Genomic DNA, 72,089 nt, shown 5'->3' on the forward strand with positions numbered 1-72,089 from the left:
AATTACCCATGGCGCGGGTAGTTTTAACACAGTCAGTGGTTTGTCTACCTGCTGTGCTATCCATTCAGTTCTAGAAACTATCCTCAAATGATCCGGGGCTATTAATAGAGGATCACCTGAAAGGTTTATACTAACTTACTGACAGTTTCATTTAATCATCGTTCTTATAATTAAAAAGATATAGGTACCATTAGTTTTTCAACAAGAGTTACATTTTTAAAAATAATGTTTATCGATTTTAAAATAATTTAAACGAATCGTTTTTTTGAATATGGACTTGTTTGAGTTAATAATGTTTCATCACATGAGGTTATTGTGATTTATGGTACAGAAATGTTTTCTATCTTATTATAAAGTGCATGCTAGATGATATTTTGAGTAAATTACAGTTTTAAAGCAATAATATAAAGCATTAGCTGACTTAAAAAATATCATATCCACTACAATTATCATATAATAATTGATATTAAGTGACAAAATAAATAATTATGTACCTACATATTTTAAAACAAAAAGATTGATAAGGGATATAACCTCTAAAAAATAAGTCCCTAATATCAGATATACTCATTCACATGTAATGTACTCTATTTATTTTATTAATATTCATATCTCATCATCATCACTTCAGTCTATCGCAGGCCACTGTTGGACATGGGCCTCCACAAGTTCGCGCCAAAAAAATGACGTGAACTCATGTATATTGCCCGCAGTCACCACTTAATTAATATTATATAATACTAAATGATGACGCTTTAAATCAACACCAAACTACCAAGATTTCAAAAGATGTCAGTATTTGTTGACTGGTGTTAATGATGTTGAAAGATGTTAGTAGCTGTGGCATGTATACTAGAATAGTATAGTAGAATACTATAGTAGTAGACGTTATTAATATAAAATTATTGAGCAAAGAATTAAAATATTACAGGTTTATTTTAACAAAAATACAAGCATTTGAGTGGTTACCTTCTAAAGTAAATAACATATTTATGTTTAAAAAAATAATTTCCTTTTAACCTTTGCTAGTGTGTATGTAAAAAAACACAGCAGTTGAATCTATTATGCACTTAAAAAGAGGTGTGAATTATTTACTAGTACTAATAATCTGCTAAGTTATTTTTTTTAATAAGTTAAATAAATTATGAAAATATGTAGTAATAATATCTTAAAAAAGAAAACAAAAACCGCAAAGCAATTTTTAGGGTCATACCTTCATCATTACATTGCTTGCAGAAAGCGTCGACACAATTGAAATGAATATGATTACCCTTGGCAACACAAACCATTCCATTACCGATAAAATTCTTTGTTAGTAACGAATAAAGAATTACTGAAATTAATGGTAACAGTATCAACAAGAACAAGATGCCTTGGCAATTTTCTAAACAATATCCCACCACCGTAGTATCAACTGAAATAAATAAAGGGTATGTATGTATGTACAAAAAAGACAAATGATTCAACACAATTTGAGAGATATTAAAGCATCATTCATCATCATCATCATTACAGCCTATACAGTCCACTGCTGGCTGCCGCTGCTGTGCTGTGTGGCTACGGCACTAAAGAATTTAGCCACCCCCTCTCTTCCCGTGGGTGTCGTAAGAGGCGACTAAGGGATAACAAGGTCCACAACCATCTTGGAACTTAAGAAGCCGACCGATGGCGGGATAACCATCCAACTGCTGGCTTTGAAATACACAGGCCGAAGACGGGCAGCAGCGTCTTCGGTGCGACAAAGCCAATACTGCGGTACCAACCCAGCGTGACGACTATGGGCAAAACACATGAGTTCACGTTATTTTTGGCGTAAACTTGTGGAGGCCTATGTCCAGCAGTGGACTGTTATAGGCTGTAATGATGATGAGTCCACTATATATTCTATCACTTACTGTATTTAACTAAGTTGAAAAGCATTTTATTTGAAAAAATAATTTAAGCATTAATTACTCATTACACCTTAGCATCAACAATTGGAATCATGAAATAAATGAATTAATGAATGTTTTGGCAGAAGAACAGATTGAAGACAACTACAAATAATTGTGTGTACCGTTTGTATAAAAAAAAAAAAACAATAACATCGACAAGTAATACAACGTAAGTAGACGAAAAAAATTAACAAACGCACTAGTCCTCAAAACGATTTTACAGATACTAGCTGACCCCGCAAACGTTTCTTTGCCATATATGTTATTAACCCGCTTAATCCCCCCCCCCCCTTATAACTTAGGGGTATGAAAAATAGATGTTGGCCAATTCTCAGACCTACCCGAAATGCCCACAAAATTTTATTAAAATCGGTCGAGCCGTTTCGGAGGAGTTCAACGTTTAGCACCATGACACGAGAATTTTATATATTAGAAAGATTATATATATATATATGGTCGAATTGAGTAGCCTACTCCTTTTTTGAAGTCGATTAAAAAAATAAATTTAATATATTAATTGTAATTGTTGAATGCAATCCAATCTTGACCAAACATTCAAACAGCACATTTTAACAATATACTCAGTGAATTAAAAAATAAAACAACTTAACCTAACCCAACTAATTATTTAATTACACAATAACAGTTGGCTTGCAATGTATCTCTGCGTTAAGTATTTATCAGATTTCCTGAAATCCTCATGGCGATATTCACAATATCGAGGCATTGTGAACAAGAAATTTCAAACTATACTTATGTATCCCACCCTAATCAAAGCTATTTATGACTTGGTCTATGACATCAATAAGAAATACTACTACTACTATACAAAAATATATAAATTTGTCAAGCACTTCATTTGAAATTTTAGGTAATTTATATGAAGCAAGTTTTATTATGCTAATAGGAAACCTGCTGCAAAAATAGTTATAATTTTTTTTTTTTTTTTTTGTCTAACATCACATGAGATAATATTACCAGCAACTATAAATGTTAATTTTCGAAATACATAGTCTTGCCCTAAATATTATTACAAAGAAAAAATGAAATGTTTCTATTACAAGTAATATTTATTAATATTAAGTGTGTTAGTTTAATACATTAATATAAAACCATTAAAAATACGTAAAACTTAGTCAAAGTGGTCTCCACTGGCTACAAAACAGTCCTTTAACATTGAGGCCAGTTATCAATAGAAGCATGAAATCTTTCTAAGGGAAAATTCTTCACAGCCCATGGGTATGGATGGTTTTAGGGACTCTAAATTATCATGGCATTTAGAGCAAGTCATACTCCCTAAAACTGACCATAAATCATTTCTAACCAAGATTGGGAGGATTAGGCATTCTTGGTAATTGAACATGGTGTTGTTAACTACCTTCTCAAGTATGGTATCTCGATACACTTGTGTAGATGTTTTTATACCTTTTTCACAAAAATATGGCTGAGACACTCCTTCACAGCTAACACCCCAACAAGCCATCACTGAAGTCTGATAATGCCCACATTGTACTCTGTTGACTAATTGGGAAGCTTTCTTAGAGCTTTGAGCATAAATATTGTGATTTAATTAAAATATTGCTCAATTGTAAAAAAATTCTAATCTGAAAAAAAAATTTTCTGCGACCTCTGTTTGCGTACCGCTTAAGTAGTTGTTTTGATTTTACCACCTTATTCCTATTTATTATCAGCTAAGAAATCACCAGTTGTTCAGAGTTGTTCAGGATTATATTTACCTAGGCCATACTATCCAACTAGGCCGCAACAACTTCGAGAAGGAGGCCGATAGGAGGATTCGGTTGGGCTGGGCAGCGTTTGGCAGACTCCGTCGAGTCTTCACTTCGAAGATTCCGCAATGCTTGAAGACTAAAGTTTTCGAGCAATGCGTCCTGCCTGTGTTAACATACGGAGCCGAGACGTGGACACTGACGAAGGGACTGGTCCACAAGTTTAAAGTCGCTCAACGTGCAATGGAACGGGCTATGCTTGGGGTCTCTCTCAAAGACAGGATTAGAAATGAGACTATCCGCGAGAGAACGAAAGTAACCATCATAGCCCACAGAATTAGCAAGTTGAAGTGGCAGTGTGCTGGTCATCTGTGTCGCAGGACCGATGGCCGTTGGAGTAGACGGGTCCTAGTGGAGACCGCGTCTTGGCAAACGCAGTGTGGGACGTCCTCCGGCCCGTTGGACCGACGATCTACGTAAGATTGCCGGTGTAGGCTGGATGAGGATTGCGGAAGACCGGGATGTGTGGCGCGAACTTGGGGAGGCCTATGTCCAGCAGTAGACTGCAATAGGCTGAAGTGAATGTGAAGTGAAGAAATCACCAGTGCGTCTCTTATAGGGTGCAAGTCCTAAAATCATCTTTTTAAATATGTGACATGGTTCCAGGTGCTATCTTCATCTCTCGATATAAAATCGTTTGCTTTCAGGCAGGAGTTCTTCGAATTTTTTTCCTTACTGCTTTGATCGCCTTTTTTGTAGGAATACTACATGGACGGTCAGATCTTTTTCTGTCACAAACAGAGGATGTTTCATTGTATCTATCAATAGCCTGGCATTTGACTAATACCAAGCATATGGAGAGTTTTACAAATAGTATTTGGCTCCATACCTACTTTGTGTAATACAATCACCACAGTTCAGTTCTCTTTATCACCACCACTCCATTTTAATATCATTAAATATTTAACAATATGTTGGCGGGAAAATGAGAAAGCACAATGAACAATAATATAAAAATGACAGATTCCAAATTCAAATGTAGTACCTATTTTGTTTTTGTTTTTTTCTTTTTAAATTAAAACAGTATTTATGGCCAGACTATGTATTTATACTGTTAGTTTTGATAATCAATTGGTTTATTAGCTGTGAATTTTTGATGTAAAAAATTATTTAATTGATGGACATAATTATATTTCTGGATGATAAGGTTTTTGATGTGCAACTAAAAATATTTCTAATTAAGTTATTCAATATATCTCAAATAGAATATAAGAGAGGTAGTCAAATTATTAGTATACATAATTTTACTAAGAAAATTTATTAAGAATTGTCTATTGAGAAAATACAACTTACAAACTTAATATTAGAGTATAGTACAATGAAAATCATTTTAATAACTATATAAAAACATCAAAGGTTTTAATGTAATATTATTATAAAAACATATTAGTACTTACTAGAGGTTACAGGTGACAGAAAGTCAGTTGGTAGGTTAGTACTCTTCTGTTGCTCAGTTTTATTTTGTAAAACAAGTACAATAGCAATTATACTACCTACAACTGTGATGCATACTGCACAAAACGTTATTTTGTGCCATAACAATATTTGTTCTTTCTTTGATGCTGCAACATCAAAATGTTTAATAGAATAAAGTAACATACTTTAAATTTTACTTAAACAGAGCATCCACATTTGAGTATAAATTACAATAAAATACAATACAAATATTAGCAACCCTAACTATTGCTGTACCCAAACCAGGTCCAAAACCAGACTAAAACTTGTTTAAAAAGTAATGAGTTGAAAGAAAAATCTATAGTTTGTAATACAGAAGATACTTTACTAATTTAGAAAGTTATGAAAGAATATATTATTAACAGCTATTTCCAATTTTTTTTTTTCAATAAAATTATATCAAGAATATTTGAATTCTTTTTTAAAATAATTTAGTAATAATTCGGTAAAAAGATTACATACAAATTGTCATCCATTATATTTATAAAACACAATTAATGAGAAACTTACAATTATCAGCTGCCTTTCCTTTATGAGAGTTTTGAGCATCATGAATTTCTGCTTCAGTGTGCACATAAGCAGCATTGTCTACACCAGATTTATTTTGAATTATTTGTTTTATGGTCACAGGGCCATTGAAATATGTATTGTTACCAAATTGCACATTTTCAGAACTTGATACTGACACACTTCCAAATACTGGAACTGTATTTTGAATCAAATTTGGTGGAATAGCAGGTTTTGTAGTTAAAGTTCGTGATACATTTTTTTCAATTTTTTTATTATTTTCATTGTCACTATCATAGGCAACTTGTATATCACCTAAATCACCAGAAACTTTCGTACCAATACTATTACTTGAATTTGTTTTATCTAGTTTTAAAGCCATATTATATTCATGTTTTCCTATTTTAATGCCTTAAATATATATATACCGTAAATATACTACACCAAAACAACACTAATTCCAACAGGAAATAAGTGATAGTGAAGCAGTGTTGCAAAAGTGTAAAATAAAAAATCGGTATATTTGCCTCCGAAAAATCGGTAGAAATCGGTAGATTTTTACTCGGAGTAAAACAAAAGTATTTTAAGTCAATAATGCGTTCATTTATTTAAATTTGTTCCGTTAAATTAAATCAAATTCTTTATTTGCATGAATATAGTGAATACATAAGGTGTTATTAGTTACAATGTCTCATATAATCTAGCTTAAACGGCGTGCAAATTTTTGTTCCATTTATAATTATAATTATTTTACATTACAGAAAAAGAAAGTACTCAAAAGCAATACGTTTTATCACTAAGAAACATTAATTATAGAAGTAGTCCATACAAGCATCATAAATACAAACAAATCAAAGATAATAATTGCATTATTTCATTCTTCGCAGCAACTGCTAAATTGCTAATAATGAAACAGATTATTAGTATTCCCGACTTCCCGTGGGTGCGATAGAATAGCACGTTGCCGCGAAAGAAGTATGAATTAGCGATGAATTCGCTTAACACTTCACAAAATTTCGCAACTACATTTAATTTGTTAAATGTGAATTGAATCTTCCCAGGTCAATAATGAATCCGAATACTAATCCTAATCCATCGAAATAATCCAAAAATAATCTATCACTAGTCCTATACCTAATTCAAGAAACAAACCCGAAGAAAGTTATCTTCAGGGATTTTCCCTTGTATACTCACCAGACAATAATAAACTCTATTAAATCACGTGTTAGTACAATTTGTTTTAACACACCGCGGATTTGAACGGTCATATTCGACGTGGTGGGAAGAATTTCGGGAAGTCCCCGTGCATTGATTTTGTGTTACCTTTTTCTTTTAGTGTTACCGTATTAAGAATATTATTTTACCTTTTTTTTAGAAAATTATTTTACATTAGTTGAAAATTCAAAAATTCGGTAGATAGCACTGCTAAATCGGTATATCGGTAGACAAGGGCCAAAATCGGTAGATCTACCGATAAATCGGTAGCTTTTGCAACGCTGTAGTGAAGGACGGTATTGTCACGGGTATTGTTATGTTTTATACTTTTCAACACAATGTTTACCGACGAATGACGACATATGTAGCCACAGACTAGTTAATGTAATGATAAAACGTACTACTACTTTATCTGCTTGATACTAACTACGTATCAAGCAGATTAAAAATTTAACTTTGAATACAATCTATCTTAATATATAAAATTCTCGTGTCACAGTTTTCGTTGCCATACTCCTCCGAAACGGCTTGACCGATTTTGATGAAATTTTTTATGCTTATCCGGTATCTATGAGAATCGGCCAACATCTATTTTTCATCCCCCTAAATGTTAGGGGTAGTCCACCCCTAATTTTTTTTTGTTTTTTAGACAAAATTTTTAATTTCTATTTTTTTATGATACAACATTAAAAAATACATACAACCCTAAATTTTCAACCCTCTACCATCAACCCCTATTTTTAAATAGCGTTTAGCGGCAAGACAACGTTTGCCGGGTCAGCTAGTCTATCTAATAAAATTCTCGTGTCTTCCATGGTTTGCTAAGACGAATATGAAGACGGACTCTTGTTGTAACGGCACTAAGACTAAGGTGCGGACACATTCTTCTAAATAAATTCGCATATTTAATGAAAAAAGTAGACACGCCAAATTGCGAAGTATGTAATTATGTAGAAGACGTACAACATATTTTGAAGGAATGCGTCCGTTACAAACGGAGCAAACGAGACTTGGTGTCCAAGTTAGGCCTGAATTTATTGGAAGTCGGCTTGTTCAATCAAATCTTGTCTGAACCAACTTCCCAAGGTGCCAAATTTATACTAGAGTTTGTAATTAGTAGTATTAAGTTAAGATCTAGTAATAATTTAGTATTATAATTTAGTTTATTTAAAAATGTTAAAATTGTTAGTTTTATAATAGATAAGCTTAGTATAGGACTGTTATGTACATATGTATAAAAGCCCCTAATAAAGATAATTTAAAAAAAAATTCTCGTGTCACAATGTTAGTTACCACACTCCTCCGAAATGGATGGACCAATTTTTATGAAATGTTGTGTGCAAATTGGGTAGGTCTGAATCAGCCAACATCTATTTTTCATACCTCTAAGTTATAAGAGGGGGGATTAAGGGGGTTATTAACATATATGGCAAAACAACATTTACAGGGTCAGCTAGTATATGTATATAAAAAAAATCATCAAAATGTATGTACGTGCATAACTTCCAAAACGCTGCACTAAATTAGACTTTTGTTCGTTATTCTCAGGATTAACATTGACATTGACATATTGTGAAAAAAAAATTGTTGTACGAAAGTTGCTGGAGGAAGTGAAGGAGCAAGAAAATCACAATAATTGCACCCCGTTTGTCATTAAATTCTCAAAACATATTTGGGGGTGTGAAGAACGGGGTGTTGAGTTCCTCGTCCGCCATCGCAAAGGGAGAATCCTCCAGCCAGACGGATGTTGTGTCTGGTGGGCTAACACCCCAACGGTTGTTGTCGGGTTCTTGTATATATATTTGAAAATAATAATAATAATAATAATAATAATAATAAAGACGTTTATTCACCAAGCATAAAAAAAAACAAAAGATTTCTTAGTCTAATTTACAGAGATTTTATAAAAAAATGCTGGTGAAAAGGTCGTAGACTCAGCTTATTGCTGCTTTTCAGTCCGCACCTTTACAAATGCTGCCAGCACAGGACGTTAGATTTACATTTAAAAACTAGTAACGAAAAAAGTAATGAAAATAGTATTTAATAAAATAAAAAAATAAAAAAAAAATAAAATAAAACTTTGATATGCGTCAGTTCTTAGTTCAGTAGTTCGTATCTTGGTCGATAGATGCCAATACATTACTCCCCTCCAAGACCAGAGGTCGACAGCAGGTTGGACCGTCCATAGATCTTGTGATGCTTACTGGGCCAGTGGAATGTTCCAGTAAGTCGGAATCAAAGGCCGAATAGTTCACAGTGAGTTGGAACTGTCTGCGGTGATAATGCTGCAAATGCTCCAGTGAGTCAGAGTGGTGCAGTGCTACGTAGTGGCTGTGCTTGCTAACCGGCCGAAGTGCAGTGTGCTGTCCCAAGGTCACTGAGAAGGCTGTGGGTAATGACCAGGAATACGCGTCCGCTGCATGCTAGTAGTCAGGATACCCGTAGTAGCCGTAGATGCTGGCTGGCTGTATGGCTCGAAAGCTTGAGGAAATGATGATAACAATGAAGGTTGCGCTGATGCTCATGCTCGGAGTCACCAGTTTGGGGTGTACGAGGAATAAATTGTGAAGTTCCTCGTCCGCCATTGAAAAGAGAGGATCCTCAGACCAGACGGATGTTGTGTCTGGTAGGCTAATGGTTGTTGTCGGGTTCTTGTATATATATTCAGTCGCTCTGAAAACTTTGATATACGTCAGTTCTTAGTTCTGTAGTTCGTATGTTGCTTGATAGATGTCGCTACACATACATATGTCTCACTATGAATTTCAATAATTTCAATGAATTATTATTAATATTTATTATCAACAATAACTTTCCAAATCCAAGACCTGTAAACAAGACCCATTTTCCTTCGTCGTGGAGTAATAACCACTGGTATAGTAGTGCTAGAAGTCACCTAAAACACCGACGGCTTGCGGGATCTATTCGCGCTTAGGATTGATATTTGATTCAATTGGAAGGAACATATTAACAATGTTTGTGACAAAATACGTGTCCTTTTAGCCAAATTAACCATAATTAAACCCAAAATTCCATTCACAATACTATTAATGTTTTATAAATCTTTAGGTGATCTAGGATCTATTAGGATATTTTATTATCTTAGAAGAAAGGAAGAAAGGCAATTATGCGTTTATAAACTATGACAAGCTAGTTATCAAACAGGGGAAACCAGGAAACGAAAAACGCAAAAGAGAACCATCAACCTCGCCTAAAGTAAAAGAGCACCCTCGTAAACAACAATTGTCAACTAAAACGCATCGTCTAAATGCTTTCGACGTAATGAGGAATAGATGTAACTCTCTCCCTTCTGCCAACTTGCCAACTGATCAGAATGAATTAGGACATTGCCATCAGCCACCGGAATAGAACTGTAAATAAACAAGAACTTAAAGATAACATAAACAAAACATTCCCCAACCCGAATTGTCCTCGTGGGGAACTAGACTGTAACCCTCCACAAAATACAGAAATAGAACAAGGTGTAAAACAAACCCTTAAAATTTGCACCTATAATGTAAGAACACTTGCATCAACAGAACGATTCCTCGAATTAACTAATGCTCTTAAAAATATTAATTGGGACATTCTGGGTCTCACAGAAATCCGAAAAAAGGGGTGTAAGATCGAAGAGTACAGTGACCATATCTTTTGCTACACTGGTGAAACTAAAGGACTACATGGGGTGGGATTTCTAATCAAGAGAAAATATAAAAACAACATCACCAACTTTATAGAAATCTCTGAAAGAGTGGCACTTTTACAAGTAAAATTTGAATGCTTCTCCTTATCAATAATCCAAGCATATTCACCGACAGAGAAATCAAAAGACGAAGAAATTGAAGAATTTTACAAAGACATTGAATATGCTCACACAAAGACGGAAGGAAAGGTCATAGTCATGGGTGATTTCAATACAAAAATAGGGTGTCCGAAAACAAACTATTATCCTGTGATGGGAAAACATGGTTACGGGGTGTGTAATGAAAGAGGTGAACGTCTCTTAAGCTATGCTTACCAACACAATTTGTCAATAATGAACTCATCAAAAAAAAAGGATAGCCGCAGATGGACATGGATATCACCCGACCAAAAAACTTATAATGAAATAGATTTTATAATGATAGATCAGCATAAGCTTATAACTAATATCGAGATAATAAGTAAATTTAAATTCTCATCCGATCACAGATTGGTGTGAGCAACATTACTTTTGGGTCGTCCAGTAAAAAGTAGAAAAACCTTCGCAACACCATCCAATGTCCCCAAGACGGAAACAGAAATCAATAACTACATCGAAAATCTACGAACACACACAGAAAATATAGAAACAGACTGTATTGACACCCAAACATATTACAATATCCTGGAAAGAGGCATAACAGAGAGCCTAGAATACAAAAACAGTAAGCATTATCATCAACACAATATTTTCTCCAAAAACACAATCCAACTTATAAAAAGGCACACGGAGCTACTACACACAAAGAATAAAACTAAAGATCCTCTTCCTCCTCGGACCGCTTACGAAGTGAACGTGTTTACTGCTCCGTATAACTTTATAATATTAAAATAAAATTAAAATTCGTGAAATTAAATGAAGCATAAATAATAGGAGCGCAGAACCATCTAGTCGTTCGACAAACTTAGCGCAGTGCACTACTACACAGGAGCGGTGCTTGAGCCACGCCCCTACCCCAGTATAAGAAAGAAGCATATATACGCGTAAGTGCTATTTGCCTCTTTCACTCTATTACATACGTAAAACAGGTGTGGCTGATCGTGCTACGACCCTGCGTCACTCTAGCTATCCTGCCCTAACACACTACTTGCGTGTGCGCACAGATTGCGTGCGTTTGCCTCTTGTACATTTATACCAGCCTAGTACAATGAATCAGGATGCCGACATGTCAGTTTGTGGCGCGGGCGACGACAGCGACGTCACTCCGCCGTTCGTTTTTGCACGCACTAAAGCCATTACAACAGATGATTTTAACGCTTTTAAAGACGAAATTAGAAATATGATTAGATCGCTTTTCTCTGATCAGAAAAAAGAAACAAAACATTTCGCTACAACATTAGTGGAGATTAAAAATTCAACCTCAAACGTCGAAAATGCAATTAGTTTGTTGTCATCTCAGTACCAGGAGTTAAACAACAAAGTATTACAACTTGAGGCAAAATGTAAGGAGGGAAATGAGCAAATTCATTTATTGGAGGATAAAATTGAGGCATTACAAATAGCCCATCGTAAGTCGAATTTTGAAATAAAAAATGTTCCCAGAAAACAGAGTGAAACCAAGAGCGACTTGGTGGATATGGTATTGCGGTTGTCTTCTACAATTGGATGTAATTTAAAAAGGGAAGACGTAAAGGATATTTACCGGGTTCGAGCAAGGAAGGAACAACAAAATCCATCAATCGTGGTGGAGACCTCGTCCGCAATAGTAAAATCGGATTTTCTGCGGCTAAGTAAAGTTTTCAATATAAAAACAAAAGGTAAATTGTGTGCTAAGCATCTCTAGGACTCCACACTTCAGAGGATACACCGATATTCATCTGCGAACAGTTGACTACGAAGGGTGCTCGCCTGTTCTACCTGGCCAGGGATCTAGCCAAGTCCGCTCAGTACAAGTTTTGTTGGACCGCAAACGGCAAGGTCTATGTTAGAAAAACGGAAACCTCTCAAGTTGTATGCATCAGATCAGAAGCGCAGGTACACCAGCTGCTGCTCAAGGAATGACTATCTTGTGGGAATTTAACAACAAACAAACCTTATCTACTGTTGACATATATACAGTTAATGAAAGTGATTTTGAAATTCTCTTTTTCGATTCTTATGTATCTACACAACATATTCTACAGATATATTATTTTTGTCGTTAATATTTGTATTGTCTACCTACTGTGCCTATTGTATAATATCATTGAAAATGTTAAAATGTTGTGTAACGTATGTTATTATTATTTATCAGTGTTTTGTGATAGTATACTGTATAAAAATTATATATTAGCAGCGCGGTTAGTTACTCTTGTATCGTTCTTAACAAACACACACACACATAATCACTTACACGCACACATCCACAATCACTCACACTCTAACACCCTTATATACACACGTACGGATATCCAAAAAAGATGCGTTTATTTAATTACATTATTTACTAGATTAACAAAAACAATATTTTCACTACAAATTCCACCCACATAATGGATATCACACTTCGGAATGTGATGGAAATAGACAGTTTAAAATTCTCCAACGCAACTATCTGTGACATTGAGAATGTTGCTAAACTCTTTCAAATCCAAAATTTCGATTTTACGCTAATAGTTCAAAACATACGTAGTGTATACCAAAATTTTGATGATTTTATGGTGTCAATTGCACAATTACATTTTGATCCTACGGTTATTATATTAACTGAATGCTGGCTTTGTGATTATAAACCGATCCCGACTATTCCTAACTATAAGACATATTCAACAACAAAACATAAAAATAAAAGTGATGGCGTAGTTGTCTATATAAGAGATCGTGTCACGGCTGGGATCACCGAAGTGCCCCTACAAGATGCATCGTGCCTTCAAATTCAATTTGAGGATAAAAAGATCCTTGCTATATATCGTTCTCCCTCTACTTTAGATTTAAGCGGGTTTATCAATTCATTAAAAAATCACCTGGAAAAAATTGCTTTTAACACCACAATAGTTATAGCTGGGGATATAAACGTTAATATTATCCCGGGGGAAACTGAACAGGCCTTTGAACGCGGAAACAGAACCAATTATTTGGAAATGCTTGCAGGTCATAATATAATGCCTGGTCACAACCTACCTACCAGGGACAAAAATTGCCTCGACCATATTATGATAAAAATAGATAACGCAAAAGTGGTAGCGCAGATCTCAGTCTTAAATACTACTGTCACTGACCACACGATGGTTCTGCTGCATTTAAAAAGTACTTATAAAATGATCGAATGCAATAAAACTAAACAAGTCATCAATTATGTGAATGCATGTAACGATCTAGCAAATAAAAATCTGACAGAACTCTTACTGTGTAAAGATCCAAAGCTTGTGGCCAAGGGGCTAATTAACAAAATTACCTTATCAATTAATGAAAACACGAAAACTGTCAAAGTACCCAAAAGTAAGCGTGTTTTGAAACCCTGGATTACTCCTGGAATACTCCGCTGTATCCGTCACAGAAATAAATTACAATATAGACTTCGCCTAAATTCGACTGATGAGATTCTTCGACTCACCTACAGACGTTATCGCAATTTTTGTAACAATTTGATAAAAAAACTTAAACGTAATTACGAGAGGAAACTATTGCAGGACTCTGAGGGTGATTCGAGGAAGCTTTGGAACAGTATTTTTGCTATAACAAATTTAAAACAGATGAAATCAGATAATTCAAAATTATTACACTGCAAGTCTTCACAAGCAGAATCGCTTAACTTTATAAACAAATATTTTAGTGGCATAGGTAAAGAACTTGCCGATACCATAATACAAACGCATACCAATAAACTAGACATCTCACCTCCGAGCATGCCAAGCCTTTCTTCGTTTGTTCTTCTTGACACCGATGAAGAGGAAGTACATAGGGTGCTTACTGGCTTAAAAACAAACAGTGCCCCTGGATGGGATTGCATTCCTACCAGCTTCCTGAAGCTCGCCCGATCTCATGTTGTACCCATAATCTGTCATCTAGTAAATCTGTGCTTTAAGAATGGCATATTTCCCTTATCGCTAAAGGAATCTATTATAACACCAGTATACAAGGGTGGGGATGAGCACGACATTAGCAACTACAGGCCAATATCAGTGTTAACTTCATTATCAAAAATTGTCGAAAAGATCTTAAACACTCGTATTGTAAAATATTTAAAAAAAAATTGATATAATCGCAGAAAATCAATATGGCTTCCAGACTGGTAAATCAACTGCTGATGCTGCAGAAGCTCTGACTTCTTTAGTTGTAAATTCAATGGACACCAAACGCAAGTGCCTTGGTGTATTTGTCGACCTAAAAAAAGCCTTCGACACCGTGTGCATCCCCATCCTTGTGAAGAAACTGGAACACATAGGTTTTAGAGATACTCCACTTAGACTTATAAAGGACTACCTCTGTAACAGAACTCAGAGGGTTAAAGTCGGGGATTTGGTAAGTAGCTGTGAGACTATAGACTACGGAGTACCACAAGGTAGTGTCTTGGGACCTACTCTGTTCCTAGTCTACATTAACGACCTCTGTAACTTAAAATTAAGAAATGCTTCTATTTTTTCCTATGCAGATGATACAGCGGTGGTGTTTTCAAATACAACATGGGATTTAGTCAGGGCTGATGCGGAGGAAGGGCTGGAGGTGGTTGCTGAGTGGTTAAAAAATAATTTGCTTACACTCAATGCACAAAAAACAAATTACGTTACTTTCTCACTAAACAATAGAACGCAACCACGTAATTTTGATATTAAGGTGCATAATTGCTCTAACATCTTGAGAGCCTTAGGATGTCACTGTCCTTCTATAAAAAAGGTTGACAATGTGAAGTATTTGGGTGTCATCTTGGACTATAGGCTTTCTTGGCATGATCATATTGAGCTGGTTGCCTCTAGATTACGAAAACTAATCTGGATATTTAAAATCCTGCGACATGTTTCAACAAAAACATTAATAAATAAAATTTATACTGCCTTGGCTCAATCTATTTCCATTTATTGTATCACAGTATGGGGAGGTTCAGCCAAGAGCACATTAATTAAGGTAGAAAGAGCACAGAGGGCCCTACTAAAGGTATGTTATTTCAAAAAACGTAGATTCTCAACACAGAACCTTTACACCGTAACTGATACACTTTCCATTCGAAGACTTTTTATATTACATATAATAATAAAAAAACACACTGAATCAGACTTCAACCCTAATAATATAAATAAGCGAACAAACACTAGTGTTGTTAGGAAAATCCAGACACACACAAGATTTGCTCAATCCCAATTTCAATATCTTGCATCCCACTTGTATAATAAATGTAACAATATCCTACAAATATACCCTTTAAATCTGCGCGAATGTAAGCAAAAAGTAACTGCGTGGCTTAAAACTCTAAGTTATGAAGATACAGAAGTTTTATTTGAGCATATTATGTAAATAGGTTTGGATATCTAAATACTTAGTCTTTATACAAAAAAAAAAAAAAAAACCACCCAAACACACACACACACACAAACACACCCACACACACACACACACACACACACACACACCACACACACACACACACACACACAGGTTATTACTAACAATTTTCTTTTTTCTTGTATTTATTTGTATTATTTGTAAAGCTTAGTTTGCTTCGTCTTATAACTTTCTATTAAGTATGAGTGTGTTAAGGAAGAGTGACTCCTTTTGGCACGGGAGCTTATTGCACTCAAAAGAAGAAGTCAACCTTTGTGTTATTATTGTAATGTGTTGGTTATTGATGAAATAAACATTTATTATTATTTATTATTATTAAAGATATGAAAAAAGAACTTAGCAGAATATACAAAGAGACTAATAGGTCAATCCGTAAAGACTACAACAACCACAGATATGAGATTATTTCAACAAACATCAAGAATTTTAGAAGTGCCAAAAAAGCCTACAGAGAACTAACTACACACAAATCATGGATTTAAAAACTTGAGCATAAGTCAATAGAAACAAAATCAAGAAAAGATGTAATAAACCATGCAACAAACTTCTACAAAAGCTTATACAGAAAACAAAACAACACTGAAATGAAAGCGCAAACAACCCACATGAACACGACAGACTGCATCAGACAAATTGATGAATCTTAAGTTTATGAACATATAAAAAAGTTGAAGGCTGATAAGAGTCCTGGACCAGATGGATTGTGCAATGAAGCTCTTAAAATAGGAGCATCAATTCTAACACGCCATTTTACGAAATTGTTCAACATGATACTAGACGAAGAAAAAGTACCAAACAATGGTGTACATCAGACATCGTTCTACTCTTTAAGAAAGGAAGCTCCTTGGATATAGGGAATATAGACCTATAAGCCTTCTGGCAAGTATATACAAATTATTTTCATCCATTATTTTAAAGAGAATATCCGACGCCATTGATAAACAGCAGCCAAAGGAACAAGCAGGATTCAGATCAGGCTATAGTACAATCGACCACATACATACATTAGAACAGGTCATAGAAAAATACAGAGAATACAATAGACCTCTGTATGTGGCCTTCATTGACTACAGCAAAGCTTTTGACAGCATCAGCCACTGTGCAATCTGGAACGCACTACAACAATCAAATATTAACTATAAATACATCAATATCTTAAAATATATATCTATACAAAAAGTACGAGTAGAGTTAAATCGGAAATTAGAGGAGACGAAATAAACATAGAAAGAGGAGTTAGACAGGGAGATCCTCTTTCCCCGAAGCTGTTTATAGCAGTACTTGAAAATCTTTTTCAAAAACTAGCCTGGAAAAACAAGGGAGTCTACATAAAAGAACACTACTTGAACCATCTAAGGTTCGCTGACGATATTGTTATAATTGCTCAGACTGCAAAAGACCTAGAGGAAATGATGAGATCACTGGATTGCGAAAGCTCCAAAATCGGCATAGAAATGAATGTAAATAAAACTAAGATATTAACAAACAGTCGCGAACACCCGATAGTGATAAAGGATAACAATATAGAATATGTCAGCGAATACATCTACTTGGGGAAGAAAATCTCATTCAAAGCGTCAAGCAACGAAGAAGAAGTAACAAGAAGAATCAACGCAACTTGGAAGAAATTCTGGGCACTCAGAGAAATCCTAAAAGGAAACTACAGCTTGCACATGAAAAGGAAAATATTTGATACATGCCTATTACCCTGCTTGTTGTATGGTTGCCAAACCTGGATATTTACAAATAAAATAAAACAAAAAATCAAATGCAGTCAAACAGCAATGGAAAGGAGCATGTTAAAAATTCGAAGAATACATAAAATTAAGATCGAAAACATTCGTCAAAAAACTAAACTCACCGATGCTCTCAGGCACGCACTCTTGCTTAAGTGGAGATGGGCCGGACACATCTCACGATATTTCGACAGAAGATGGACCATTGAAGCCACGCGATGGAAAGGACCAATGGGAAAAAGGAATGTTGGCCGACAATTAAGACGGTGGGCTGATGACATAACACACGTCGCAGGTAACGATTGGATAAAGTCAGGCAAGGACAGGGAGTTATGGAAAAGGATGGAGGAGGCCTTTACGCAAACAGGGGTCCTTATCTCATAAAAATAATACTAACATTTATTATAAGTATAACCTTTCTTAAACTAAAGCAACAGCATACTAACAAATATTGTAAAATTTTGGAAGTGAGATTTGGAATAAATGGCTTTATTATTAATATTATTATTATAGTACCCGGGTGACCGAGCTAAGCTCGGTATTTTTAGTAAATCGTGTTTTTTGGAAATCATAAAGTATAAATACGAATTACATATTGATAAAATATGAATAATATTTTTCAATTTTACCGACATAATAATAAAAAATAAGAACAGTCTATTTAAATAAAAAATAACGAGTGCAATTAGAAAAAGAAAAAGAAAAAATAATTGATCAGGGACATGTGGATTTGAACCATGATCTTCTCGGTTGAACCCGCGCGGCCGATTTCCCACCGAGCTATTTCAACTACATTGACTCATGCGAAATTTACCTTCATATTCTAACGATATTTTTTTCAATTCCTAAAAACAGGGATAAAACGACATTTCCTGAAAATGAATCCTAGCTAGATAGATTTATCTCCCCCGAAACCCCCTAAATACTAAATTTTATGAAAATCGTTGGAGCCGTTTCCGAGATTCAGATTCTATATATATATATATATATATATATATATATATATATATATATATATATACAAGAATTGCTCGTTTAATAGTATAAGATATTATGGACTAAGCACCTACGGTCTTACATTTAAATCACATCTCGATAGAATCTATCATCTCCGATTACGAATCTTAAAAACAATCGTACCAATATACATAAGAAATAAATACAAAAACAACTCCTTGAAATTATTTAACTACTGCAAAGTAATGTCAATACATACTAAAATAAAATATACATTATTAATAGAACAATATTTTAATTTAAACATTCAAATAAAAATGATTCACAATAAACTAACAAGAAATATTACAATCACACATTAAAAATACCTAGACAGTCATTTTTATGGAAAACGTATGCTTGAATATATATTATTCCTTTCTTAATAAATAATCTGACATCGAATTAAAAAAAAAAAAAAAAAAACAAAAAAATAACTATAAAAATATATTTAAAAAATTCTTTTTAGACCAACATAAAGAGAGAGATTGACATGACCGCATTTATTATTTTTATTATGATTATTACTGTTTTTTAACCACTTAATGTTATTTTTTTTTCTTTCCAATTATATTCACATGTATAATAATCTATATTTATATAGCTTTATATCATATTTTTATGTTAGTATATAATATCGTATGTACTTTAGTATTATTACTTTAGAAACACAGTGCACTGTTAAACTGTTCATTGTTTTTGCTGCACTGTTTATCACATAAATTGTATCTTTTTTTTCTTCTGTAAATAAATAAATAAGTAAATAATTTGTACAAATATTTCTTTCCGGTTTGGATGTCTGCCCTTGTGGGTCTCTCCACTGTGTCTCAAAGAGCACGTTATGCATCGACAGATAGATAGCGATCGTTACTCTTAGTAGGGACACACCTACCAAGCGCAGTGAGGCAGCGTGGTGGATTAAGCTCCAATTCTTCTCCTAAATGAAAAATGCCTATGCCCATTATTACAGGCTGAATATGAAATGCGTGGACAGTAAGACGGGGGGACGTAATATCACCAAAACTGTTTACCGCAGCGCTGCAGGATATCTTTAAGACCTGAAATTGGGGGAGACGAGGCATCAACGTCACTGGCGTATACATCTCTCACCTTCGTTTCGCCAACAATATAATCTAACTAAGGTAGGGTACCGCAGGATATCCAGTTCAAAATTTGGAGCAGCATAACAGAGAAAGGACCTTGACATTCGTATGATTTATTTTTATGTTACCCACATATGAGGAAATTCTAAACAATTTTGATATCATATCAAAAATCAACCGTTCCAGCGGGGATCGAACCTGCATCTCCGACTTACCGTGTCGGTGCTTTAGCCAATTAAGCTATGAAACGATGTAACCGCTAGATCGAAATTTTTGATATGATGATTTTACATAGAGCAACACGGAGCGGAGTAGCCATTGCGTCTGCTACCGATACAAAACTTTCTGTCATTTTTTGCGGGGGGAAATTACACACATGCACACTTTGTCTAATTCCCACACAAAAATAATCGTCTGTCACTACGAAACTCACACATACTAAATTAAAATCACACTTACATTTTTCACACACACATAGATACATTCTGTGTCATTACAGTATAATGACACGCCGCAACTACACTGAAACGTTGCTAACAGCCGTGGTTGTAACAACTGTCGATATGCATTATCAATAAATTCAAGTACTCGGTTAGGGAAATAAGGTTTTTAAAGTGATACAAAGGTAAGATGTTATTATAAAAATAGACTTAATTTATTATATACTACAAATCAAACATCTTCATGTAAAATAAACGATTATAAAGAGTAAAGATTTGATTGTTTGTTTGTTAGCATTGAATAGGCTCCGAAACTACTGGACCGATTCAAAAAATTATTTCACCGTTGAGAAGCTACACTATCTTTGAGCGACATAGGTTATACTATATTTTCAAAAATATTAGGGATCCTTACTAAAACTCCAATAATGTAACCCAAGGGATAAAAAAATAACCTAAAAAAATCCTTACATTGCGTACGCTGCAAAAACTAATGATAATAGAAATACATAATGTAGTAAGACTTTGTACAACACATCATTATCTACAATAATTGTATTTGCTCGTAAACGAAAACAAAACTGACTTCAATTACATCGACAAGTAATACAATATACGTAATATAGACGCGTTATCAAAGGTTACTCAAAATGTTGTTATCAGATCTCGATGAAATTTAAACGCTACTACATGATAAACATCGGCTTTCTGTTAAATTAAAAATCATCAAAATCGGTTCACCCAGTCAAAAGTTCTGAAGTAACATACATAAAAAAATACAGTCGAATTGAGAACCTCCCCTTTTTGGAAGTCAGTTAAAAAGTGTCGCGACAGCATATGTCTAACTATTATAATTATGTCACAATACGTTTGATGCAACGTTGTTGTGCCAAACAATGCCAGTCTACAATAAACGATTTAAAGTTAACATACATTTTGAGGAGTTGATGATGTACACGGTGATGTCAACGAATCGGGAGTAGGGAGCGTAACACTAATGGCATCAAAAGATGATAGCTTGTCATCTGCTAGATTGAATGATTTGTTGATGACTCTGAAAGTATGGACATTGTTAATTTTCAAAGTTGATAAATCTAAGCTTCATTTCACTACTATGACTAAGGTGAACCATATCTTGATTACCTTGTACATGAGACAAAAAAAAAAACAGTGTGGCATTAGCGTTGGTTTGATGCCCTCGACTAATCCTTCTACTGTTCGCCAACACTTGAAAGTTAGTGGTATTGATATGATCTGAACAAATTACACTATTTTTTGTGGGCGTCCAGATTAATCTGTTATTACCATTTTTTTTTTCCATGTATCCCTTAAATTTGGATTTTTAGAAAACCTGCCAAATTTTTATATAAAACATTATGGTGGAAGTTCACATTAAGTAATTCTAGTAAAATGTATTAATACTCATGAAACGTGTATTATATTTAATTTAATGCAATTTTATTATATAACCATGTTTATTAAAAAAAGCTAGTAATATAATATTTTAAATAAATCAAAATCTCAAAAATGTCTGTCTCCTCTTTTGCCTTTGCCGTTTTTATCGATAACCATCTACAAACAAACCAGTAACAAAACTATCGCTCGGCGACAGTGACTTCTCGGAAATAGACTCCGATCAGTCGCTCGACCGATCCGCATATTGTATGCGGGCGAGCGGCCTGTGTTGGTAAACAAATCGAGTGATAATATTTGTAATTTTTAAGTTTAAAAAAGGTTTAAAAGATGTATACAAGTAATAATGTGATTAAAAAATACTTACGTATGAAAGGTAACGCCATGTTTTAGTAAATTTGACGTGGCAGATCTTTTTTTGCAGCAAAAAACAGAACAATTTGGCATTTTTTGAAGGACGTTGGTTCAATCGCGCAACTAGATTTAGTCTAGTGATCAGAGCGGCTGCAACTAGTTTTATTGTTTGCATATGGCCATTTGGCCTTATACCTTGACAGAGGGGAACGCCTATCCATGGCTATTTCCCTCCGTGTTGCTCTTTGTGATTTTATATTCGGTCTAAGCGACCGTGGCGCCGTCTATAGTGAGTCCTTTACAGCACTCGTACCTATTCAAAGTTTCACATTACAATGAATTCTTTGACAGGAGACGACACCATGCTATTTTTGATTCGTAAGATATATGTATATTGATACATTGACATTGCAGAAGATCACAGCCAGAGGCGGCTCATCCTAAAGAACGCTGGTACAGTGCACTCCCACCGCCCTCTTGCCCAACCTGTGTATAAGACCAGGGTCATTTATTACAACCACGGTCTTATACCACAAGTCGTGCAACTACAGTAGTGGGGGTACGTCGGCTTAATGGTGTACAGCCACCAGAGGCATAACGATCGCTGGGTGTGATGTACTACGGAGACAGAATAGCATTGTCTATTTTTCTATTGCACGTCACCCATTTATGTTTTATAATATAACAAATTACAATGAAACGTCACTCAATATAACCAATTATAATAAAGAACGTCACTCAATATAACCAATTATAATGAAGAACGTCACTCAATATAACCAATTACAATGAAGCGTCACCACCATACCAACTATGCTCCATGTTATCTACTATACTAGTCTCTCATCCTTGAAATTGAGTTAAGTTTCCTGACCTGTATATAAGACCGTGTAAATGACAATAAATGACAAGTGACAACTCGGTGATTGTGTATACCATATATTCTCTTTGATTGTATATATATATGTGTGTGTGTAATGTGTATTAAGCAAATGATAATCGGCAATTCTTACTTGATTCTGCCTTTTAATTGGTTTTAAATTGTATAGCCTAAAAATACATATAGTATCATTTATTTCCACCAAAACCACACAAAGTATCCTACACATTACACCGACAAATAGAAGAAAAATGAAGTCGCACGATGGCGATATATTACTAAAAGAAAAGTATGGTTCCTCATCCAAGGAAAGATATTTTGTAAAGCCTCAAGGTATGAACAATATATATACCCATTAATTGAATTTTCATACAATTACAGTTAATAATCGAACCAATTTTTATTTTAGAACAACCAAATGTAGTGGTTTACGCGAATGAAAAATACAGTGATGTGGCAAGCGTTTTTTCGAAAATATTTTTACCTCAGGGTTATCCTGAGAGTGTTAGTAAGGATTACATTGCATACCAGATATGGGATACAGCTCAAGCATTTTGTAGTACTATTACAGGTTTGTAATAAACATTAAACTGTTGATGAAATTCGATTTTTATGTTTTTCTAAGAAGATAATATAATCAAATATCAGATAAAATAAGTAAATCTGACTCAAGAGTGTAGGTTGTAATCGTAGGTATTCTGGCAACGCAGGAAGTTTTAAGAGGAGTAGGAGTTGGAGACACAACTGTAACACCATTAGCAGCTACCATAACATGGGTTATAAAGGATGGATGTGGTCACCTTGGAAAAATATTGTTTGCTTATAGTCATGGGTAATATTTCCTTACTATTTATGAGTAACTAAAGACAAAATGTCCTTTGTTTTCTTAATTGCAGATACAAATGAAAATCCTGTTCTTAATGTACAAACAACAAACAAAATAATGCACTGCTGTGTTTTCAAAAGAATACTATTAATAAATACACATGTTAAAATGTTTTATTTTATTCGCAGAACATATTTGGATGCATATAGTAAAAAATGGAGATTATATGCTGATACACTGAACGATGCTGCTATGTGTATTGAAATAGCTTTGCCTCTGTTTAAAAGTTATATCACATTTGCTTTGTGTGTTAGCACTGTTATGAAAGCTATTGTAGGAGTTGCTGGTACAGTTATTGTTATAATTATTATTTTTTATTTATAACTAAAATGAATGCTCTTGAGGGTTGCCCCATTGTGCTTTGGTATCATTCAAAGCTATCCGAAGCTGTTATAAATATTGGATAACAATTGATCCTATACAGAGAAGAGGTCCTTACCCAATGTGGAAGATTTATTAGATTGACATATTTATGTTTCCATGTAACCAATTCATCGGCACTACCATTTCGATTCATATTTGCCACAGAAATAGCTTTGCATCTGTGTAAGTCATATTACATTTGCTTTGTGTATTAGCACTGCTATGAAAGCTATTGTAGGAGAAGCTGGTACACTAACCAGAGCTCCTTATGATTGTTAAGGCTCTACCCTGACCTCCTTATCTTACTCGCCACAGTACCTACTAGTTAAGAGCAGTGTTATTTAGCAGTGATCTTCTGTACGGTTCAGGTACTTACCTAAATAGGCTGCTCCAGATTTTGTGCTGGATATATTCTGCCGTGCCCTACCTCAATGAAGTCAACTGGTGTACCATATGTACATATTATTCTTTTTTGTGTCTGTTCTCTAAACAGTTTTAGTATTCCCTTCACAGTATCTTATTTTACTAGAGGCTCTTAAGAGTAAAGCGTTTGTATGTTGATATTTAATTATTTACATAAACTGAAGTATAACAAATAAACATCTTGTGAATAATGTTATTGACTATTTGTAATGACTGTGTGATTTCCATGAGTATTAAAATTTTGTCATAGCAGGTTTTAATTTATGTAAGTATTTAAAGGTTAAAAATTAAACTTATTATTATATTTCAGGTGGTGCAACAAGGGCAGCTATGACACAACACCATGCAGTGCGAGGTAACATGGCTGATGTAGCAGCAAAAGATTCTGCTCAGGAAACTGCAGTCAATCTTATAGCTTCTTTCACTGCACTCTTTATTATTTCTACCTTTGGGTGAGTTTACTTATTCATTTTATTTTAATTTCAATTTTTTATTGTTTTTTGAATGTTTTCAACAGACCAAAATCAATAAAATGCCAAAAGCAATTTTCTACAACTTAATAGAGGCTAAGAGGTCACTATTACAATATTAAGAGTGGGATGGTGGATTACAATCAAGATAAATGGCATTATATGATACTTTAATGTTTATTGAATCCAGATTGAAAACAATTTTTTTACAAATATGTTCATTTAGTGGCATTAGTGGAATTTCGTAATAAAGTAAGTGAAAAGTACGCCAGTGCATTATATAATGATGGAATTCATTTTAATTTCAGAAATTCACTATTTATTTTTATTGTTATGCTAATGTTGCATATTGTATTTAACTACTTTGCGGTCCGGGCAGTGTGTTTAAGAACTTTAAATGAACCACGCTTTATACAAGTAATTGACACTTACTTAAAGAAGGAAATTGTTCCAAGTCCTTGTGAGATAAACAGGAATGAACCAATTATATTCTACCAACTTGGTCCAATGTTGTTGGGTATGTACATATTACACTTTAATTTTTTTTAATTTAAATGTTTTTGTTTTATATTAAAAACTAGCTGTGCCTGCGACTTCGTCCATGTAGAATTAAAAAAAATATATCATTCACCTTGCAGAGTTACAAAATAAATAAATTTCTAAAATAAAAGTAGCTTACGTTACTCATTATTACATTAGCTGTCTGCCAGTAAAAGTCCCGTCAAGATCGGTTTAGCCGTTTCAGAGATTAGTCAGAACAGACAGACAGACAAAAATTGTAAAAAAAAATTATTTTGGTTTATGTACCGTGTATACATCCATATGCATTTAGTAAAAAGTGGTTATTTTAATATTACAAACAGACACTACAATTTTATTTATTTGTATACATTATAACCTTGTTTGTTCCTATGATATGAAGCCCACTATTAGCTGGCATTCACGTTTTTTGCTGTATAGATTGTGTTCAAAAATAATTAATGTAATTTCCTTACTTATTGCGTATATATACTTCATAAAGTAAAAAAAACCTCAGTCACTCCTTATAGCATCAATTATCTAATGGCCTTCTGGTGTGGTTAATCAAAATAAGTCGAGTTGTTCGACAGACTTCAATAAATTAGCGCAATTAATAAATAAGCGCAAGAAACTTTTAAACTTTAAAACAGTTTTTCAGTTTTAGTGTAAGTTACTGTAAACGTTAACGTGAATTTAGTAAAATCTGCATAATTTTAATACTACTAGGAAAATTGATGTTTGTAAATATATAAAATGTTTACTGTATTTATCTATATATAATTTTTCTCAACTTTTAGATTTAAAAATATGTGGATTTAAAATTAAACTTGGTAGATCAATGACTCAAACACTAAAATCATCAATGAAAGCCAGCCACCTAAAGGAAATTAAAGAAATATATTATGACAAAAACTATATTTTGTGGCCGAATACCCGTGAAAGGAATATGTATATATTTCTAAAAGAAAGCTTAATGACTGATGATATACTGTGTGCATACTTCCATGCTGTTCTACTATCAATAATAACATGTGCCATAAACGATTGTGAATTGGTAAGATATATTTTTATTTTATTTTTAACGTTACACAAAATTTTTATACTTATGTTCCAGAAAGAATGAATAATCCTAAAGCGCCTAATAGTTTATCAAAATTATTTTTTTAAAAAATATCATGGTAAAACTTGAAATTGACATTTTTTGTTTCAAAAAAGTACAATAAATACTCATACTCTTTACTGTATTTTATTTATTTAATAACAGAAAAAAAATAGATACAATTTATGTGATAAACAGTGCAGCAAAAATAATTAGCAGTTTAACAGTGCACTGTGTTTCTAAAGTAATAATACTAAAGTGCACACGATATTATATACTAATATAAAAATATGATATAAAGCTATACAAATAATAGATTATACATGTGAATATAATTGGAAGGAAAAAAAATAAAGTGGTTAAAGAATAATAATAACTATAATAAAAATAATAAATGCGGCCATTTCATTCTCTCTCTATAATATGTTGGACTAAAAAGAATTTATAAATATGTTTTTATAGTAGTTTTTTTTTTTTTAGTTTTTCTCTTAAATTCGATGGCAGATTATTTATTAAGAAAGGAATAATATATATTCAAGCATACGTTTTCCATAAAAATGACTGTCTAGGTATTTTTAATGTGTGATTGTAATATTTCTTGTTAGTTTATTGTGAATCATTTTTATTTGAATGTTTAAATTAAAATATTGTTCTATTAATAATGTATATTTTATTTTAGTATGTATTGACATTACTTTGCAGTAGTTAAATAATTTCAAGGAGTTGTTTTTGTATTTATTTCTTATGTATATAGGTATAATTGTTTTTAAAATTCGTAATCGGAGATGATAGATTCTATCAAGATGTGATTTAAATGTAAGACCGTAGGTGCTTAGTCCATGGGATATAATAGATTCATCTAAAGATTTATAAAACATTAATAGTATTGTGAATGGAATTGTGGGTCTAATTATAGTTAATTTGGCTAAAAGGGCACGTAATTTGTCGAAAACATTTTTTATATGTTCCTTCCAATTAAGGTTAGTATCTATAGTAATACCAAGGTAACGCTGAGTTTTAACAAAGTCAATGGTGTAACAGCTGCAGGTACCAGTATATGAATTATGAAAACATTGATGGCTATGTGCAGTAATTTGTATGTCTCCAGAGAATTTATTTTGCGTTGACCTTATATAGATGGCTTTTGTTTTTTCTCTGTTAATAAATACTAGGCCAACATCATGGGACCATTTTGAAAGTTGGTCCAAATCATATTGAAGTTTTTTTATTGCTTCTTTTATATCATGATGGGTCGACAGAAGACATGTATCATCCACATATTGATATTTCTAATAGTATATCTATGAGGAAAAAGATAACACCAAAAACACAACAGATTTCATTAATTTGCGGCCGTGGTGTACATGAAAGTACACTAAGGTCAATAAAAACGTATTTTTTTAAAAAACGTCATATTTTTGGATCACTTTTTTGTGTATTTTTATTAGACCGCTTGATAGCCGTACTATTGGCACTTCAGGATTATGCATTCTTTCTAGGACCTATATATACGAGTACTTATATAAGATTATTATTTAAAATGTTCTATATTTTGATTCTCGAAAGAGTGCCTTAATTATTCAATTTTACATATAACTGTTCTTCTAGATGGAGGCTGGAACAAGTCATTTTTTAATAACATTTTTAGTGTTTTAAAATATTTAGATACAATTAATTTTAGTATTGCCTTTCTACTTTCTTAAGCTGAAAAACTGGTGTGTTTGTACGAAAACTAACCCAAAAACGACAACAACAACAAAAAATGTGAAGGAACTGGTGGGGAATCAAGTTCAACTATTTCTTTCTTTTATGTATATAAATTATAAAATACTTTTTAATATTTAGAATCAGAGATTGCAAATTTTAAATGGGTTGTATATAAGAACCCTATTTTTTTGGTGATTAAAAAATTGAAAGTGTTTGTACTTTTTTATATAATACAAATAACTTTTGATAAATATTATTTCTTTTTCAGCCAGTAATGAGCAATAGCACTGATGTGAAACCCTTTGCACAAGTATGTAAAACGCTACAATCAGCGGAGTGGTCGCGTACCCCTAGTAAAGAGAGTAACTTCAGCTATAAACCATCTTTTGAATTACTGCGTTACGTTCATAAAATTGCAACAAAAGAGTGGAAAAATATGAGAGCAGGTCTTATGCATACCGGTTTGTATATTACTTTGTTGAAAAATAATGGTTATTAATCACTAATTATGTCATCAATGCATAAACATTTCTATTATCTTATGTAGCGTATGCAGTCTCGCCTGGCTTATTTCACCACCACAAGATTTGATTTACATATTACCGTTTGAACCTATATTTCTCTATACCAACTTACAACCAAGTCTATAACTAGTACCGAAAGTGCTGAAAAGTAAAAAAAAAAAGTTTAACTTTTGTAATGGGGTTCATCCTGTTCTAATCTTTTTTCATGGTGGTAAGAAATATATTTATACAACTTGATGATTACTTCCTCATCCAGCCCACATTGCAGAAAACCGGGCTGTCTGGCGCGAACTTAGGGCGGCCTATGTCCAGCAGTGGAATACATGAGGCTGAACTGACTGACTGACTGATGATTATTTCGCCAGCATTATACCAAATTTATCTGGTTACCCACGATGATATATCTTAAAATCGATGGACCAGTTTTGTAGAGAAGCATATTATCAACAATGACATGTGTCTATGTTATGACAGCTTGTAAATACCCACGCTGCTCCATTGCTGCGAATACGTAAGATTTTGACCTAAAATATGTCGGTTAATTCATGGTGATTTCCTTCATTAACGATGATGAGATAGTTTAAAAGACAAATTTAATAAATAAATATCTTATAACACACGATCGCCTGTTCCTAAGGTAAGAAACTTAATGCTTGTGTAACAGTCGACTAATATAATTAAATATATATATATATATATATATATATATATATATATATATATATATATATATATATATTATTTATAAAATATACATAGAAATAGTTTCATATATAAATATATACATACAAATATTACACCCAGACTCAGGCGGGAATCGAGTCCGCAACCCGCGGAACAGAAAGCACTACAAACTGCGCCAACAGGCTATAGTCAATTTATATTTATGGAACTCGTCGATTTTTAAGCGGTCTAGGTTCTAGCTATAAAGATATTGAAGGAAATATTAATACTATATTGTTTTATTATATATCTAGCCCATACAGTTCGACTTCGTAGTCTTTGACCTCTCTAACAATCTTCTTCGTCCTTACTAAAATGTTATTTCACACCATTGTTTTGTTCTTCGGTTGTTTTAAGATCGAGATGAACGTTGTTTTTTAAAAATGATTTTCTTGTTTTTTAATGTATTTCAGTTTTTCAAGTAACGATACGAACAGTTCATTTGTTTTTATTTTAGTACATTTACTATTTTAAAACTTGTAATTTGATACTTTAAATAGAATCTTTTTTTATATAATACAAGAAGCTGTTCTTAATGAGCTTAACTCCAGTCAAGTGTCCGCTGCACTGTTTTTGTAAATGTACTGTCGAAATTCACCACTTTAAAAAAATACTCTATTGTTTAATTTTTTGGAACAAATTTCACAAATGTTTCTACTGAAGATTGGAACTAATTTAAATCCTTTTAAACCGAGTTTATTTACTATAAATTCCTAAAAATAATGTTTCTGGTATAAAATAATAATTGTTTTATTTTAGGATGGGACTTGAGTAAACATTTGTTGATGGTGGACGAATGGAGAGTATGCAATGAAAAATTAACTAAAGAAGCATCCGTTAATAATATGGAATTTACAAATTCTGTGGATACATTAAAAGTTTTGAAAGAAAAGCTCAATGGAAATGAACTACAATCATTGATAGATGAAGAAATATTTAGAAATTACATCGAATATGATAGTTCTGAAACAGAAGTTAACTCAAAAAGCAGTTTCTCTGGTGATAACAATTCTTATATAAAAAGAGATTGATATCTTTTTAACCGACTTCCAAAAAAGAAGGAGGTTTTGAATTCGATTGTATTATGAATTATATTTTTTTGTCTGTTACCTCAGAACTTTTGTCTGGGTGGACCGATTTTGATGATTTTTTATTTAAATCGAAAGGTAGTGCGTGTCATGTGGTCACATTTAAATTTAATTGAAATCAGTAAAATACTTTTCGAGTTATATCTAATAATGCGTATTTACGTGACTATAATTTCGTCGACTTATGCTGCATTATACCGCATTACTTTTCATTAGGATGTTCGATTTTGATGATTGATTTAATCGAAAGCTGATGCTTGTCTTGATGTCCCATTTAAATTAGATCGAGATTCGATGACTATGTACTTTTGAGTAATTTTTGATACCACGTTTTTACTTAACTATTTTTTCCTCACCTCCATTATATTACTTGTCGATGTAATTGAAGTAGATTTTTTTTGTTTGCCAGCAAAATAAAATATTTAAGATACATATAATAAGTACGTTTAATGTTTGTAGTGCGTGTTTTATGTGAAATAGATGAGTGTAATGATTTAGATTAGTTGTACATCGTGTGTTGTAAGCTTTAATATTCTTAAACTAAAAATTAACATTCCATAATTGTTTTGTTTTATTTGTATTATAAATACGGCCAAAATTAAAAGATTATCTGTTATGTTTTTTTTAATAGTATAAAACCTCTGTAAAAATAAATAACGGTCTTTTAATGAAAATTTAAAGATGTAAAAAAAATCTTAGTGTTTAAATATTAGATTTAGTAAGCACCTAAAAGTCGGGCCTTAAAATACCAATGCTAGAAAATTATTCATGTACCACGAATGACCCCTTTGCAGACTACGTCATAATTTTGTAGTTTGTAGATTTCGTTATCTATACATATAATAAAATGGTAGGAAAGTCAAAACTGTACATTGATATTTTTTTTAAAAGAATACTTGGGGTGTGATCCACAATCCATACCAAAGCCAAAAATATAGTTTTTAGAATTTTTGTCTGTTTGTTTGTATGTATGTCCGGGATAAACTCAAAAAGTACCTCATGGATTTACTTCAAATTTGGCACGAATATTATTAAGAAGTCGGGTCAACATATAGGCTACATATTATCATGCTATCACCTACTGTGAAAGAGCAGTGAACCTTTCTTTACTCAACGCATTCTGTAACAACGTGTAATCTAACGACGCATATTTGAATGTTTTTATTATTATGTTAATAACCATGCTATATAAGCTAGCTTCACGCTATAAAAATCACGCAATATAAGTATTTAAGCCGATAAACATAATTAAATGAATATAAGTAGACAAGACAATTTTAAAGTAGCGCCATCTATGAGATTTTTCTGTAGATATATATGTAAAGAAGAAACGGGTAAATGAATGTTATTTTAAAAGGTATAATCGTAAGTATTTTTGGTGCTGTATAGTGTTCACGCAGACGACGTCGCGGGCAGCAGCTACCAATAAAAGTGACAAATATGTTTAAGTATAATTTACTTTTTTCACATTTTTAATCCAAACATCAAAATGTTATTACTTAGCAGTTAGCATTTCTAAAGACTACGTTCCTTTTCACTGACATCTTCTTTACTTTTGAAACCTATGTGGATAAAAATTATAATTAATATATAGAAAATTTAAATTAAAAAAAAAAAATATATGAGAAGATTCTATCAAATATTTAGTTAAATTTCATTACAATCATCAACATAAATGTTTATTCTTTTCGTATCCACTAATCAATTTATAAAACACAATGATAAAAAAACGACATATATAATATGCATTCATTTTATCTTTTATTTAAGTCAATAATTACATTTCTGAGTTTTATACCAAAATTATTTTTTTATAATTGTAGTAGAAGGGATAGAGAGAATTGGATGCAAGTATAGCAGGTAGTAACTTAACAAAGAAGTATTATTCAAATACGTCAAAGTAAAGCTACTATCAATTACCATACAAATAATAAAACCACCATCTATAACTACACCATACCAATTTATTTTAGTATTGTCAATGTACCATATCGTCGCCATGATATTCGTAGACAACATTACACGATATAGTTATTCACGGTATAATATTGCAAGCGCTCTGCGCATCAAACCATACACACAACCATTCAATTAAGGTGATCAAATAAATATCAATGTACTAAGAATGATGTTTGGACACAACTTGCTATTTTTTACGTGACAATAATGTGTAACTGTAGTAATAAACCGCACACAACAGATTTACAATAAAAATATCTAGATACATTTGCCTACTCATAACTGATCAATAAACTTGTTCTGTTGTATTCATACAATGAATACCAACTAGACTTTGGTAACTTGATATTACAACTACGAAAATTTGATAAGATGAAAAATAAATAAGAAAGATGTTTAATAGGCGAGAAGTGTGATTTGTTTTAAAAAAGAGGAAACTACAAATTTCACTAAAAGTTTACATATGTTTCACTACAAACAACAGAACCTATTGAAGCTAAATACAATATAACAATACAATACTGAGTGAGTAAAATCACTTCGAACTATTGTAAAAAGGTGAATATCGTTCTGTTGTGTTTTGTGTTGTATTTATTTCCTATTGCAAGAGTATGCACAGCATACTATTATATTTACTATGAAAAAGTCTATATTTATTTAATGAACCGAACAACGAAACAATGTTCGCTAATCTAAAGCAGCTATTATAGATAACCAGTTGAGTCACACCAACACAGTCAATTTAGCTTTTAATATGAACAATTAAATAAAAAAACGACTGATATATACATATACAAAATATAAAATAATCACAGATATAAGTACACCAAAATACAATATTATGCTTTAACAATTATAAAAATAATTAAAAAAAACGATCAAAATATCCATTTACACTTATGACTTAACAATATTTAAGTTAAAATTTTGAAAATAATATCTTACATTTATAAATTGACTATCAGTGTTAAGTGTAAGTGTGAATCAAGCTTCGTTAAAAATGGCAGTAGTGACAATATCATCACAATCAGCCGTTGTATGAAGTACTGTCACTTAGGCGATTTGACAATATTGGTTTCAATGTAAGGATCCGCTGTCCTAGATGAACGACAAGATCTCATTACTGCAACACTAAATTTACACTTTTAGATGGCATTTATGAAGACAACACGTTTAGTCACAGCTTATTGGATAAATATTACAATACCACGGTATCTGGCATTACTGTAACAATAAACTTGTTATGGTATTAACGGTTGTGTAACCGTAGCATTTAGTATAATGGTTTCCTAAATAATTTAGAGCAGAGATGAACCTATATGACACATGACGATTTAAACAGTTTAGACAAGATTATAATTTAAGTGTGATAAATAAATATAGGGGCGATATTTAAACGTTTGATGTCCATTTAGAAAAAAAAATTAAACCTGTCACATAAATCTGTCGTTCACCTTTCAAGTTTAAATTGTCTAGGCGGGATACTTAGTTTATTTGTCTTGTAGTAATGTAGTATTGTCGTATTGTCATTTACGTAGGGCAACGTTTCAGATTCAGATCGCCTAGTGGTAACTTAGTTTACTTGCCGAGTTGTTTGATAAGCAGATCAGTGCTGAGGGACTTGGGTCTTTCGATGGGCAGTCCAAGGGCACGTGACCAGATCAGTTGGGCGAGAACACCGAGAGCTCGGGACACGCCAAACATCACTGTGTAGTAGTTCATCTCCTTCAGTCCGTAATACTGTGGACAGATTTTAACATTAAGCATATGACCTGGCAACTCGTACCATCTTTACGTTTTATCCTTCAGTTGTTCCTAAGAACTTTCCTTAATTTTCTATATTTAAATATGAAAGCAAAAGAGCAACGAAATTACAAAAAGTCAATATGATAAAGACATTAAAATAATCAATAGTATTTACCTGTAATAGCACACCAGAGTGCGAGTCTACATTGGGCCAGGGGTTCTTGACCTTGCCGAGCTCGGTTAGGATGGGCGGAACCACCTTGTACACTGCAGCCACCAGCTTGAACAGAGGGTCGTTGGGCAAGTGTTTCAGAGCAAACTCACGCTGACAGGTATACCTGGAGCAATAAAAGAAGATTAACCTCAGGCTGACATCTGTTTATCACCTTTATTAGTTAAAAAGTTGCAGCAACCATAAACATTGATGACTGTTTCTTAATCAATTGAAAATCTTTTATGATTTTATTTACACCGTTTTGACTGTATAAACTGATTACTATGACTCCAGTGGCCATTAGTCAGTCTAAAAGTAATATTTTTAGAACAGTGATGCCAAAATATGTATAACTGTGAGCAAAATGCATGTGATCTGGTGACTGTAAATTTCAATTCTCGACCAAAATTTGTGTAATTTGCAAGATTTTTTCCCAACTTTGTTTTTTTAAATTAAAACATCTAATCAAACAACAATACAAAATGAGCAATATTTTATCTTATGTAACTATTTTTTATTCACCTGGGGTCAGTTTTTCTAAGAACAGCGTGACCGTATCCAGGCACGACCTGACCGGACTTGAGAGTCTTCCAGATGAACTCCTTGAGGCCTTCCTCTGTAAAGTTGTCACCGACCTGCTTACGGAGCTTCTCCAACCAGATAAGTACCTATAAATAATATTAAATTGCATTATGCATTTTTCATGAATATTTTTCTATTATTTCATTATAAGATGTGTCTTATATGTTCAATTTTAACTCAACATGGAGCATGGCGGGAATATATTATTAAAATAAATTTTTAAACTATTATAAGTAATGCAATGTGTATTTTTAATTTATATATTGTTAACATAGATAGTTTGTCAAGTTTCTACTACAATAAGTATCTTGTAAAGTCGAGTGTCCTTAATATTGATTACTCTTAGTATTGTAAATGTATGTAAACACTTATTGCTAAGCAGTCTCTTTAAACAATGACATCATTATCTGTGCTACTTAATCCTTTATTTTCTGATAGTAACAACCACAATGTGACATTCTGGCCGCTTATTCTCAATTACGTGCTGCTTACATGCTACTTGCTTGATTTTAATTAGCTATTAACAATAGAAATCCGAATCGAATGATGAATGATGCTCTTCTAATCAAACCATACTCTCAACATCATCTTAACGCGTGTCAACTCGGGTTTCGCGATAGTCTGTGCAGCTTAACCGACCTTTGCCCACGATCTCTTTCGTACATTCTTATCCACATTGGTGATCCACTATCAATCAATCAATCTCTTCTAAAATGGTTCAATATCATTAGGTATTAAGAGAGAATTGCAAATGAATATTCAGTCTATTAGGTTTCTTTCGGTGAGTTTATATGGCACCCATATATTGAGCTTTTTTTCTATAGCCAGCCTTTTTCAAATTGATAGAAACAATTTTATAGTCAATTTACCGATATTCAGCTATATCCTAACTTCTCAAACTCCACTTAAAAATGTTGTCACGTTTATCCGCAACTGGGAGACCAGAGAAATCAAAATTTCCTGAATGAAAACGCTAAAACCAATTTTATGCTCTTACTGACACTGCATTAGATCTATATCCGAATATTTGCGTTGGATTCATCCATTTTGGGGTAATTTAGTTTATATTTCATAAAGCTAGATCAGGTACTTTTGAAATTATTGAAGATTTTCTAACCGAGCGTTTTTTTTTGGGGGGGGGGGGTTCAGTTTATACTAGCTGATTACAATTTTTGTAAATGTGGCACTAATTCGATCGAGCTAATCATAATTGAACCTGGAGGGTACTACTATAATAAACATACGCCAGGCACTTACGTGGCATGGTTATAGCACCTGGCTGATGTGGATGTGATCTGGGGTTCGATCTCTGTTCATGACAAATATTTATATGCCATAAAGATGTTTGTCGTTGTGTGGGCATTTGTGCTTGTGTTCCGTAAGTTTCTGGATCCCCGAAACAAGAATCACACTAGTGAGGACCGTTGAGAATCAGTCGTTTCTATGACTTATAACATATAACTGATCAACACAAATAATTGTGCTCTCAAGTTTTATTGTGTTCTTTTGGTCAGTAAAGTAGCTGAGCTCCTGGAGAAGATCAAGGATAGAGGAGGCAACGCGCTTGCCATGCGTTCTGGCGTTGCATGCGTCTATAGGCTATGGTACAAGTAAATAGTTTACCTCTTGGTTAGCCAGTCCGTGCAAAGGACCGGCGAGACCGTTGAGTCCAGCGGCGAAGGAAAGGTAGGGGTCGCTGAGGGCGGATCCCACCAAGTGAGTGGTGTGGGCGGATACATTGCCTCCTTCGTGGTCACTGCGAACAAACGTTACACGTATAATAATAATCTAATTTAAAGTGAATTGTCATTATAATATTATGTAGTCTATGTATGTCAATTCTATCAGTAAACATATATGTACTTTGTTTGACAATATTTTATTGTAACTACCTTATTTTTAAAAAAATCTTACGATAATAACACTATAAATAAATAAAAAATAACTAAAATTAATAAAATGTTTAAGTAAAGAATTGTGTTGTAACATGTTTTAAGTACTTAGTTTTTTTTCCTATATATATATATATATATATATATATATATATATATATATATATATATATATATATATATATATATATATATAATAGCTACGCAATGTAAGTGTAACAAGTATGTAAGGATCGTAGCAAGTGGGAAGAAGTGGTCTCTGCCTACCCCTACGGGAAAAAGGCGTGATTATATGTATGTATGTGAGTGTGCTCATGTATTTCATTATTTTCAAAAATATATAATAATAATTACTTTTTACGTACACGAGTAAAGAGTAATTAGTTTTTTTTAAATCTTTTATTTACTTATTGACGTCCTTCATAATGTGATACAAAGCAGAAACATTTTATATTACGATTGCAAAGGTAATTTTTTAGATTAATTACTTTGCTGTATGAGGAAATATTTATTATATTTCTTATTTATACGTGAAGACCTATTTTTATTTCGCGTCGGCTGTTTAGTACCATTGGTATGTATTAGTATTTGTACTTTTGGTTTTCTAAATATATTGAAGAAATAAATAAATAAAACTTGTAAACATTATTTTTTTTATATCAATTGTTTACATAAATATGTATATCTATACACTATAATATAATATAGCGTTATAAATAATTGGTCTTAGGATAGATATACATTCATATTTATAGCGGTATAAACGGTTAGTTAATACAATTTCCGCATTCTTTCTAAATAAATCGTTAACCACATTAGATCCAACATGTTCTAACGTCGAGTTGCGGAAAAAAGCCCATGAGTATAATATATTACATATTTGCATTTAGTCATGCAGACACATTTATACGAATTATGTATTACATAGCAACAATGTATATACTGAAAAATTGTAGATACGATATTTATATTGTGTTTCATCGTTATATATTAATTTTTTTTCTTAATCTGCGATCGAATTATGTTTCAAATCCACTTATATTAAATAGGTTAGTTAAAAGAAAAATATTCTGTTCAAAAACACACACGGTTAACACGGTTTCACTCGCGCTATCATCTGGATACCTATTCCTATATACTATAAAAGCTTTTGTCTTGTAGCTTTATCCGCACGGATTACACAAATTTGGTTGTTTATTTTCTCTAGTTAAAATATAGCATATTTCAATCAGATGATGAAGATAGCTCAGCATTCTCCTGGTGAGAGAATTTTCAAAATCTGTCCAGTGGTTTTAACTTTATCCATAAGAAATAATTAATAATACAAAAATTTAAATCTTTCGTCGTTATAAAATTAGTAAAGATTTCAAATTACTTTCAATAATTAAAAATTTAAAGCGAAACTTTAAAAAAAATAACTGGAACAGAGACTGGATGTATTAATAGTTTTATTTACAAAACTAGCTGACCGCGCTATCCAAAGTTGCGAACAGCCAAACGCATAAAATTAGATAATAGTTACATTTTCAATTTATTTATGTGCGCATTATTCTTAATTTTTTCTTTCTGTAAGTATATTCAACAATGTTTTATTAGAAAATTTAATAATAGCCTAGAATTGGTTCAACATTTCTTGAATTTTGCGCTTCACAACTAAATTGGCGATTTATTACTTTAATTGATATAAAAACTATTAAAGTCCATTTTGCCTGTGTTCATATACTTCTTTTCCTGATATAACATTGTTCTAATCAACAAATTAATTCGCCATATTATTATGTAAGTATATATAGTATATATATTATATAATCAATAAAGTAGACATACATTTTATCTCAATCATTTGTAGAATTGTTTGTACAATCTATTTAATCAAGTTGTTAAACTGTTAGCGATAAGCGTGTAGATAAAACATACAAATTACGCATACTGGTATTAGCATTTCAGCTTTGGAACATCGCAATGCGGTTTGAGTCGACACGTGTCTAGAGTTACACTTTCATACGAAGCTATAATAATGAATCGTTGTTTACTGAAAACATTACACTTTTTTACACAGAATTTGTTAAATTACGGGTCGATTGTACTAACGTTAAAGTGAAGGGGTTGGTCACTTTTAAAAATTAAATATGACGCCCAATAACATCTGTAATGTTACAAAGTTACTTAAAAATTGATATTAGACCAAATTACACCTATGATTCAAATTGAACCAAAATTTTGTATTAGGAACACACCTTACGTAAAGTTACAAAAAGATCATTACTAATTGTATCTTTCAATCATTAGACATTTGATCATAAGGCTTTTGCTTCGGCTTTTATCTTTTAAAAATAATAGTCAGTTAAAAATTTTACTAATGACGAAAAGCGACATCCATTAATTCCGTGAGCTCAGAATGAGGGGGCGGGGTCCAATGAAATCTCACCAAATCTCGTCTAAACTGAGGGGGGCTAATCCAAAATCTTACATCTGCTTCAAAAATATAAAAAATTACAGATATTAAAAAAAGTGGAGTGGTTCATTTTACCCGCTGAAAACAATTTCATGGCTGTTAAATTCATTTAGTTTTTTCTTTGAATTTTATTTAATTGAAATAAATTAACTATAGTATACAGTCATGAACAGTTTCTTATTTCCCGTCTATCTCTATTATATTCAGCGTCAATGTCACGTAAGGAGAGGGGGGTCCAGGAAAATCTCACTAAATCTCCTAACTCCACCTAAGACCCCCTAGGTGAGATTTAGTGAGATAATAAACTGATCGAAAAATAGCTCACGTAATTAATAGATGCCCACAAAGTGCTTTTGAAGCCTATTTGAAATAATGTTATTTTTGATTTTGATTCATTTTATAAAGAATATCCATATTTACAAATATTTTATGAAATAAATAAAGTATTATTATGTACAGCCAACCTGTATGCAAAAGAAAGTCGCAGGAAGCAAACCTCTTAAACAATCCCAGTAACACCTTTTACATTAGTCACAAATTCATTCATTGTTAAAATATAAAAATTTATTCTCATCGCAAAGACGTCTCAAGGTCGTATTACTTACTCTCCATCGCAAAGCAAAATGACAAAACGATATGAACAATTTCATTCATTAACAATGGTATCATATCATACAGTAAATCGACAAAGGTGCAAAAGTTATTGTTACTTTACATTATGCTTAAAAGCGAATCGTTGATATGTCATTTTTTAACACGGTTTAGTATTCAGCTAAAAAAACATCAAATGCATAATGAAATAATATTTTACATTTATAATTGTCGATACTTCGAAATGAACATGAATCATGCTAGTAAAACCAACAAGTGTAATACACGTTAGTGGGAATAATGACGTCACAAGCCATCGTTTTCCATCGTGATTCTTTATTAAGATAGATGACGGGGAAGAGAATTCACGGGAACTTGTGTTTATAGAAAAAATACAGATGACAACGAGCGTACTGCGTAGCAATTCGCAAACAGCGGGGTGTGTTCAATATACAGCGTGCAACGAGCGATACGTAATGGAAAAACCAGTACTCATTAGTAATAACAGAATTAATTACAAGATAAAAAAAATCGCATTGTTCTTCGCACAGCATTATATTCGAAAGTTACCAAGAGAGTCGAATATAAACTTATAAGTAACTTATACATAATACGACAGATACAAGATATATTTTTATTACAAATATACATTTTTAAATGTTTAATTGCCATTTAATGCTAACCTGTCTCTAAAGTATGATATAATAATTAGTAAGTTTTTAAAGTATAAAAAAAATATGATTTATTCACTTTATTTGTATTTTTTGATTGTCATTACATTATGCACTGTCTTATTCGTCTTAGTCCATTGTGTTTGATAAAAGTATTCAGATGTTGCTAGGCAGACTTAACAAAATACATGGTTTATAAAGATAACCGTGATAAAAAGCTAAACATTTTCCTCTTGAAGACAGGAATTGTGTAAATGTCGTTCTACTTTTATTTTTGTATATATTATCAAAAATTGAAAGTAAAAAATCAATGTAGCCAGTTTAGTACTTTTAACAAGTACCTACGCATATTATGTGTTTATACATCCAAGATTTTGCTTTGTATCACATACGTATTAGAATTTATTATAGACTGTATTTTTTGGAATAACAATAGTTTATTAAACATTATACATATTTACAATTCACAACTAAAGAACCAAATATTTACAGATAGTTTTGGTACAAATCATGTCCGCGTGGAATTGTGCCAAGAATGCTGGCAGCAATTCCCCGTTGAATCGCTATACTATAGACTATATATATACATACATATACACACAGGCAGTCCTCGACTTACGTCGTTTCAAGTTACGTCGAACAATGTTTTCACACTATTCCTCAAGCACACTTCAATTGTTTCGATTTCCGGCATAGAAGAATTCACTTGTTAGCAGAGAAGTTTCAATGTTAATAACAATATTTGTGCAGCCTATCAGTGTTATATTACATAGTTTGATTATTAAAGTTTTATCGAAAGTATAGTTGCCGTAAGTACGAGGACTGCCTGTATATACATATACACATTATTCAGGGCAAATTTTATGTACCTACAATGTATTAAAAGTTTATATACGCCTTATTTAATAACCTAACTAGCTTTTACCCGCGGCTTCGCTCCCATTGATTTTTTTTAGTAAAGTATCCTATGTTACTTCTTATATCTCCAAGAATATGTGTACAAAGTTTCATGATGGCCGGTTGAGTAGTTTTCGCGTGAAAGCGTAACAAACAAACTTACATTCACATTTATAATATTATTAGGGATTTCACGTCGTATTAAGTTTTTGAACGAAATGCTCATTAAAAAGACGTGGTATTCGCACAATTGAAACTACCATGAACTGAATACGGATCACGCAAAGCACGAACATTCATTACGATAATTATCGACAGCCCGCGACTTCGTCACGTTACCTATCTTTACGCCTAACGTACCTACAACGCGACAAATTGACTGAACTACACGAGATATGTAGATATAAACACATATATCAAAACGGAAAATACCCACGTTGCAATGAGATAAACATAGCTATAACATATTATTTTAATGTTTTCAGACTCGACCTAATGTTGACGATAAATACAAAATAAAAATATGTCTAAATCGCCTAATACACCAAAATTTCAAAAAATAAAAGAAATCATTCACCATTAGAGAAATGTATTATCTTGACATACATAGGCTGTAAAACGTCTCACAGGTTCAGTTTCACCAATTGCCAATAAAGACTATCTCGAACATTAGTAACTGGTAGGCTTTATCACCTGAGAGGTTATTAGGACCTGTTTAATCTCAATTGATAAGCCGTTACTTGAGGCTCCTTAGGTTGCATGTAGAAATTTATGTCAGCTAAAATCACATTTGTTAGTGTAAAACTACGCAAGTGAAACCACAAAAAGCGTCATGTCTAGAATATAGATAATTAGAAATACGAAAACGTAAATCGATGATATTATGTTTTCTATTTCTCAATTATTTATTGAAAGGTGTATATCGCTACTAATATTTAGACATCCGTTTGTTCTAATAATAACATACGTGTCATAATACGTTTTTTGTTTATTAACACATTCCACCTAGAACAATATCGCTTATGTATTTAGTTACATTATGATAACGAAAACCTGTTTCATATTGAGGGTACATTTTATATTTTTCTTCAAATATAGTTTTAACATTTACCAAAAAATATTATACGTTACATTTTTAAAATATACACAAGTGTATTTTTTTTTTACGAACGCAAATTATATTTTTCGTTGGTTTTCTTTTTTTTGCCATATGTGTATGGGGTTTTATGTTGTATTTTCAGACCCCCGCCATATTTTTATCATTCAATTTGGGGTAAATGAACTTGATATGTATGTATATTAAATGTGTATTCAACACTACACTTTTTCCACCTTTTTTTTATTTCGAACACCAAAGATATAAAAATACGATTGCGTACTCAATATTGAGGTATAACAATTAATTATATATTGAGTAATGTATTTACAGATGTAAGGTAAATTAGAGGAACGCAGTACGGGTAAAAGCAAATTGTGGGCCTGCCCACCATGCCTCGGAAGGCACGTTGAGCTGTAGGTCCCGATTGTTATCATATCCAACTATCTGATAGGGACGTTACTGAGAGTAGGGAATATATCCGCCAACCCGCAGTGAAGCTATGTGGTGGATTAAGCTCCAATCCTTCTCCTACACGGAGAATGAGGCCTAGGCTCGACAGTGAGTTTTTTTTTTTTTAACTTATACAATTAGGTCGGCAAATAAGCATACGCTCACCTGATAGTAAACGATGAAATTAGCGTATAGACGCCTGCAATACCAGATGCATCGCAATCGTGTTTCTGACCCTACCTACAATCGCCCCTGGAGCTTTCGTAATGAATCAGAAAAACAAATTACCTGTGAATGGTGAGGTAGAGACGCATAAGCTCGGTGAACTGGGGGTCGTCGAAACCAAGCATGGTGCAGTAGTTAGCCGACCAATCCTTGTTGTCGTCGATAGCGCCAATACCCTTGCCGTCACGGTACGTATTGCGATATATAGTCGCTGCGATGACTGGCAGCTTCGCGATCAAATTCATTGAGTCTTCGTACACGTACTATAAATAAGACACATTAAAGTTATTAGTGGTTCCTCGCTAATAAAAAAAGAACTACTTCAATTACATCGACAGGTAATAGGCAGGCACAACGTAGGTAGACGAAAAATCAGTAATACGTTATACTCATTATACGTTAGAGATTACTAAAAAAATAATTGTCAGATCTTGATTCAGTTTCAATGGGACTACATGACAAGCACCAGCCTGTATTAAAAGAAGAATTATCGAAAGAGGTTTTTTTTTTTATATCACTAGGTCGGCAAACAAGCGTACGGCTCATCTGATGGTAAGATATTACCGTAGCTTATAGACGCTTACAATACCAGAAGCATCGAAAGCGCGTTGCCGACCCAATCCCCAATAGCTCCAGCCCCAGGAGCTCTGGTCACCTTACTCACCAACAGGAACACAATACTGCTCGAAAACAGTATTATTTAGCTGTGGTCTTCTGTAAGGTCGAGGTACTACCCCAGTCGGGCTGCTTCATATTTTGAGCAGGAAATTCCTGCTGTGCCCTACCTCAGAGGTCTATCAAGTAAAAAGTTATGAGGTAAACCAACACACAAAAAATACAGTCGAAGTCAAAACCCTCATTTTTAACCGACTTTAATTAGGAGATTATTAATTTAGTGGATATTTTTTATGTATGTACCAACACCGATTACGCCAAGATTTCTAAACTGATTTACGTGATTCTTCATTTGTTCGATGCGCCATTTGGTCCCATAAATATTTAATTAAGTTTGGGTCAGTAGTTTTTATTTTATTTTATGAGCATTTTGCTAACTTGGACGATGCAATTATCACGACACTTAGTTTACATGTACACCGATTACTTAAACATTTCTGATCCGATTTGCGTGTTTACCTGGTCTAATCTAGAAAAGTCCTACTGTAGTTTACAAAACAACCTATTATAGACACCTAAAAATTTCTTTTCTGGAAGTTGCCGGGATCGCTCGACTCGGTCACATGTTCAAAAATTTTACATCGAATGTCTGAAACGTGATATATCCTTACGGTACATTCAGTAGTTACTAAGTTTGGAATATCATGTATCATATACATTGGGTAACGATATAAAACGTTTGTTGTTACTTTTTTCTCTCTCTCTCTCTTAGACCAATTACGTTATTATTAAACCTTTAAGTAAAATCCGAACAATTAATACATTATAATCCATATATGGATTCCGATGAACGACATTCCTAAAAATTAACCACTTTCTTCTTTTTTTTTTCGAAAACTATTCTGTATACAAGATCTTTTGCAAAAGTTATTTAAAACCACCGATAAATTATCGACATGGTGATTTAGAATAAAATACAATCTGCCTTAAGACCGATAATTCTTCTAACATCACAAAAAGTTCGTGAACATGGGATATTTGTTATTATTTGACGCAATTGAAACCATGAGGCGCATTAGCATTAGCATTTAAGAAACTCGTAATAAAGGCACCAATAATGTACAATATACAATGTACAATATTTAGTAAATGGTATCCTTACTAAAATTTATTGTGTTATCAATAATTGTGTTTCCGAGCAAATGAAAAAAACCGACTTCAATTACACCGACAAGTAATTCGACGTAAGTGGACGAATAATTGTGTTTGCTCGCAAACGAAAAAAAAAAACCGACTTCAATTACATCGACGAGTAATACAACGTAGATCGACGAAAAAATTGTCAAGTAATTACGCGTTATCAAAGATTACTCTAAAAGTAGTTATCAGATCTCGATAAAATTTATATGTGACATGATAAATATCAGCTTTTGATTAAATTAAAAATTATCAAAATCGGTACACCCAGTAAAAAGTTATTGCGCATTTTCGAGAGTTTCCCTCGATGTCTCTGGGATCCCATCATCAGTGCCTAGTTTCTTTATCATTATACCAAACTACGGATATCCCCTTTCCAACAAAAAAAGGATTATCAAAATCAGTACATCCAGTAGAAAGTTATTGCGAATTTTCGAGAGTTTCCCTCGATTTCTCTGGGATCCCATCATCAGATCCTAGTTTCGATATCATGGTACCAAACTAGGGATATCCCCTTTCCAACAAAAAAAGAATTATCAAAATCCGTACATCCAGTAGAAAGTTATGCGGTATAATACAACGTAGGTCGACGAAAAAAGCGTCAAGTAAAAACGCATTATTAGATATAACTCGAAAAGTAGTTGTTAGATCTCAAATAAATTTAAATGGGACCAATTGGCACACACTACCTTTCGATTTAAAAAAAAATGTCGAAATCGGTCCACACGGTCAAAAGTTCTGATGTAACATACATAAAAAAAAAGTCGAATTGAGAACCTCCTCCTTTTTTGGAAGTCGGTTAAAAAATTAACAAACGTACTAGTCGCCACTACGATTTTCGAAAGTTCCCCTCGATTTATCTGGGATGCCATCATCAGATTGTGGTTTCATTATCATGGTACCCACCCTACTTGGGATATCCCCTTTCCAACAAAAGATTTAGCAAAATCGACTCATAAACGACGAAGTTATCCCTGAACACACGCTATATTCACGGTCGAATTGAGAAACCTCCTCATTTTTTGAAGTCGCTTGATATTAACTGTAAAATGAGACTAGAGTTACAGTCAAAGAATGATCCTATTCGTGTAAAATCATTCTCGAGTGGCGGAGGTCAATTATAATGACTCACAGTCCGTGTAAAAATGAGAATCCTGACAAGAATAATAAACAAATTGAAACTTCAAATTGTTTAAAACAATGGATGTCGGGATGCACAATCGTTTTTATGATACATAACACGTAGGTAATAATATATTCTACTTGTTAAGAAATGTTATCGACTCATAGATTAACGTCAAAATTGTTTGAAAATTCTAAGGAATAATTTAAGCAAACTTACTGAAATATTTATTATTAAATCCGAATCTTCATTCAAACGTAATTATTAAATTTGTTTTACAAAAACTATACGATAAGCGATGATTTAAATTAAATACATTATATACGAATGAACTTCGTCAGTGGTTTTCATGGTCAAATTCAAGGGCAACAAGTGCTCATAAAACTTAAATAGCTTTAATTTTTTATTCATCTTTGATCCTTATTTTTATCCTTTTTATTTTAAATCTTTACTTCCGATGAAAAAGTAAAAAAGCAAACAAACTATACATACAAGTTAATATAAAACTTTTTGGTATTTTACTTTAGACAAATATTAATACTAACTTTTATTTTTGACAAATATTGAGAAAGCATTTAATTTAAATATTGTTGGTTTGCATATAACAATACGCTGTTTACTTTTGTTAACACAATCATCATCGCAAATCATTGCATACAAAACAACCACGACACTCGTCGACTGAAGGGCAAACCAGTCGATGACGTCAAAAACATTTTATTATAAATACAGAAAAACGCAACAGGAAAACAAAGTGAGGTTTTTTTCGTTTTTATAACATACATAATATATATAAAATTTATTTTAATATATAAACTAGTTGTATTCCAAATGATATGCACAGTAACAGCTACTGTCTGTTGCTGTAGGAATTAGGTATTCCCATGATAAGAGTTCATAAAGACCACAGATGTTTTTTTAAGCTAATTATGGATATAAAGAGGTTTGTCATGACGAGTTACATATACATCGGCCGTTAAATATAAACCAAACAGTTTAATCATTTATCTTCAAAATGACTACTACTAAAATTTTAAATAATAACAAATACTGATTCGTCGATGGTGATAAACTTTTGTAATTATAGAATCTACAAGGAATATCTAATGCTGAAAACGTTACACATACTAGAACTATTAACCATTGACATGCTTAGCGAAAGATTGAAAATAAATATTGTTTCTATTAATCTTGATAAGCCCTGCGGTCACCAACCCGCCTGCCCAGCGTGGTGACTATGGGCAAAACACATGAGTTCGCGCGATTTTTGTCGTGAACTTGTGAAGGCCTGTGTCCAGCAGTGGACTGTGATAGGCTGAAATGATAATCTTTATAAGCCGGGCATTGTTAATATTGGATACCAGGTAATTTAGGTTGTTTTAACCCTTAATTAGGCGCATGGGGTCACGGCCATTTCAAATTGAAAAATATATATCTTTGAGAGATTTGAGCCCGCCCACGCTCACTCTAGCTTCCTAACTTCCCTCAGGGTACGCAAATCAATCGCTTCCAAAACATCTACGCATATGCACTGGTCGCTATTCTCTAGAGCGCTGACCCCATGCGACCACTTACGTGATTTTTTTTTGCGGAGGTAAGTTTTTATTTTTATGTTTTTACTTCGTTTATATTCGTAAATTGGTAATTTTTTATATTGATATATATGTATTTATATACCGGCTATTTAATTTACCTATTTTTGTGTTTATTTGCACAGACTTTTTCTTTTATTTTCAGTTTATTGATTTTTTAAGTGGCTAATAATAGGCAGTTATTGGAATGGCTGGAGGTGGCCGACGATGAGCAAGATGTTGCTAGTTCTGCTTCGGAAGACAAATTAGTAAACGGCAACGCTGTGAATAGTTCCCATATGATTCTGGTAGTAAAATTGAAGAGTTCGCAGATAGTCAAGTTATATCATCTGAATCATCGGTGGCAAAAGTGATGTCGATTGCAATGAACAACTTTGCACTAGTTATAATTTTGGAAGAGAAGTAGAAATCTGGCTATATTTTGTCATCTTCTAAAGTTATCTGGCATCAACGCATTTATCATACTCAGATCGAATGCTAATAAGAATATTACACATACAAGACATATTTTTTTTTAATTGGCAGCAGCACTTATAGAAAGTCACAAAAAGCATCGTATTAGCAGCTTTCTGTCCCTGTGTCAGCAAAAAAAATGGCTCCGTGAAGCACATGATATGAAAAAGACGGTGCATCAGTCAATATCTAAGCGCGGACGTTGCTCATTGTATCCTAGGAAGAACGACAAAAAAGTGCCAACCAAATGTCATAAGTGTTGTAAATTTGTTTCTCAACAACACTTTAGAGTATACTGCGTCGATTGCAGATAAAAATAATCGGCTAATGACACTTATTATTATTTTTTTAAATAAGCGCATCGGCTAAGTCAAAAATTATGTAGTTTTAGGAGTACTTAGAAGTTTGTCATTTTTTGTTTAAATTTTAAGTCAGAGCTATATTTGTGTTTATTAAAGTTAAAGATAATAAAGAACACTAATATTTTATATAATCCAATCACTGTTTTATTTATTTCATACACTCCTTTTACAATCTTGTTTTTGGGGTCACTCGAGACCCCATGCGACTAATTGTGTGATTTTCTTAATGCGCCTAATTAAGGGTTAAACTACTTATTACGAACTTAGCTTGACTCTTTCCTTAACCTGTTTCATACGAAATAATGACTTACCTCCCAGTATTTGGATTTGTGTACACCCTCGGAATAAGCTTGAGCGAACTTAGACTCGCTGTTAAGAGCTGTTACAGCTGCTGAGAACTGAGACATCGGATGCAGCTTGCTGGGCATGTTGTTTAACATCGTCACTACATGAGCGGGTAGTTCGGCCCTGGGTGAAGGAAATTTTAATCATATTAACCAGGGCCGGATTTAGAGATCTGCAGTCTTTGGGAGAACAAAGGAACCCACCAAATTATTTTCCAAATAAAATGAACAATATAATCAAGTTTGTACGAAGTAATACAGCGAAAAAAAATGTTAAAGGAAAAGTTGTTTACGACAGTTGACTCGTAGGAATTTGAAAGATTTATTTCAGTCTCTTGTTGAAGCCCCGGGGCTGTAGCCCCGGAAGCCCTCTCCAAAATCCGCATCTAATCCTCTAAATGCGGTTTATAGAACCCAGTAGTTTTATAGGAGTTTTGCAGTTTATAGGAGTTAGTAGTCAGTCTTATGACTAATGCATTGTCAAGATTGAATGTAGATAGATGTGTTTTGATCATAAATTCAATGGCACCTCTACCTGGCCTCATTACAAAATAGCATGTATAATTTTATAGGAAATATGTAGGTAGTAGTTTTGTTTTGATAAAAGAAATAATATTGTTACTTCTGGAATTGATAATAATAGTAAATTGTAATTTTAGATTAAAAAGAATTCTAAAATTCACGACAATGTGAATTCAGTTTTAATAATTTAAATCAAAAAATTAAAAACAAAAATAATGCGTTACCTCTGTGCCCATTCCTTGGAAATAGCTTTAACTTGCGCCTCGGTGGGTATGTCGCCGGTAACGAGGAGCCAGAAGAGACCTTCGGGCAAAGGTTCCTCGCCTCCCTTAGCTTTGGGTAGTCTCTGCTGGCATTCGGGAATCGAGAGACCACGGAATCTAATACCCTCTTCGGGGTCTAACACTGATGTCTCCCATACTAAGCCCTTGATGCCACGCATACCACCATACATCTATGTACAAATTACATAATTCATTATAGTTACGCGATACAAAGTATTGTCATTAAATAAAGGTCGAAACGTGAATCCGTAACAAATGAGCTTGGAAACGATAAAATCGCTTTTACCTTCGTACAATAATTTTCCTTATAATTATGCTATTAGAACTCTTAAAGGTCGAATACAAATACACGATAATCCTATAGCAATATTACAATAACATGCCTCTAAATAGAGTAGTTATTTCACTTTCAGTTGAGATAATGATATAAAACCAGTTTACTTTCATTAGTCAGTTTAACAAGTATATACAACAAATACCATCAGCTTAAAATTTATAAAAAAAATGAACAAAATAAATGACTAACCATGTCCACTGTGACTTCTCCGACTTTAGTGGATCCATGTTTCTTACGGAATTCGCGGATTTTTTCCTGCTCTTTGGGAATTTTTTCCTGAAGTATGCTCTTTAAGTTGGTCTGTTCTGCGCTCAAACCTCGCAGTAAAATCGATGCAGTTGGGCATGCTTTCTGCAAACAAAAATGAAAATCGAAACAATATACAAACAAAATAATATACTGTTATTAAAACTTACAAAGTAATATTATTATAAATGTCCTTTTGTATTTTGTACATTAAAGATACTTGTAAAATTTCGTGAAGATAACAAGACAGTGTTTTTATCAGTAACATTAATGACTCATATTTATTCATATTCTTATAAAATTCTTGTGTCTCATTGTTACTTACCATACTCCTCGGAAACGGCGGGACCGATTTTTATGAAATTTGTGTGCATATCGGGTAGCTAACTCTGAGAATCGGCCAAAATCTATTTTTCATACCCCTAAGTTATTAGGGAGAGGGGATTAAGGGGGTTAATAATATATATGGCAAGACAAAGTTTGCCGGGTCAGCTAGTATTTATGATAATTATTTATATTCTAAGATATCGTTCCCAATTTTAAGGTACCAAAGTGCACATTTTTAATAATATCATGTTGTATAAAAAAAAAAATACCTACTTCATATTAGTACTTCAACGTAATGAGTAAAAGATACATAACTTTAACCAAACAACAAAAATTTAATATTGTAGAAATATATGATTGTATGCAACTTATTAAAGCTATAATTTAATTTAAGCACGTATTGATCCTGAATGTACTGAAAGTCGAATGTCAATCGAAAAGGCATCAACAATTTATCAAAACAATCACAGTACCTATGACGATACTTAATCAATGCTGATCTTAGGTCACAATGGGGCAGAGTTTAATGTTATTGACATTGTTAGCGCTCGCTATACCGTCAGTCTCGGTTTGATTAATCAATACGAATTATATCAATGATAGTCTCTATTACTTAAAGATAAATAGGAGAATTCGAACTAAATTACTTCCAAAAATTATTTTGATATATGTAATTATTTGAATATTATAATTGAAACCAAATTCACAATTTGATAAAATAAAGAAGTACGAATGACGTAATTCGAAAATCGCACAAGTTTATAACTTTATATAAATACGGAATCGTGCGTTACTCCGATAAAACCGGTATACTAGTCATCGACGATGAGGACAAGAAATTATTTCACGGCTATTTATTTGAACATAGGTTTTTTTTATAACGCACATAAAGAGAAATAACATATAAAAAAATCACTGAGGTACACTGAGGGTACAGCATGAAATATCCTGCTCAAAATCTGGAGCCGCCCGACTGGGGAAGTATCTCACAGCTACATAACACAGCTTACAAGCATTGTTATGTTCCTGTGGGTAAGTAAGGTGACCAGAGCTCCTGAGGTTTGTTTGGGTGGTAGGATTGGCAACACATTTGCGATGCTTCTGATGTTGCCGACGTCTATAAACCACGGTAATCGCTTACCATCATTGAGAAGTACGCTTGTTTGCCGACCTAGTTGTTTAAAAAAAATCATTAACATCTTGGAATGCAACACTTTAAAGAGTAAGCGAGGTTTCCTTAAGTAGGACACACGTCATATAACCGCTCGTGTGTTCGCCTTAAACCATATCATATAAAAACATAACACTTTAAAGAAATAAAAGTAAGACTTATGTAAGCAGTTATCATTTTCCACTTAACATGTTCTCAATTTCGATGGTATAGTATATCGGAATAATTTTTCATCAATTAATTAAATTTAAATTAGGTTTACGATAATTTTAATTCAAATAAATAATTTATAAGTGTTAAATTCTAATGTACAATATGTGTGCTATATATATATTATAAGTGTAAGGTAAAAACTAAATACATCAATAATTTGCAATGCGGATTACAAATAGGGTCCTTATTATATTGAAAGGTCGTCATGACCCAGATTCTCCAAGGTTCAGAAAACGTTATAGACTTAAGTAAAAACCCTATTCAATTTCGTTCTTCGAGGAAAACTAAGACTTGTTCAAAAAAAACCCTTTGCCAAGGTCAGTCATTCGGAAGTTTGATCACGTTTGGTTTGCTTACATTGATAAGCTAAGCTTCTCAATAACATTTAAAAGGAATATTGAATGACGAATAATAACGATGATTAATCCAACCAATTTTATTTTCGTATTGATCAACTTCTAATAAAATATCGAGCCGAGATAAAGCTCTCGATACGCTACTACCAACATTTTTAAAAACTTTTTTAAGGTGTAAATGAAGTTAAAATTTATTACGTCGCGACTTAAAAACAATCGTGGCTTATAAATTTTATATCGCGTTGGTATCAGTCTCATATCTGTACATGTATACTTATATCTACATACACGTAATAAAATCAACTAGTGGTCGCCCAGTGGTCGAAATTCGACCATAATTAATTTAAATTATAAGTTTGAATATATAATATGAAGTTTATAATTATACTGTGTGTGTCAAATACACGATAGTGTGTAATGTATGTTTTATTCAGTTAAAAAAAATAGAATTCTGCACTTCTTCTATAGAGATATAATTACGATAAATTTCATACTCCTCAAAAAAAAGGGATACAAAGTTTTGGCTTCACGTATTAATATAAAGATAATTTATCCACCCGCATGAAATGAAAGATAAATGTTTTTAAGACCAATGCATACGTAACGTTTCATTAAAAATATAAGCGAAAAAGCATGCCGAAACACGGACGGGAACTAAAGTAATAGAAGGACGTGCCTACGAAGGATTTACCTATTGTTACTGAGTTGCCGTCACGGTGCGTATATATGAAAAAACCCCATTTAACGTCACGTGCGCGTTACGTATGCAGCGGCCTTAAGTTAAATGATAAAATGTACGCTTAAATAACACAATAGTAATATTCAATCGTTATGTAAATTAAACTATATATTTTAGATAAAATAGGTTAAATTACTTTAAAAAAAACTGCGATTAAAATGTAAAATTAGTTTAAAGTAAGATTTAAAATAGCATATTTTGTAAACTTGACTCTATTTCTATACAAATAAATAAAATTGGAGTGTCTGTTTGTAATATTAAAATAACCGCTTTTTATTAAATGCATATGGATGTACCTATACACGGTACATATACCAAAATAACATTTTTTATAATTTTTGTCTGTCTGTCTGTCTGTTTGTTCCGGCTAATCTCTGAAACGGCTGGGCCGATTTCGACGGGACTTTCACTGGCAGATAGCTGATGTAATAAGGAGTTACTTAGGCTGCTTTTATTTTAGAAATGTATTTATTTTATAACTCTCCGAACTGAACAAAAACTTTTTTGCTAAATTCCACGCGAACGAAGTCGCAGGCACAGCTAGTTAAGAAATAAAATTTAGATAGTAACGACTAACGACAGTACCGTAAAGGTCTAATATCTTACTTAACACACGTTTAAGAATTTTCTGACGTCTTATTTACAATAGTGCGTGCCTCTGTCGAGTGATATAGCTACGAGCAAAATTTGCGCCAAATATTATGTGCAAGCGACATTGAAACGAAAATAACCTTGTCGGATTGCGTAACGGAGTTCGGATTATCACGAAAACACTCATGATTACACGTGTTCATGGCGGTTATCCGAGAAAACACATTGCCACTTTATTCGCTTTTCTAAAACCATCCTATACAATAAAGTTATATATAAATTTAAAAAGGACGGTCTAGTAATAAAAAGTATTTTAAAATTCAGAGTTCATTCAATATTAAGAAAATGTCAATGACACTTAGAGAATTCATTTTGGACAGGCCATACGTTTTGCCAGGTCGTCATTCGTTATGTAAGTTATCAGCTGTGAAACTGATTTTAACGTACTATATTTAGATGATGTCAAAGCTATAGCACATACTACTTAATATGATGGATTTGTTACCAGAATATTCCAAATGATTAGATAAAATATGATAAGAAAATGTAAGTGAATTCAATGTCAAACTATCACGTGAACATAACTTCTAGTAGATATCAAAGAGCATCTTTTGTATTACGTAAAACATCATTAATTAATCATCACGTATTGAATACAAACCGATTTAACGTAGTGTTATCGGTCGAATTAATTACACTTGACGTGTAAAAAAATTACAAAAAATAAAAAAAAATTAGGTAGTTAAGTGATTTATAATCTAAACTAATGCACAGTTAATATATACGGCGATTATAACGTAAATAATGTTGAAAATTGATTGTAAAGGTGTATAATGCTTCTTGTTACATATTGTTGTTATCGCGAGTTTCTTACGTCTTAAAAGGTTTCGAAGGAATTAGTTCAGTCTTGTGAAGCCATAGATCTATGGGCGACCCTGATATAACAAGTCGACGGCTACCTTACTCAAAACTATTATTAATGCCTGAGAACGTCTAAGACATAAATTTTACTAAATTATATTTTTAGATAGTTAGATACAACTTAAAACATACACTCCTGAAAATGCTTCCCTATTTTGACTTGATTTTTTTTTTTTTTCATTAATTATTTGAACTTTTGTTATATTTCTACGTTTTATTTTTACCGTTAAGATGATATTATTTATTAGCATCACTCTTCGATGATAGTTATATCATATTTCGACGCATGCTTCCTTCAAGAGCATGACCCATGATTATCTTCAAAAGGGGCATCGAGGACACTGTCAAAGTTACGACTGTTTAATTTTCTTATGATCTAAATTCATCAATTTACGTATTTTACCAAAAAACTGTAGGTGAACTAAAAATCGTCTTCTTTCCGAAGTGCACAGATGCAGCGTGCGACTGACAGCCCGACAGATCAACCGAAATACCGTTATGCTTACGACCGACATTGCGAACCTTTGAAAGTGCCAGCAAAAATTGTGTTATTTTTATCAGTACCTACTCATAGTCGATGATGTAGAGCAACGAACAAATTGAATTGTAAATCCTGGGTACTAAATGTTATTTTACTGTATAAGCTAGACCTTAGGTTACAAGTTTCGAAAATAATCTGTTATGAATAATTACGTAGAAGAAAAAAGTCACGTGTTTACTAAATAAATTATTAATGGACACTCTATCTAATATGATTTCTTATGTGACATAATAACGCACAAAATACAGAACATAAAGGCTATTTTTATTAAAAGTATAACTGGACGAAAACAATGGTATTCAATGTTTTTTTTTACAATGGGTTAAAAGTGAATTTGATTCATAATTGTTTAAAATAATGTATTATTACATACATATAGTGAAGTACTAAAAAAAAGAAAAACAATTTGATTACATTGTTGAAATCTTTACACATTGAAATAAGATAAAAAAGTAAAACACAAGATATGACAAAGCGAAACCTCTTTTTAAGGATATTTCTTTTTGTAACCGTATAAAATGTTTAGCCCTTCTTAATGGTGAAGCATACGAAGGCTGTATGGAATTGAAAACCTGCTTTAAAAACTATAATTTCTTTAACATAATATTATTGAATGAAGTAGTAGATAAGAAAGCAACTGTCTTAAAAAATTAAGGACGAAACTTCTTTAATTTTATCACGCATTTTTTATCGATTGGCGGCATGCTACTGTCGCAAAATAAGATCTATTATTTATTATAATAGTAAATACAGGTTTGTAAACAATAATTTGTACTTCATATTTGTTTAAAGACATTATTTAACAAAATTATCTTCCCAAAATAGTTTTATTCACATTACATAACTTCAAATTCAAAATGTGGGAAAGAAGGTTATGTATGAAATTAGTATAATATATTACATATTATAAATTAGCAATAAATCGTTTGATGTTTACTTAAAGTTTACCTGTATTTCGATTAATTTCGTAGATGTGATCCTGAACAGAGCCATTTTTAAACCCACCGAGCGCTAACCAACACAGAACCAATGTACACCTCGCTATTGATCGTATTCGCGAGTGGAAACTTTGAAAGGTTGGCGGACTTGAACGACGACAGAACCAGTGGCGCTAATATGATGCTACTATAACGATGGCTATTAATATAATATGGCGCTCTTTTCAATTTTTAACCGACAATATTATGACGTTTACTTTTTCCAAGTAAATTTCAAATAGGAATAATTTTGTATATAAGATTGAAATCATATGCTTATATAATTCTAAAACACATTACATACTTAAAAAGTAATTAATATTCTAACATTTGAATACTTAAATTAAAGATTGAACTACTTTTGATGTGAAATATCTATAGGCGAGGATAAACCTGTGTTGGCGTGGCGATAGAGGCAGTGGCGACGCATTGCCACGCTATGTGATAGAATATATTTATTATACTATACTATATAAAAATTGAGTTGTTGCGATTTTAAAGATATTTATGTATTAACAATTTTTGTACATAAAAAAATGTTTATTAAATGTTTCACATCTGCCAGCCGTCACGTGACGGCTCCCATTTTTTAATATAATTATCTTTTTTGTTTAGACATTTACTAAATTCTTTGAAATAAATCTCAAATGAGAACATAACCATCTCACATCTTATAAAAACCTAAGTTTTTGTTACTAATATTTTAAACTGAATATTTACTAACGTTTTATATTTTGTTTTAATTCAAAACGGGCACAATTTTATATTATGTCAAGAAAAAAAAAAAACAAGTTAGTATTTATAAAGGTTATCAAAATTGAACTAGTACAATAATACATTATGGTTAACTAACTAAGCAATGTTAATAAACATCCATCACTATAAAAATAGTTTTAACTATTGGAAGCCGAAAATTAATCCGTATCCAGGTATATGTAATAAATCCGAATCTATCCGTAACTAACAATTAAGGTCATTAAATTCATTTAAAAGTTGAGAACTCTACAAGCCCTTTAAGCAGAATTTAATATCATAATATCATTAATACTAGTGTTCCCTTTACGGGTTCCTTTTAATTTTAACACTGTTCCCCATGCAACCTATTTATCTATTATAATCTAGTTACCACTTAGCTGTCTATCTAATTTGTTATAGACCAAATCTTGTTTCATGCTTTTCCCCTTCAATCACGAGCTTGAGGTTCATACTAACAGGCTAAAGTCGTCGACCTTACAACTTAGTGTATTTGTAAATGTAAAGTGCAGAAAATGCAAGATAAGTATTTTAAATTAAATGACTAATTCTTTCTAATCTTTGTTTCGTTTTTTTAAGTGTTTTTTATTTGCAGCGTTGGGTCTTATGGGTTCGTGTTATCGACATGCTCATGACTGGCGTTTGCGGAGCTGCCGTGCGGTGTGCAATGCGTAAGCAATGTTCCCAAAAACTTTTGCCCGTCTGATCGACACAGTTATATCTATCGATCTGTGCAGTCACATACACAGGTCGGGCAACTACAGAGGTGACGGTACGTCGACTTAATGGTTAATGGTTTATAGCCTCCAGAGGCATGATGATTGCCGTGTGTGCTGTGCAACGAAGATAGAATAGCATTCTGTCTCTTTTTCTATCACACATCACGCATTTATGTTTTAAAATATAAGCAATTAAATTAAAGCGTCACTCAACCGGTGTCCCGGTGCGCGCAGTGGCGCAGTGCGCACTGCGCACAGAGCCACATGACCGCACACATCGATAGCAGTGACGTACAGCGGCGTTGACGCGAACGAAAAGTTATGACATTAACGTACTAATGTCTCACCATTGAAATTGGGCTCAGTGTTGCCAGATGGGGCGATTTGTCGCGAATTGGGCGATTTCTTTCATGGATACGCTCCTTTTTTTAAGTTTGGGCGACAAGTCGCAAATTGGCTCTTGTTAATCCTCAGCGTTGGCAACAAGTTAAAAGTACAAAAACCGTTACAAAAAATATTGTTTTTTTTTTAATGTCCCAATAAGCTTCCTTTAATTTTGAAATTGAGTCAATATATTTTATCTGTATCTTTTATTTTATCTTTTGTATCTTGGGACATCATGTAAGTTAATAATATTTTAAATAAATAATTTTTAATTTCGAGTCTGTTATGATAGACTGTCATAAAAAACTGAAAGACAGATGCTAGTGTATTTTCAAACTTTCATTGGGCGACTGCTAAGAATATTTTGCGACTTTTGATCATAGATGGAGCGACTTGAATGAAAACTTTCTGGCAAGCCTGATTGGACTTAGTTTCCTGACCTGTATATAAGACCGTGGATGTACGATCGTACAATGCATGGAGCTCTCTCCATGCTCCATGGTACAATGCTTCAAATTATGTGATGTTTACGATAATTATGTGACGAATGGGAACGCTGGCCTGATCCTAAGTAAAACGGAATTTAGTTATATCAAATCATGTATTTTTTTTTTAAGTTAATAAATTACATATGAATTCGCTTTAAGCCTTTTAATTATTCTCCTTAAATACTTTTTACACCTTTTTTACATTTATACCTTTACATATATAATGTATAACACGCTTTAAAATCAACAAGCACTTTGAAATTGAAACGGACGTAAACCAGTGATTCCCAAGGTGGTCTATATCGACCACCAAGGGTCTATGACAACCTGAAGTCCACGATAATGGATCACAACAAATACTGATAGTACCTATTTACTTACATTATACTATCTTATAATATAAAAACATATACATTATTTATAAAAGTACCTATTAAGTAAATTAAACCTTACAAAATTGACGCCAAATGTTGATAATTTATTATTAAATCGTCAGGTTCATCCTTCTCACTAAAAACATTTACTTATTGCTTTGTTTATTTTAAGTTACGAATATTTTATATAACAGATACAAAATTTTATTGTGAGTAGTTTTAATTTAAATTCAAAAAATAAATGTATAAAACTTAATTTTATTTTGAGTAGTTTTAATTTAAATTCAATTAATAAATATATAAAAATAAATTTTATTTTGAGTAGTTTTAATTTAAATTCAATTAAAAAATGTAAAAAACTTACATGTTTTTTTTACTTTGAGTTTTTAATACTAAACTTCACTAACCTCGGGGGTCTACTCAAAACCGAAAAACATGGCAAGGTGGCTACGACCCAGACAAGGTTGGGAACCTCTGACCAAAGAGCCTCTGACGTAAACGTAATGTTTATAATTTTATATTAATAATGTAATCAGTAATCGGTCTATGTTCTATTTAATATTATTTTTTACTATGTTGTTTCCCTTTCCGTTAAACAGTTTTTTATTTTAGTAACGTTTTAAGTCATAACTTCATAATCATAAGTCTGTAACTTTATACTCTTTGTCTGTAACTGGAATTGAAATAGAATAGTTGTATATAGAATTTGGATGTACATACAATGGATCGTTTTCTTTTTATTAGTTTAATAAGTTTTACGTTATTAGCTGAGATACAATGCGGTAGACATTTTCGACTAGGTCGAAGTAAAGGCGGTAATTTAGGTGCACCGGGCGGAGCAGATAATCAAAAAATACATGAATTACCCCCTGCACAATGGTTCAAACAAAAATTGGACCATTTCAGCGTGACGGATTCAAGAACTTGGAAACAAGTGAGTATATAATGATTACGGTAAGATTATAGAGCCTATTAAAATATATTCTTACTTTGTCTTGTATCATTTCTCTGATTTCAATGAATTTTTTAGTTTTTATTATCTATATATATATCCTTATTAAAAAAAAAAAAAAAAATATATATATATATATATATATATATATACATTTAAATATTATTTTAATATTACGTTTATTTTTTTTTAATAAAGGTGCAAATTTTTATTAGCCACCTCTATGTTTCAGCGCTATTTTGTCAACGAAAGCTTTTATGATTTCAATAACCCTGGGCCAGTTTTCTTGATGATAGGCGGTGAGGGTCCAGCCGATGCAAGATGGATGGTAAAGGGTGCTTGGATAGAATATGCTATAATTTTTAATGCACTTTGTATTCAATTGGAACACCGATACTATGGTGAAAGTCATCCAACTAAGTTAGTATACTGTTACTTGGCTATATAAGATAATATGTGAATATGTGTTGTAACTTTAATCAGAAATAAGTTAACCCGTACAATTTTACTTGTACTGGCTTTAGTGGTTCCTATGTGTTTATGTATATTAAGCTAAACAATGTTTAGACAGACAAACGGTTTTTTTACTGGATATTTGGTGTCTATTTCACAGTATATATATTGAGGATAACAGTAGTTGAAATTAATAAAAAAAACTGTCTGTACAAACATTTTTTATGAAACACACACATTTCTTTCATACAGTAGAATTCCTGACTTAAAAACATAGATAAGGCTACTAAAAGAAATTGTTTTTGCTTCTCTTGCTGTCATATAGTTTATTCCTGTTAAATATTTGTCAAGACTGCAAACTGTGCCCCTTGACAAATTTGTGATATGTATGATAGATAGATAAGGGATGAACTGAATTATATAAAACATTGTTAACTCTATCATCAATAAAGGTTTAATAATAAATAATAATAATAATACTAATAATAGATATTTTACATCATCTTTATGTAATACGAATTGACTATTAAATTACTCAAATTAAGGCAGGAGAAATTGGAAATGTTTTAATAAACATATTAGAAAGCTAATAGATATTATTTATCGATGCGTCAGTGCAACGGTCTCAGCACTGGTTTGTAGCTGTTGTGCTGGCGGTTGCAGGTTTAATCCCCACACATGGTAAACATTTGTATTAGCTATACAGATCTTTGCCGTGCCCTGGGCGTTTGCTCTTGTGTATTGTGTTTTCGGACCCCCAACAGAGGAGATAACTCTACTGGGGGCTGTTGAATGTGAAGCGTTTATTTATTTATTATTTATTAGAAACTTAATGCTTTCTAATAAAACGAAAATGTAATTGAAATTAATACAAAATATGATTAATCAGTATTGAAGCTATTAGTTATGCTTCTGAGTACTTCAGAGTTTTGATAACATTGTTTGTGTTTTTGCTTATCAGTCAAGTAACCGCAATTATAGAACATATATTAATAATACAGATACATACGATGTGTCTGTATTATTAATAAAGAAAGGTTAAAAAAAGGTCACTTTAAATCTAGTGTGACATAAATGTGACATCTTTTTTGTTAAAAATTATATGTTACCACATTCATGAAATAAGCTATCCTGTATATATATAATACAATATGTCATTTATTATACAAAATTAATTTAAAAAAAAATGACCATTGAGTTTTAAATGTAAAATATTCTGTTGTTGATATTTGTCGATATTTTGCTTTTTTTTTATCAACACAAAATCTCATTCCAAAGTCAGTTTCCCCACCTTGCTAGTATAAGATTTTTAAATAGAAATTAAAATTGGTAATTGTTTCTTGTAGGAATCTCAGCACAAAGAATTTACAATACCTCTCATCCAACCAGGCGCTTGCTGATTTAGCATACTTCATCAAGAGTATGAATGATAAATACAAGTTCAATCGACAAGTTAAATGGATTGCATTTGGTGGATCATACCCAGGTTCTCTTGCAGCTTGGTTACGGCTCAAGTATCCGCATTTGGTCCATGCTTCCATATCTTCTAGTGGACCTTTGCTTGCAAAAGTTAACTTCATGGGTAAGAAAAGTTATTACATATCTAGCTAACAAGCAGGACTGTAACTTGCGCGTTATGCACTCAGCGCAAGCTTCTACAACTTATTACATACTAGTTGTGCCCAGCAGTTTCACCCAGGTTAATTTAAGAAAAAAGAGGTACTAAAATATTTTATGGCCTATAGCCTTTCTCGATAAATGGGCTATCTAAGACTGAAAGAATTTTTTAAATTGGACCAGTAGTTCCTGAGATTAGCGCGTGCAACAGACAAACAAAGAAACAAACTCTTCAGCTTTATAATATTGGTATAGATTTTTATTTTTAGGGTCTGCCCTCTGTGGGCACCTTGGGACCATTAATGACTATTTCATCAGCAGCAATTTAAGATAATACACAAATAGTTATTTATTTACAAATTTTAGTTTTATTAAATATTGATTTAATTGTTGTGATTAGATTGTTAAACATTATATTGCCATTTTTTTAAGCTAACTTGCACTTAGGGAAACTTTTTTTATGCACGAAAATTTACTACGATATTTCACCATCTTTGTAGTGATTTATTCTTGAAGAATTGATTATTGTGAAAAAGTTTATATCTTAGAATATATGTAATATAATGTGTGTCAGAATTCTGAAACTTATAGAAATATAGCACAAAATAGCAAATTATGAAAAGTAATGAATTTTTCTTATTTATTTTAATTCTATTATTTAAATACAAAAAATGAAACAGGTATTATAGGTACCTAATAAATAAAAAAAATACTTTCAGAATACTTTGAAGTTGTTGTAAATGCATTACGAGAGAAAACTGGCACTGAAGAATGTGTTACACAGTTAAAACTGGCTCATCAACAGATCGAAACTATGATGGAATCTGACCCTGTATCTATTGAAAAGGAATTTAGGTAAAAATAAAATGAACATGTAATATAATTATAGAAACTCTAGTCAAGTCACATTCTTATAAATAGCTTACTTTCTATTAAAAAGATACTTTATGATTCAGCCTGTTACATCCCACTTCTAAGTTTAGACCTCTTTCTGCATTTAGAGGAAGCGTCGGAGCTTAATTCTCCACACTGCTTGATTGTGGGTTGGCGGTAATATTCTCTATGACGTAATACTACGAGTAATGATTGGCAATCATTGATTGCTATCAGGTTTATATGATATGAACTGGAACTGATAGCTTAAACATGCTGTCCGAGGCATGATGGGAAGACCCACAAGGAGAGATAACCAGACCCCAATCACCGCTGCATGAGCACACACTTTGAGAAAATAGGAATATTATCAAAATCTCACATATTTTTTCAGAGTCTGCAAGCCATTCTCCAAAGCTACCAAAAACGACATCAAAAACTTTTACAATTCAATTGCAGATGATTTTGCTGATCTTGTTCAATACAATGAAGATAACCGTATAAGTGCTGATACTAGATATAAAAATCTTACTATTAACACGGTAAATGTGATCTTAAATTACTATAGTAATATAGCTGGCAACTATTTTGTTATCTTATATATATGTAAAACCATCATGTCACAATGTTAGTATACTCCTCCGAAACGGCTGGACTGATTTTATAAAAAATTTTGTGTATATCGGGTAGGTCTGAGAATCATCCAACATCCATTTTTCATACCCCTAAGTTATAAGGGGGGGGGATTAAGGGGATTAATAATATATATGGCAATACAACGTTTGCAAGATCAGCTAGTATTATATAAACACAATTACTGCATGTCAGACATCACATTGCCAGCCCTCAATTAATTTGTCAGTAATGTAATAATTAGTATAGTTACCTACTGAAGTGAACTATAAGAATGGTTTCCATGCTGGGAGGCCGGCGCTATGATGGATGCATTCTTTTGACTCCAATCTTTCAACCGAAATCATGTTGAGATCTTGCACCGTGTGTGGTACAGTGAAATACGGCTGTGGGCACACTTATGTTTCTAATAATAAAATATATTAAGTTAATTATCTTCATATAAAGTTAAAGTTTGGTTAGGGTAGGCTCTTTTATATAATAGCCATTTGTACTTGGGTAAATTAAAAATTGAGCAGAGCAAGAAATGTCCTACTCAAAACCTCCAGCAGCCTGACTGGGGAATTATTGCCCCTTAGGGTGATCAGAGCTCCTGGGGGGATTGTAGGTAGGGTCGACAACGCGCTTGCGATGCTTCTGATGTTGCAGCCGTCTGTAAGCTATGGTAAACGCTTACCATCAGGTGAGCCGTCCTCTGATTTGCCAACTTAATTGTATAAAAAAAGTTAATAATTTTTTATGCTATTCTTTTTAGGTGTGTCAAATGTTAACACAGCCTGAAGGTGGTCCAGCTTACAAAAAGCTAGCTGCTTTTAACACGATGATTCTGGATAAAACAAATCAAACTTGCCTGGATTATAGCTACAACAGTATGATTGAGGAACTAAGAAATGTTACTTGGGGATCGGAAGGAGGTATGAATAATGACAAATCAAACTACCCGGTTACACTAGTTTTGATTTCATTCTACATAATCATATAGGGATTCATTTGTGCCCTAGAATAAGTGCCCCATTAAACCTTTTACTGTAAATTACAAAACAGTAGGCAAAATTTTTTATTGCATTCAGCCTGTAACATCCCACTGCTGGGCATAGGCCTACTTCTCCAAGTAAGAAAAGAATCAGAGCTTAATCTACCACGCTGCTCTACTGCGGGTTGGTGGATATTTTCCCTACTATAAGTAACAATCGTTGTCAGGTATTTATGATAACAACCGTTACCGATAGCTTAACGTGCTCACCGAGGCACAGCTAGTCAAGAATAAATTTTGTAAATTGTTTCCTTTTCAGCTCGTCAATGGATGTACCAGACTTGTACAGAGTTTGGTTTCTACCAAACATCATCGGGAGAAGTTGAAGTTTTTGGTAATCACTTCACCATCGATTTCTTTATTCAACAATGTCAAGACATATTTGGACCCAAGTAAGTGAACTTCGTTTATTTATTTACCGACTTTAATAATTGTGTTTGCAGGCAAACAAAGAAAAACCGACTTCAATTATATCGACAAGTAATACAACGTAGATAGACAAAAAAAGTCAATTAAATACGCATTATCAAAGATTATTCCAAAAGTTGTTATCAGATGTCGATGAAATTTAAATGTGACCACATGATAAACATCGGCTTTCGATTAAATTAAAAATCATTAAAATCGGTACACCCAGTAAAAATTTATGCGGATTTTCGAGAGTTTCCCTCGATTTCTCTGAGAATCCATCATCAGATCCTGGTTTCCTTATCATGGTACCAAACTAGGGATATCTCCTTTCCAACGAAAAAAGAATTATCGAAATCGGTTCATAAACGACGGAGTTATCCCCGAACATACATAATATATATATATATATGGTCGAATTGAGTTACCTCCTCCTTTTTTTGAAGTCGGTTAAAAAGGAGGAGGTTCCTCAATTCGATCATATATATATATATATAAGGACATAGTCTTGTCCTCAATATTGTTACAATGAAAAAAACATTTTTTGCATTGCATGTAACAATTATTACTATTACAGTGTGTTAGTTTATTTATACATCGAAGCTTGCTCCAGCCTTTTGTTTACTCCAAGTAAGGAATGAGAAATACTTTCCTTAAACATGTGAAATACCCTCCGTCCGGAGTATTACTTCTCATCTAGAACGTGACCCCTTCAATTGCTCTTTCTATGAACGTTTTTCCACTCAATTCTAAAGTGATTTTTATTAGGTGATCGTGTGTTCGTTTTTGGACACTCTGGGGTCATCTAGTGTTTGCCCGCCCAGCATATTTATAGGGGCGAATAAAGAAGTGGTAATAAATACATTGTAGGTGTGTGTAGTCTTCGTTCATGCTTTAGTTTTGTCTTATGACCACATAATAGTCGTCGCGTTCGTACATACACAACACAGTTGTTTATAAAATTGAGAAAATAGAATGCTTTATCAGACTTGATAAGAATTTCAATGGTTATTATCATAATTCGATCTGTGGGTCGTCTAGCGTGGTAAGGTGCTCTCAGCATGTAGCCTAACACAAGCTTTAACTCCTCTTCTAAGCAATCATTCCCTTCCATATTTTTGGTAAATAATGTAGCGACTATAGAAAGGATTGCGACATTTTTGAATAGTTTACGTCCTACAACAGTACCCGAGCTGTAAGCACCACCTAGCCGCGAATAAGTTCTTATAAGCTTTGGTACCTTTACTCCCATGTTGGTTTTGAGGAGCGAAGAGAGCATGCTAGAAGTGAGTGGTCCACACATTAATGCAAGTGGGTGGTTATCATGTGGAACAGTAATTACTATGTTTATATTTTCCTACCTTGTAACATTGTCGGCAAATCTTTCTGTTTACTAAATAGGACATTTTTATTTCTTGGTATAATTTCAGGTAATCATTTGTTTCTGGCGTTGTCGAACTTCTCTCTTGGGGTTTTCCAATTAAGTTTTTTAAAATTTCTAGATGATAGTTGTATGTTTTATAAATTGAAGGAATTAAAAACCAAAGTTTCAACTAAATTAATCCATATTTTGATGTACAATTTGAATGTCCTCAATGAGCAAGAATAGTAAGGCAGTATCTGATCTTTGTGATTTACCCCGTTCATATAGTTGTTGTAGTAATACGACTAGACCAGAATCAGAACTTTCACACACAATGTATAACTTTACATGTCTGTATTTTTGTTCACACCCTGTTTATGTTTCTTACCGGAAATATATTGTTTGAATGTTATTCATCCTCTCCAAGGAACTAGAGGTTCATCTATTGATAACTCTCCGTGAGTATAATATATTTCTCTAATTTTATTATTAAAATAACCTACAATTGGAATTATTTCCTGTTTGCGATGATCACTTACATTATCAGACGAGAAATGAGACGGTCGTTTTGAAATCTTTGTCATGTGTCAGGAAAAAACACTGAAAACCAAGTTGTTCGCTTTTATTTCAAAAATTATCAATTCTTTGACATTTGATACTTCCCATATGTAATAATAAACTTAAAAACACCTTGAATTTTTAGTACACAGTTAAAATGAATGTCAAATTTTGTTTTCATGTACTTTACAGATTTCATTACTTTAAGGAAAGTCGAAATATTGACGAGTATTTTACTCAGAATAATCGATAATTGTATACTACTTTTATAGCCCCGTGCATCCATCTTATAGCCTCGGAAATCAATTTCACACATGTGGTTAAGTAATTTCGGGAAACTCCTATTTATGAGGTAACTTTAAAAATAATCTTTGTCTATAAAACGATATCGATTTCATATCGACTTTTCGTTTTGATTTCGAAAATTTTTTGTCGTCAATATTTAGTTCAAATCCATTTCCTGAAAAAAATATCTATGAGTCTTGAGTTATAAACCAGAGAGCTGGATCATTTTTGTCTGTGCTTTGAAATTTGTTTGTGGAAGTTGAATCTTTATAGAAAGATGTAGACAGGGAAACAGTCTAGTTTAAATAACTTCAGGATGCTAAGCAGGAAGTCACAGCATCAGCACTAGTGTTAGATATGTTAGTAATATTAGTAGTTAGCTACTAGAATTTATGTAATTAATTTAGGTACTCTTAAATTGTTATTGGTTTTATTTTCTTGTTTAACCACAATCTGCAAGCACTTTTTTAAAATTCGTTCAAGTAATGTTGAGTAGATTACAAAGAGAACCAATACACAAAGAGAACCAATACACAAAATATACAATAAACCACCTAACCAACCAGCCTGCAATACACATCTACTTAAGTAAACAAAGGAACGTAACCAGATATAAAAAATAATAATTTTCGCATATTTCCTATATAATTTTATTTAAAGATTCATCTTTATTACATGGATTATAGGTTAGGTCCGTTACGTCGTACCATTATTGTGCAGTTTCGAATCCAGCAGAAGGTATAATCCGGTAAAACCAATGTAATTTGAAGCATAACTTATAAGCTTGTGTAATAGTGATAAATCATCTTTTTTTGTCTCGACTGCATTTTTACAATAATAGATCGTACGTTATGTTCAGAAGTATAATTTCTAAATGCAACTCTTGTTACAAAATCAACAATGGCGACAATATTCAAAGCGTGCCCACTTTTAGCGGCTAGATATTTAATTATTTGATTAAATTTACGCCATTCGTCTGAGGAATACGTTATTTCAGACAATTTAAAAATTTCTCAGCACATGCTCTCAACATCAGTAGTGGCACATATGAATCCACTTATGAAGATTATCTCATAGTGAACTTTGGCTCATACCAGGTATCAAAGGCGTACAAAATTGATTCGCGGTCACACTCACATCCAGTTTAAATGTTTGTCTGGACATACTGAAGAAATATCATCTATTGACTACCCAAATAACACATAAATATAATAGCTGTGCCTGCGACTTCGTCCGCATTTTGGGTATTTACATGTTCAACGTGATTATTTAAATTGGCATAACATTTTTATTTATGAACTGATATATTAGTAAATATATTAGTGAAAACTACATCTAAATCGGATAAGCCGTTTTTGAGATTAGCGTGCACAAACACAAAGACAGATAAAAATTCTAACAATCATTGTTTTGAGTGCTGTTTGCGTTGATAAAGGTCCCAATAATATTTTTTCTCATATATTTTCCATGTACAGACAGCGATCCGTTACATTTTTATTATATGTATTGATAAAATTCATTTTTATACTGTGGCGTAAGTTACATAAGGTTGCATCAATGGTTGAGGTGATTTCTAATATTACTTCGAAAAAAATATAAAAAAAAAATACGCTTTATTTTCATAAAATGATTAAAGTTAGTTTGCATTTGTCCATTGCAAACTTCATATTTGACCATTGCTCCTACGGTATCGGGAGAAAGCTGCATGCGATGAGAAAAATTATATTTTATAAAATGCCGAAGCCCTTACGGGTTCTTAGGCTATAAAATGAATATAAAGCCTTTTTAAAATCAATCAGATAGATAGACTTTATTACTTAAGATTAAGACAAATTTTATTTAAAAAATCGCAATAAATTTATGCCAATCGATTAAATAATTTTTTTCGGTTTTTACTAACTAATTACTTTACATCATAAGAAATTAAAGATAAAAATTTTCGCCGTTTGACGTGGGCGAAATCGATATTTTCAAGCTTGCGCAGTAAGTATACAAAACCAAACCCGTATTTTAGTTCAGTTGAGGAATAACCGCGTTAGAAAAATGTCGGGTTCTCTCGAGCCTACATTGCCAAATGATATGAATCAACCTACCGATGATGAAAAAGATAATGAACAAGATGGTGAACAAGTTCCGGTTCAAAAACCTCGACGTCAAGTTCTTTTATCTTTTTTCAATTTATTTACTATTGATTTAGAATATTTTGCTGATCCATCCGGCAAAGTAGTATTTTCTTTAGTTTAAATTTTGTCGTTTCTTTTTTTTTTTCGTTTGACTTGCTCAATCTTACTATTGATTTATTTTTACGTGCAGTAATAAAAAGCAGTAACCGCTACGAACTATGCGAATTATGGGGTAAGTTTAATTTTTTTTTTAAGTAAAAATTTCAAAAAAAAATTCTTATATATTTTGTTAGTGTTTCTTCTTTTTCGAAACTTGGCTGTGCTGTGTTCCTAGTTTTTAATGCGAACATTTATTTTCCTTGTTATAGAATTATAAAATACTGTAATGTGCAATTACGTGCAAACATACATGCGCAGTACATTCACAAGTAGATCAATATTCTATGACATCTATGATGCGCACTCTTGTCTTGTGATGATGCGCGACTACAGCCTAAGCAATTATGATTTATTTATTTTAATTATTTAATGTTGTTTCTTCCTTTTTTGGATTAATTTGAACCTTATAGAGATTGTGTACGATTTATTTACGATTTTGCTGGCGAATTTTAAATTATCTACCATAAAAAAATTGAACTATAATTTTTCACTATACAATTGTATTTATTGTACAGGTATAAACAAATTTTTATATGATAGTGTTCATTGAGTTCATACGATGGTTATTTTTCGAGGTATAATGTTTTCGATTTCACCGAGGCAATTGAAATATTAACCTTTTATCTCATTATAAACCGGCTTCCATTATGTTTTCATTTCGTCGTTATATATATCAGTTTATGGTTGCCTTAAGGAATTATTCATGAGATCTTAGACAAAAAATTTGTTTTATAACTTTTGGTCGTCTAAAATACTCTTCTGCCCCTAATTAAAACATGATCCTATTTTTGAATTTTCTACAATTTCTGATCTTTTATTGAACTTTGATATTTACAAGTTCGTATTCAGCACTAAATTCTATTATTTAAACCTAAATGCTATTTATGTATTTGATTTAAAAATCAATACAGAGTGAGACGCTCGGGATTGACTTGCGCATAACACGCGCGTCCTGATTGCGCATCGTGTATATGTCTATAAAATAAGCAACAGATAGTCTTTCTTTCAAAGCACATTCAACAGGCGTGTTTCGTAACAACGTACATTTTATTTTTATTAAATGTTGATTTCGTATTTCATAATGTGAAGTATTTATTCTTGAAATGATTATTAACACATTTATGGATGGGTAGGAATCTGCAGTTTATCGAGTTACATGAAATCGGTTTGTATAACACAATTTAGTACTTTAAACATGTTAATATACATCATATCTTTACTAATGTTATAAGGCTTAAATGTTTGATTGTTTTTTTTTTTAGACGCGCTCATCTCAGGACCTACTGGTTTAAGTTGGTAAATTTATTTTGTGTTGGATAGCCAATTTACCGAGGCAGCCTAAATTTTTTCCTCATATTAACACATGTGTCACCGCAGGGCACAGCTAGTTTTAATGTAAAAAATATCATAGTTGTCCATATAAATTTATTGACTTAGCAGTTATATATATATATATATATATATATATATATATATATATATATATATATATATATTTTGTTGTTACTGTGTAAATGCTTTAAAATATTATTAGAGCTATAATAGATTTGTCTTTGTCTGATTCGCAATTTGGTGCAAGGGATGCGCACGAAATTTTGATTATTCAATGCTTGTTTCTATCAATTGGTTATATAAATGAACAGGGCACAAAAAATATTTGAAGAAAATAGTTTTAAGGTCTGTAGATATAAAATAAGACAAAAAAGGTTTATGACAGGAAGTCAGGATCCAGGATAGAGCAGTTTTGTCGATTAGAAAATAATGAAGGTCTGGAAACTGGGATCTTGGACTTTAACACGCAATGAAGTCGAAATTAGCCGTTTGTCTCTTTTCGTGTAGCTAATGCTACCTAAATTTTGTCTTTGTTACCTAACAATTAGACTCCCAATTGATCTACATATGTTTCTATTAGTTATCCAATTTTATGACGAAAATGTACGAAACGAACGGTTTTAAAAAATATAACGTAAAATTATAAGTAATTTATTAATTCCATATTTTTAAAAGGCAATCCTTGTTTGCATAAAAGGCACAATTCTGTTACCCGGAATATGCTGAATCGATTTTTCATCTAGGCATGCGTTGATGCATTGATTTTGCATAATTTACACATGCGCTCTTAGATTGCAACTGCCATTTTGATGAGTCCTTGAGCTAGCTCATATTTTGTTCTTACAATGCCCTTATCAGTTCTATTTCCGTCTTATTATTCATATTTAAGAATATAATATTTTATTGTTAACATTTTAAGTGTTTTGTGATTACGTGGGCAGTGAAACATTTAGATTACTATATAGATTTATATATTTGTGTTTATAGAAACACCCTACGATTTATTTACAAATAATATAATTATAAATATATATATTTTAATAGATATTTA

General features: G+C 32.6%; 4 protein-coding genes across 4 annotated transcripts in view; 2 read left to right on the forward strand and 2 right to left on the reverse strand.

Moving 5' to 3' along the window:
- LOC123668860 (peptidoglycan-recognition protein LC-like) overlaps positions 1–6,164 on the reverse strand; it is a 10,492-nt gene extending 4,328 nt beyond the window's left edge. The window contains exons 1-4 of the mRNA XM_045602551.1: positions 5,669–6,164; positions 5,414–5,474; positions 5,119–5,321; positions 1–116 (exon numbers count right to left, since the gene is read on the reverse strand). The exon at positions 1–116 is cut by the window's left edge and continues 36 nt beyond it. Coding sequence (XP_045458507.1) covers positions 1–116; positions 5,119–5,321; positions 5,414–5,474; positions 5,669–6,065 — 777 coding nt within the window. The 5' untranslated portion in view covers positions 6,066–6,164. The remainder of the gene's footprint in view (positions 117–5,118; positions 5,322–5,413; positions 5,475–5,668) is intronic.
- A 17,124-nt stretch (positions 6,165–23,288) lies between these two features.
- Positions 23,289–30,787, forward strand: LOC123668861 (RUS family member 1). Its single transcript, XM_045602552.1, has 9 exons — positions 23,289–23,370; positions 23,447–23,608; positions 23,731–23,869; positions 24,052–24,209; positions 25,020–25,161; positions 25,488–25,696; positions 26,496–26,752; positions 28,773–28,965; positions 30,511–30,787. Exons 1-9 carry the CDS (start codon positions 23,289–23,291, stop codon positions 30,780–30,782), a joined length of 1,614 nt encoding a protein of 537 aa, XP_045458508.1. The 3' UTR covers positions 30,783–30,787.
- Positions 30,788–32,278: 1,491 nt separating this feature from the next.
- On the reverse strand, positions 32,279–56,705 carry LOC123669033 (probable citrate synthase 2, mitochondrial). The gene is made up of 10 exons (XM_045602699.1): positions 56,503–56,705; positions 50,639–50,800; positions 50,053–50,282; positions 49,274–49,430; positions 43,684–43,883; positions 36,964–37,096; positions 35,281–35,426; positions 34,720–34,882; positions 34,385–34,538; positions 32,279–32,401 (listed from the first exon to the last, which is right to left on the reverse strand). The coding sequence occupies exons 1-10, from the start codon at positions 56,545–56,547 to the stop codon at positions 32,355–32,357; spliced, it is 1,437 nt and encodes a 478-aa protein (XP_045458655.1). The 5' UTR covers positions 56,548–56,705; the 3' UTR covers positions 32,279–32,354.
- Positions 56,706–59,760: 3,055 nt separating this feature from the next.
- The window catches only part of LOC123669034 (putative serine protease K12H4.7), a 24,453-nt gene continuing 12,124 nt past the window's right edge, over positions 59,761–72,089 (forward strand). Inside the window, exons 1-7 of the mRNA XM_045602700.1 lie at positions 59,761–60,183; positions 60,434–60,621; positions 62,001–62,236; positions 62,991–63,126; positions 63,539–63,686; positions 64,532–64,691; positions 65,070–65,202. Of these exons, the coding sequence (XP_045458656.1) occupies positions 59,971–60,183; positions 60,434–60,621; positions 62,001–62,236; positions 62,991–63,126; positions 63,539–63,686; positions 64,532–64,691; positions 65,070–65,202 (1,214 nt within the window). The 5' untranslated portion in view covers positions 59,761–59,970. The remainder of the gene's footprint in view (positions 60,184–60,433; positions 60,622–62,000; positions 62,237–62,990; positions 63,127–63,538; positions 63,687–64,531; positions 64,692–65,069; positions 65,203–72,089) is intronic.

This window comes from Melitaea cinxia, chromosome Z (assembly GCF_905220565.1).
Source record: "Melitaea cinxia chromosome Z, ilMelCinx1.1, whole genome shotgun sequence".
NCBI classification, from domain to species: Eukaryota; Metazoa; Arthropoda; class Insecta; order Lepidoptera; family Nymphalidae; genus Melitaea; species Melitaea cinxia.

Excerpts from the sequence above, each read along its gene's own strand:
- LOC123668861 (XM_045602552.1), top strand. The coding sequence starts at position 23,289 with ATGAAGTCGCACGATGGCGATATATTACTAAAAGAAAAGTATGGTTCC. Across the intron at positions 23,371-23,446 it reads ATATTTTGTAAAGCCTCAAG|AACAACCAAATGTAGTGGTT; the intron begins GTATGAACAATA and ends TTTTTATTTTAG. Across the intron at positions 23,870-24,051 it reads TTGTTTGCTTATAGTCATGG|AACATATTTGGATGCATATA; the intron begins GTAATATTTCCT and ends TTTTATTCGCAG.
- LOC123669033 (XM_045602699.1), bottom strand. The coding sequence starts at position 56,547 with ATGGCTCTGTTCAGGATCACATCTACGAAATTAATCGAAATACAG. Across the intron at positions 43,884-49,273 it reads ACAAATCCAAATACTGGGAG|TACGTGTACGAAGACTCAAT; the intron begins GTAAGTCATTAT and ends TCTTATTTATAG. Across the intron at positions 35,427-36,963 it reads ACGGACTGGCTAACCAAGAG|GTACTTATCTGGTTGGAGAA; the intron begins GTAAACTATTTA and ends TATTATTTATAG.